The 72,089-nt window shown below is 39.0% G+C and overlaps 1 protein-coding gene across 1 annotated transcript; it reads right to left on the minus strand.

The window, feature by feature from the left end:
- Positions 1-25,785: 25,785 nt before the first annotated feature.
- LOC147640438 (uncharacterized) lies at positions 25,786-30,498 on the minus strand. The gene is made up of 3 exons (XM_086780507.1): positions 28,849-30,498; positions 27,324-27,607; positions 25,786-27,022 (listed from the first exon to the last, which is right to left on the minus strand). The coding sequence occupies exons 1-3, from the start codon at positions 30,029-30,031 to the stop codon at positions 26,348-26,350; spliced, it is 2,142 nt and encodes a 713-aa protein (XP_086636633.1). The 5' UTR covers positions 30,032-30,498; the 3' UTR covers positions 25,786-26,347.
- Between the last annotated feature and the right edge of the window lie 41,591 nt (positions 30,499-72,089).

The raw sequence follows: 72,089 nt of genomic DNA on the forward strand, positions 1-72,089 counted from the left end.
GCCAAAAGGGTGACCCTAAAGCCTGTTGACATGGCACTTGCACTACGTTTACGTCAGGATAAAGCGCTCCATAAGGAAGGATTTAAAGGATAGGATTAAGCTTTTTGGCGGCGGCCTTTGTGCCTTTTGTAATCTCCAACATTGTAATACATTTTTTTGAATCTATAAGATGTTATCAATGACTTGTAAACCAACGTATTCATTTGTTTCAACTGTGTTATAAAAGCAGATATTTGGGTAAAACTTTTGATCATGTATTAAGAGCTTTAGTCAAACAGGAACAAAATTTTTATTATGGATAAGGTGATTGTGAAAACCAATATGAAATTTGAATATTATCTTGTTATACGTGGTATTGTTGTTGGCATTGAACAAAGGATCCTTACATAGTGCAGAAACAAAATTAAATTGAATTTATTTTAGGTCCAAAAAAAAGACTCAAAGCTCAATAAGGCCTTAGAAAAGCTCAGGGACAAAAAAAAAGTCATTTGGGGCTCAAAATCACCTGGTGAAGTCTAGCAGTAGATAGAACATTTTTAAAAAAAGCAAAAGTTTTTTTTAATGTTTTTAGGCAGAGTTATCATCAAAGAAAGTGTACATTATGCATTAAAGTGTACAAAAATGAACAAATGATGCCTGTGCGCTACGACGCGAATTTAAGCCTGTCCTCAACTTTGAAAAGCATAAATTTGTGTCGTAGCGCACAGGCTTGTTTTTTTCATTTAAACTGATTCAAGATCCGTTCACCATCAGCCCGATTCAGATTCAATCGACAGCTGGTTCTACATTATGAGTCAATTAATTCTGGTGTGAAGACTTTGTCTTCAATGACTATGCCATCAGCTTCCAACCTGCTGACTTGCTAATTCCACGCCAGCTTCTCACACTTGCTTGACCTGCTGATGCCATGTCAGCTTTCAACCTGCTTACCTGCAAACTGCCACGTCAGCTTCTTATCTGCTGCTGATGCCACTTCAGCTTTTGATTCTCTGACATGCTAACTCTACATCAGTAAATTTTGACCTATAGATTTTGCTTTCACCAATTATGCTTGAAGCTTCCTCCTTGTAGATTGCTGATTTGGTAAGTCTGCACATGCATTGAGCATACATTTGAGGTAATTTGAGTCGCTTGAAGCTATTTCTTGTGTCAGATATACATCATCTTGGCCATTCCTTTGCTATCTAAAATGTCTGAAAACAACTATGAATTGTTTGGCGATACTGAGGTATCAAATTTCGCTCATGATCACTATGCCTTAATAGTCATATACAATGATTTATCTGCTTCTTGTTTGTCATTTGTTGAATGTTGATTGGTTATTTGATTTGGGTGCTACAAAGCACATTGCTTCCTATAAGAAGTTATTTTCCACCTTGAGATCTGATATGTCATGTGGTATAGTTTTATGTGCATACTTGGCATTCGCAAAAGAAACTAATTTATGTCTCAGCACTTGTAAAATTTGGCCTCAAAATCTAGTTTTCTTATCACTACTGCTCCATTTATGACAGAACTAATTCAGATGCGCTTCTACTTTCTGGTACATTACGCAATGGGCTTTACAAGATTAACATGTATGGCAAGAGTAGTGATTCTCATGCTGATATGCTATGACTACTTCCAGATTCGAGGTTATACATGAAACTTAGCTCATGCATGCTTGTTTTGGTCACCTTAACTTCCCTTCTCTTTTGCGATTACAACGTCAGTCTATGGTTAAGGAATTACCACCTATGTAGCTCCCACACAAGCATGTATGCAGTTGGGAAAGATGCATTGTCAGTCCTTTTCAAAAGATGGCACAATGCAAGCTACTCGACCATAGCAGCTTGTATATAGTGATATTTGTGGCCCTATGAGGAATTATCTTTTGCAGGACATCTATACTTTATAACTTTCATTGATGACTACACTCATTTTTGTTGACTACACTCATTTTTGTTGACTACACTCGTTTTTGTTGACTACACTCATTTTGTTGACTACACTCGTTTTTGTTGACTACACTCATTTTTGTTGACTACACTCGTTTTTGTTTATAGTGATATTTGTGGCCCTATGAGGGAATTATCTTTTGCAGGACATCTATACTTTATAACTTTCATTGATGACTACACTCGTTTTTGTTGACTACACTCGTTTTTGTTGACTACACTCATTTTTGTTGACTACACTCGTTTTTGTTGACTACACTCGTTTTTGTTTATAGTGATATTTGTGGCCCTATGAGGGAATTATCTTTTGCAGGACATCTATACTTTATAACTTTCATTGATGACTACACTCCTTTTTGTTGGGTGTATGGTCTAAAAGTCAAATCAGATTCTTTTTCTACTTTCTGCCAATTTCTCCCTATGGCTGAAAATGCTTGCAACCATAAGCTCCTGACATTGCATTCCAAAGAGAGCCCATTGAAAAATGGGCCTTTGGAATGTACATTGCACACAAATGTGGTTCATGGGGATACATGCTGTATGTTTCGTCCACTCGAAAGCTTATTGTATCCAGAGATGTAATCTTTGATGAATCTACATCTCAACCTATGCTTTCATGTCAGCTACAACCATAAATTGATGTCTCACACATTTTTGATACATTTCATTCCTTATTTGGTACATGTATTAAATCAATTAAGCCTACTCTTTAGCTCGGTATTAGCCTTCTTCTATTGCAATTATGACATTCAGCACACTCAGCACTCTGACATTCCCCATATTTCTCCAGATCCGCTTGCTCTAGATGCCTTAGGTGATGCATTAGTTGAAGAGGATGCAGCGAACCATGACTCACAAAGAGTTCCCCCACTAGCTCCATGCCACCTTACATGATAGCAAGCTAACTCCACTTATGCCAAGTTGGGACATGAGCCGCCTCTCGACATGCATCTTATTTTCTTGACACAGCCCTTGTTGTTGCTATATCGCATATGTAATGAGGAACCTCTTTCTCATTTTGATGCATTGGAAGATGATAATCGGGTTTCAACTATGCATTCAAAGTTGGACTCCATTGAACAAAATGCTACATGGCTATTTTGTAACTTATGCCGGGCAAGCATGCTATCGGCACAAAGTGGGTGTATAAATTTACACAGAAGCCTCATGGCTCCATTAATGATTATAAATCTCTTTTAGTCACCAAAGAGTAGCCTAGAGAGAAGGCATTGACTATGATGAGACTTTTGTGCCTACTTCACGTATGATGACTATCTGCACTCTTGTTGCATTAGCTGCACATAAAGGTTGGAATGTACATTAGTTGGATGTCAAAACTGCTTTTTGGAATAGTGATTTCCAAGAAGAATTTTATGTATCTCAGCCTCCTAGCTTTGTTCAAAAACATGTAGAGCATAATGTATGCAGATTGTGAAAGCACTCTATGACCTGAAAGAGGCTCCATGTGCTTGGTATAAAAAACTTCATGTATACTTGCTCTCTTTCTTGTTTCACAATAGTCCGACTAAGATTACCCTATATGCTTGCAAACAAGGGGATAATTTCATAATCTTAAACCTTTATGTGGATGAAATACACATGATGGGCCCTGATGTGAGGGGTAAAGCTGACGTACAGCATGCATTTGATGTTTCCAACATGGGGCTTCTGCATTAGTATTTGGGTATCCAATTTATACAAGTTGAGGGGGGAATCATGTTATCTCAGAGAAGATACATTCACCAGCTCCTAGAACGGTTCTAAATGATAAATTGCAAACTTGTTTCTACTCCTGTGGAACCAGGCCTACGCCTGTCTCTTGAGGACTCTTCCAAGCCTTTTGGTGTTGCCACTTATCAACAAGCTGTAGGATGCCTTATATATCTATGCATTGCCGTATGGATGTTCAATATGCAGATTCATGCATTACCCCAATACTAGCAGTCAAACATGTCTTCCACTACCTTCAAGGCACTCAAGACTCATTGTTTTACAACAATGCATCTTCTTTATGCTTGTCCACCTACACTGACAGATTGGCCAGGATGTTATGACACTAGGGTGTCCACCAGTGGTACTTGTTTCCTTCTTAGTAGTAGTTCATGTTTTTCATGGCTCAATAAGAAACAACCAACAGTGGCCTCTTCCAATTGTGAGCCTAAATACAGGGTAGCATTCACAACTATTGTTGCAGAGTGTGTATGGCTCCACCATCTATTAGAATATCTTAGTGTTAGAAAGCCATCTTCTACCACCATTTTCATTGACAATAAGAGTGCATTAGTAGTCATGAGGAATCTAGTATTTCATGCATGGACAAAGAACATTGAGGTGCATTATCATTATGTCAGGGAAAGGCTCCATGTAGGAGAGATTGCCTTGGCTTATGTGCCTACATAGGCCAATGTGGCAGATGGATTTACCAAGTCCCTTTCTATGGAACAAATTGAAGTTTTTTTACAAATCCTTGAATATATTGCCTCTACAAAGGTAGTTTGCTACACTTTGTGCATGTTCACACCATTCACTTCAGGGGGTTTGTTAGCCTGAAAGTCCCTATTGTCAACAACCCTAAACACAAGCACTTTTTACCTTGTGGTGGCAAGGATTTTTTCCCTATGTGAATATACTCTTGTGTGTTAGCCACATCAACTATTTGTAATCTTGTACTCCACTCATTTCATATCATTATCATCGAGTACTATCTAGCTTTTCTTCTGGTCTCTCTCTCATTCTTCAAGCTAGATTTGACTGTGTGTGCATGTGTGTCTATGTGAGGGTGCACAGCATCTTCTCCCTCATCCAACAACCTAGTGTATGGACACACCGAAAAAAGACCGAACACCAAAGGTGAACCTATGCACTTGGATGATCCATCCAATGAGTGGGGGACCCTTGGTGGAAGATTAAGTGACTACTACTAGGTCCACAACAATACACTTGTGCCAAACATGCCACAAAATGTTGGAAGAAGAAAGGGATATCATGAGTTTGCACCTCTCCCAAAGTCGAAAGACTCTGAGAACTAGATGCACATCCTTGCTACCATGGATATACTTCCAAAATTAATAGGTACAAGATTTGCCATGGGTGATGGTGGGCAGGAAATTACATCTCTCTATATGTTGAGCACCGTGTTCATGCCCAAAGCTATGAGCCAAGAACCTGTAAGCATCAAAGAAGTAAAGCCGTTATGGGGAAAGCAAATCTTTGTGAACATGACTCAAGTAGTTCACCTAGAAGAGGAGGATTAGAAGTCAAACCTGCCTGTTTATGGTTAGGAATGGCCACACTAACAAGTTTTACTCAAAAGCTAGCACTAGTACTAATCATAACTTAATGTCCTATGACACATGAAACTCTCTTGGTCAACCAACTTTCCTCCACACCTGGGCCACTATCACAACCATTGCTTTAAATTGTGTTAAGTGTCTAGGTGTTATTACAATTCTATCACATTGGGAATAACCCCTTGGAAGGAAAGTTCTATGTCATGCATGTAGGGTCAATGCAACAAGAAATCCTCCTTGGAGATTTATTTTTCTTTCAAAAGTGTTATTCTCATTAAAATTGATTTTCTGCATAGAAAGATGCATAAAGGATTTATTTTTCTTTCAAAAGTGTTATTCTCATTAAAATTGATTTTATGCATAGAAAAATGCATAAAGCATTTATTTTTATTTCAAAAGTGTTATTCTCATTAAAATTGATTTTATGCATAGAAAGATACATAACGGAATTATTTTTCTTTCAAAAGTGTTATTCTTATTAAAATTGATTTTATGCATAGAAAGATGCATAAAGGATTTATTTTTATTTTAAAAGTGTGATTCTCATTAAAATTGATTTTTATGCATAAATAAACGCATAAAAGGATTTTTATAAAAGTGTTATTCCCACGGAAGTTGATTTTTATGCATAAATAGATGCGTAAAGAATCTTTATATCAAAATTAGAATTCTCTTAAATTCTATGTGTAAATTCTATCAGATACGTGTGAATGAATGGATGGATGGATGTGATGTGAATAGAGATAATGAGATGTGAGGTGAATAGATATAATGAGATGTGATGTGAATCAGATGGATGTGAGTGAATGGATGGATGGATGTGAATAGAGATGATGAGATGTGAGGTGAATGGATGGATGAATGTGATGTGAATAGAGATGATGAGATGTGAGGTGAATAGATGTAATGAGATGTGATGTGAATTAGATGGATGTGTATGCATAGATGGATGGATGTGATGTGAATGGAGATGATGAGATGTGAGGTGAATAGATGTAATGAGATGTGATGTGAATTAGATGGATGTGAATGAATGGATGGATGGATGTGATGTGAATAGAGGTGATGAGATGTGAGGTAAATAGATGTAATGAGATGTGATGAGAATGAGATAGGTGTGAATAAATGGATGGATGGATGTGATGTGATTAGAGATGATGAGATGTGAGGTGAATAGATGTAATGAGATGTGATGTGAATCAAAAGGATGTGAATGAATGGATGGATGGATGGATGTGAATAGAGGTGATGACATGTGAGGTAAATAGATGTAATGAGATATGATGAGAATCAGATAGGTGTGAATGAATGGATGGGTGGATGTGATGTGAATAGAGATGATGAGATGTGAGGTGAATAGATGTAATGAGATGTGATGTGAATTAGATAGATGTGAATGAATGGATAGATGGATGTGATGTGAATAGAGGTGATGAGATGTGAGGTAAATAGATGTAATGAGATGTGATGAGAATCAGATAGGTGTGAATGAATGGATGGGTGAATGTGATGTGACTAGAGGTGATGAGATGTGAGGTGAATAGATGTGATGAGAATCAGATAGGTGTGAATGAATGGATGGGTGGATGTGATGTGAATAGAGGTGAATAGATGTGATGTGATAGATGTGAATGAATGGATGAGATGTGATGTCATGTGAAGGCTGTAAATGAATGATATGGGATATGAGTGGATGATATGTGATGAAAATGGATGTGAATGTATACGTGAAAGAATGGATATGGATATGTATGTGAAAGATTGGATGTGGATGTGTATGTGAAAGAATGTGATGTGAATGTGTATGTGAAGAATGGATGTGAATGAGTATGTGAAGAATGGATGTGAATGAGTATGTGAAAGAATGGATGTGGATGTATGTGAAAGAATGGATATAGATGTGTATGTGAAAGAATGTGATGTGTTGTAAAGAGATGTGATGTGTCATGAATATATGTGGATGTGAAGTGATAGATATGAATGTATATATATATGTGAGAAGTCGTACCTGTGAACGATTAGATGATGTGGATGAATGAGATGAGATGTGTATGAATGAGATATAATGTGGATAGAATGTATGTGATGGGATGGTTATGAGAATGTATGTGGTGGATATGAACGAATGAATGTGATGGATATGAATGAATGTGATGTGATGTGTGATGTGAACGAATATGATGTGATGAGATGTTATGAATGTGATGGATATGAATGAATGTGATGTGATGTGTGATGTGAACGAATATGATGTAATGAGATGTGGATATGGGTAGATGCGAGTGGATGAGATCTAATACGGATAAATGAGAAAAGATGTAATGAAATGGAAAATAATGTGATGAGAATGGGAATACATATGAAATAAATGAGAATTGATGTGGAACAATGTGGAAAGACGAGAGTTCGTTATAGAAACTGTATGTATGACCTGTTTTTAAATAACTGTTTTATGTCAAGAATGCTGGGGAAGCATTTTGACCATCTTGTGAATGAGATCGTGGAGACCTAACTGTTAAAGTTGCAACAGCTGATGGAGATTCAAGGACGTCTCGCGTAGCAAGGTCGGCCAAGGTCTTGACCAGCCTCAGTTTGATTAAAATGGTGAGCTTTCGTCGGTACGGTGGATGAGGGACCAAGGAAGCGGCCTATGAGTGAAGCGCTAGGTCACCTACGAAGGATCCTTGAGGGTGCTGACCATATGATGCTCGGGAACTGCGTCGCCGATGATACCCATGCGTGCGTCGAGGAAGATATTGGAACAAGGAGTAAGAGTTGTTTTCTGAATTCGGGCATGGATCTGGTTGATTGACCTTGCTGGTCCTCAACGGATGAGTCCATGGCTCTTTTGTATGGATCCGTTGGTTGATCTTGCATATCTTCAACAGAGATTCCATTTTGATATGTGAATATATTGTCGAGTACTATGAGCTTGAAACCATCGAAAAGGCACCTGAGTGGACAGGTGGTGAGCGTTCTGGTTGCCAATGATGCCATAGGTACACCGATTAAGGAATGATTGAAAATTAGGATTCAACCAGAGATTTGGAGGACTATGATCAGTGACACTATGGTTTCATTAAATGATTGTTTTAAAGACAGTTGAATATGTGAAAAATGCAATTTCATATTAGGTGTGTAAGTGCTGTGACTAGTTTTAAGTTTTGCATGAATATACGGCTAGGGGACATGGAAACTCTTTTCCCTAGTATGGGAGAAAAAACCTAACCAAATTCCTAATTGGATCCCATCACTACATTGGTTGGGAGGTTAGCTAACCCACGTGACTAGATGGGGTTAGACTGGACTGATGGATCCCTAAAATGAGACTTAATTCTGTTATGGTACGATAGATGAAGTAAATTTCGGATAAAAATTGTTCTATGGAAAAGAATCAACGGCTGTGCCTCTCAATGAGGAGAAAAGCGTTGGTCTCTATGATCCAAGTGCAAGTCTTTTCCTTGATCTGACTATGATACTTACGGGTTCGGTCAGATCAGTTCAATTAGTTAAGGCTTTTGACTACGTTAGAGTAAAATTATCCTGGAGGAATTGCCCGTGCTTTCTGGGCGAGGGAAGTTTTTTCGGGTTCAGTTTTGGAAGAACCGAGGGATTAGTCTCTCGTCCGGATATCCATGGGAGAGGCCCTGAGTGAGGGACCCTGCCCCGCGCAAGAAGTGCTACTTCCGCTGCTAGCACCCCTTGAATTCATTGCGCAGTGGGGACATGGATCTTTCATTTATATCATGCAGTAGGTTGGGAAGAGCTCCCTAAGCTCGTCAATTTTACAGGGAGACACCATATCCCTCACCCCATCCTAGAGCACCAGTCTTCCCTCACCACTCCCCCATCAAATCGCCAACACTTCAACACTTAGGAGGAAGAGGCATGCCACAAAGCTGCTAAAGAGGAGGAGCTTTGCAAGACCTCCAAGTTCTTGGAGGATACCATACTCCACTCCACTCCTAGAACCCCAAGTGCCCAACCCCTCCCCTCACCCTCACCAGCTTGCCTCGATGAAGGCCCCTTTGACTCACCCTCTACATCTCAATGCCATACCATGGATACATTCCATTGGATGCAGGTTGGATACTTTCGATCCCAATAGGCCTTTTTCGAGGGTATCCACTCCTCCTAGTGAACTCTCCCAAACTTTATGGTAGGCTTCTCCAACCTAGCCAGGGATCTTCTTACTTCCATGTCGGAGAATATGTGGCGACAACACAAGCAGGTCACCGCCTCGCAGTGATTCATGCTCGTTGGTCAGGGTTGATCTTATCCAAAGCTAGTAGGACCTTTAGGTCACCCTACATGCTAATGCCCAAATGAAAGCCTGGCTTGTGGACCAGGAGGTGAAGCCTCACCAAAGCCCTACATGTTGTTAACCATCTACAAGCACAGCTCCACATAGCCCATGAAGAAGCCAAGATAGCCCACGAAGACTGATCCCTCCACCAACGAGAAGCACAAGAAATGCGCTACATTTTGAAATCGACAAAATCATCACAGATAAGACCATGGCATAAAAGGATGCGCAAGTGTGGACTACCAAGGAATGCGCTAGTCAATCGTAGCCAGTAGTTATAGATCAAGCATCCATTGAAACAGAGCGCAAGTTTGACACCTTGATGGATGTTGCCACTGAGTTCCCTAGCCTCTCCTATCCACCCCAAATCCCCGCCCACATCTTCGAACTCAACTTATGGGACCTCCAACTCAATCTCCTCTAGAATAATATCTTTCTAGATGATCCCATCACCACATCCACCCTCTCCTACATCATCACAAAAATACCTCCCCCTTCCATTGTCACTCTCTTCCTCCAGAGCTAAATCTCTTTTTACAACCACACAATCCTCTTCACCCTCCCCATCCATCCTCTCACAACCAACCTTTCCAATCGGGCTCATCTCTTCGAGTATGGACAAGCCGCCATTGTGCCAATGCATCCATCAAGCTCATCATATCCCCTAGCCTCTGTCTATACCCATATGCTTCTTCCAAATCCATTATTATCCTCGCCTACTTTGAATGACAAGGATGGAAAAATTTTTACATGGCCTACAAATCCCTTCTTCACCATGCCATCAAACCATACTCCCCCCATAGCCTCCTTGTACTATACAGCATGATCTACCATCCAATTAGAAATCATAGCCGCCAGTGTGCCAGAATCCAAATTGATGACTCACATGTGGCTTTCCTCGAAGATTTGTCCCTCGAAGAGGTTCAACATGCCAAAGCCTTCTTCTTCTCCAAAATACCTGCTGCTGCAACCCTTGTGGGAGATGATGAAGATGACAGTGATTGAGGATGATGATAATGATGCCAATGATCCTCCCACATGTGACTGGACACCTACACCACAACATATTCCCTATCACCCTCCTCAAGCCCCCAACTAGTGACCAGGAACATCCCCTTGAGCTCCCCCACCCTCCATGCCAATCTCCTCTCCAGCATCAATTTCCCCCCTCAAACCTCCTGCGTGACCACCCTTCCCCTATTTCCCTCATCACATACCACCCCACATTATGTACCCTCACCACCCCCTTCATCAACACCCTTATATTTCCCTCACCAACCCCTTCACCAACACCACCCTCACCACCTTGCTCCCTTCACCAACACCACCCTCACCACCTTGCTCCCTCTATCTTAGATTTGGGTTGCTGCTGCTCCCCTTGATTAACCTTTGTCGTTGCATGCCCACCCATCCTCCTTTATTGCTACCTCCCTTTGCACACCACACCCTCTACATCAAAAACCCCTCCCAAATAGGAACCCCAAGCCTCTTCCCTCCTTACCCCCATTCTCTTAGAAGGAGGAGAAATTCCTCCCCAGCCCCCACAGAAGACGATGAGGTGCATCCTCCACTTAATCCCTTCAACTGGCGACCCTCTAGATTGCATGGAATTTGAATAGGCTATCTAGATCTTACTTGGCCCCGCAAACACCAACAAGCATCGTTGACAAAGGTCACTTACCGAATGGAAATTCATGTCCTTCGCCTTTACATCGACACCTAGTAGGGTGCTTGGAAAAGATAGCACCTACACCAACACAGAGGCTACATGCATCCTAATCCAGATGCCTTCCCCATCATGTTTTATCTCATGGGCCACCAGCGTGTCTGGAGGCACCCTTCCTCTTCAAGCCTCACATCTAGGTAGAATATTGTAAGGCCCCACACCACCTCCGTGTATCAACCCATCATGTCTCCCCATCTGACATGCTGGGCATGGGACCTATTGCATAATGAATAGCAATAGAATTCAAAACTTCACTTTAACTTTCCTTGGTTCAGCCCACCCACTTCCAATAGTCCATACATAGAAGAACGCATGATTTTTCGAACAACCACATTCAATGCCAAGTATGAGTAGGTGCTTGACCCCACCACCATTGGCTTCCCCTTCTTCCACCTGATCATCAACCTATTGGTATAATTCACTACTTGGCATCACTATGATGAAGAAGCTCAGGGCCTCGCCTTTGACATCAACACTTTGACATCAACAAAGGCCCCAAACTCAAGCAACTATTTGGCTACTACGAGCGCATATTTTGGATGCCTTGGTGCCTCTAGACCTTTGAAGACAAGATAGAGATAGCCTTCTGGATAGGCTATAAATATTTCCATTGTTCCCCTCAATACCCAAAATTGGATATGATTTTATCTGCACCTACTCCCTCTACTACTACCTCCACTAAGCTTTCTTGCCAGTCTGAGGATGGCCCTGAATTAGGGAGGGGGGTATGATAACCACAATAGCTAACATTAATTTAAGTGTGGTTACATTTCATGTAATTTATTTTTATGCAAAATCGCACTAAGCACTTCATGTTAAAAGATATGGGATGACCGAGCTTACGACACGTGTAATGCCAGCTATGAGCAACAAAGCCTAGGTATGCATAGAGCTAGATAACTAGTTTTGGGCCCCCAATTGTCAATGGGTGGTCGACCATTGTAAAAAGAGAGCTCATGTATATACGTGACTTATGAAATATGAAAAGGATATACAATCCCATTATCACAATTGAGCCTTCTTCTTCTTCTCTCTTGCTCTCTTGTGGCTATGGTGGTACAAGCTTGTGTGTTGATGCATGCTTGCTTAATTGTGGGTGTGTGCTTGTAGGTGATGCTTCCTTCTTCCCCTCTTCTTCTTATTATTTGTCTCCCTCTGTCTCTCTCCCTCTTGCACACATAAAGGTATTGAGATAGAAGTTGAGCTTTCATAGCTCCTTCTCTCATTCCTCCCTATCTAGCTCAAGGAAAACACCACTTGGGTGACACGAGTGGTGATGGAGTGAGCCCCTAGCGAGGAGTTAATCGTGTTAGGGTCGGCTAAGTGCATGTTCCCAAACCAAACCTTGCATATTCTCTTTTCTCTTATCTTCTTCCTCTTGCACCATGCAAGGAGAATGCTCATTTAGCTAAACACAAACAAAGGATTTTATTGGTACTTTCAGCTTGTCCATTTGCTTGTGGATAATAAGGTGATGATTTCCTATGGATTACCATGAGTTCATCCACCAATAGGAAGGTCACTACCTCATTCAAGAAATGTGTGTCTCTACCATTCACAATGTCTAAGAGAGGGCCAAATCGTGTGATAACATTTTCATACAAAAACTTAGCAGTAGATCTTACATTGTTGCCTTAGCTTCATCCCCATTTGGTGTAGTAGAGCAAGTGGCTACAATGATGTAGCAATCTTGTGTGGTGTAGCAAGCCATTGAGCTTATGGGCCCTATAAAATCAATGCCCCATTTCGCAAAAAGTTTTAAGAACATAATATAGGTTAGGGCCATGCGGTCCTTGTCTTGAGTCACCAAAAATCTTTGACACACAACATCACACCTCTTGACAAACTCAACTCTGCTCTGTGTCATTGAAAAGGGTAGGCCACCACATCCCAGCTTGCAAAATCTTGCATGATGTGATTTCCATAGCAAAGTGGCCTCCACAATTTCTTACATGGGCTTCTTCTAGAATCTTGATGTAATGATCTTCATGAATGCATAACCTCAAAATGACATCCTTGCCTCACCAATACAAGTTGTTAGCTATATAAGTGTGTATGGAGATGTTGTTTTTATTGACAGAGTGTGTATCCTCAATAGGATCTTTTGTCATAGGGTGGTGACTTCAATTTTTTAGATTGACCCCTTCATGATGACCTCTTTTTTATATAGATAGATATGGTTAATTCCCCAGTCAGACCATTCTAAGTTTTCTCATAAACAGCCTTCCCAATATCACATCATACATCCATGATAGCAAACATGTGATCAAGGTTAGTCCATAGAGCTGAACTTGCAAGGTAAGTCCATAGAGCTGAACTTGTTGATCCTAACCATACCCATGAGCATGGTGAGATTTTCATCAGCCAACTTAACCTTTAGGATAATGGAAGCCAAACTTGGTGACCCTCCATTTGTCCCATTGTTTTATGTGGCTATGCTGACACCTTCTCCCCCATATAGGATTACTATACTAATGTTTCACTTTTTAGTTTTAACGGCAAGGTGGAACTCCCCTCACCTTCAAAGTACTTGCCAAACTTGTTGTGATAGGTACATCTTGAAAGGTTGTACTAGGATTTTCACTCATCAGTACACTCCTCGCCTTCAAAGTACTTGCCAAACTTGTTAACAACAAGTACATCTTTAAAAGTTTACTAGGATTTTCATCATCATTATGCGCCTCGTCTTCAAAGTCTTGCCAAAATTGTTGACAGGTACATCTTTAAAAGTTATACTGGGATTTTCATCATCAGTACACTCCTCCTCGTACTGTGTGTCTAACATGTCTATGGGGTTTTGGTCAAATTTTGAATCCATACACTCTCTTACATCTCGTCACTATCAAAGACCTAGGTCTCTTGATAGGAACTCACCCACAATGTGAGTTTTATTCGAGTAGACCGTTTACCACGCTCATTCCTATCATATCTTTTTGTCTTTTTGCTCAGCCAAAGATAATTCTCTCATTGAAGTTATTGCTCCTTCCAAATCCAAATAAGAGGGGAGAGCCTTCAAGGAGTTTTGTTTGGATTCACTCAATCACCTAGATGGTGGAGAAGCATAGGTTTTGGCTTGCTCCTCAAGGTAGTCATTCAAATGATATTCCTTTGAATTTGTGGTTCATTGATCTTCTCCTACATTAGGTTCTTCCTTTGTTGTCTCGGCACAAAAAATTGCATTGATCCCAACATCATTGGACTTGGTCACAAATTTTTCCTTTTTAAAGAAAACCTTTGGAGGAGGAGACAACACACTTCTTTCCTTGGATTCTTCAGTTATACGGTCAAGGGGGCATGAATTTACAGGGGGAATCGACCCTTGGGGTCCTTCTAATTGGAGTTGTGTCTCGTTCACCAAGGCCTATGATTACACTACCCTCCTTCTTTACTCTAACCATCTATCTTGTTGACGACATTGATTTCTTACCATGTCTCCTTTCTCTTTCTATCCCTTGGTTCTTTTTGAAGATGTGTGTGAAACCTTATCACATTCTTTGTCCTTAGAGTCCTATACTCTCTTGATCGAGCAGCCTGTGCTCGAGTGAGGACCATTGCATTGGCGATCTCACCAAAGAGCTTTTCTCTCTACATGCACTCAACATGTTCAATTGAGTGGTGGGTCCGTGATCACTTCCTACTAGGGAGGCTTGTTAGGGAAATTTTGAATGAGGTGAGTTATGCCACAACTTAGACACACCATCATGACACCGTTGAGATGCTTGTAGAAGCTTTTGCCGAGACTTGAAAGGGGAACTCCCTTTTGAGGTTTGTGCCCCCATGAGTATAGCAAGCTAAAGGTTTGCCAAGGGTCATAGAATTCATCTCTTGTACCTTATAGGTCATTAGTTTCCCGTGACCATAGGTGCCAAAGGTTAACGACTTGTAAATAGGAGCTAAGTTATTGTCTCAGGAATCCTTACAAACTCAACATCCGATTAACATTGGGTAGGAGTGGTATCAATGTATTCCTCGTATGGGGTATAGTTTTGGCATATAATGTTAAGAATTTGAGATTGTACTAAGCCTAGTGCTAATCACATATTAACCATATGCTTAAGGAGGCTCATAGTAATCAAGAAACTCCATAATGATAATTGCACACTAATGAGAGGGAGACAAGTTAGGCACACTCAACACCTTGTATTTGCAAAATGTCATAAACTATACAATGAAAGGCTTCTAATATAGATAGCCTCTAGCCCAATCTTCTTTACACATCATCATTCCATGTGGTAATTCCTTTTCCACATTCTTTTACGCGGCTCTCACTATTCACAATAGCTCATGTGGCATTCTTATCTCCACAACTCTCAAGATAATAGTATGCATCTCTAAGGTGTGTTCACACACTCAATCAGATAACTCAAGCTTTAGTTTACATTGTGCATTCGACATTCCTCTTCAATGTAAAATGAGGTGTGTGAACTAACCATCTCTCCAACCAATTCGTCCAAATCAGCTCTTAACCTCAATAATTTGGCATTGACAATCTCAACACTCCCCCTCAATATAAATTAGTGTTCACCAAGTATGTGTGTGTAGCTAACCTAGACACATCAAGTCCAACACTCCCCCTCTTAGTGTTCAACAAGTGTGTATGTGTGTGTGTGTGGGGCCAACCTAGACACATCAAGTCCATTTTGAGCACCATTTCACTTGGGTGTGGAGCCACCCAAGTTCTTTTTGGACACCCATACACCCGGGAGAAGGAACCAACCGACAATGTGTATCACCCATACGGGCACAACTCAATGCACACCACATTACAAATATTTTGAGCTCTTGAGGATTGGCTTACGGACCTTCATAAATTGGGTGAGAGTACATATCCATTTTAAGGCTCTTCGTGGCCTGGGCAGGGCACCCTTACTATGATACACTAGCGCCTCAACTTGGGCACACATAACGCATGGAAATCTCAAGAATTCTATGCAATGACATGGTGGGGACCATAAAATATAGGCTCTACATGGCTCATCCAATCCAAAAGCACTTTTTTCATATCTAATCAAGAAATCGATCTCCATATGTGAACAAGAGCTTGTTAAAGTATATTTATATTGCCCTTATCAAAAACTTCAAATCTTAAGGCTAGGTTGTTTAAAAAAATAATTGAACACATTATTTTCTGCTTGTTGATAGCTGCCACACGATCCTGCTCGTGGAAGCTATCGTCCGTAGATGCTGCTATGCTTCTCACCCATTGATCTCGCCATAGGAAGATCTCCACCTAGCAAGAAACAATACCAATTAGGTTTTTGACTGTCATCTTGCTACTAGCTTGGGACCCGCCTTTGTTGTATGTTGTCCTCTCCATGATACTCTATGCTGTAACCAAGATCTTTCTCTAGAGCTTTCATGGAAACTCTAATTGTAGCCTTGCTATGTTGACTATGTCCTCAAGGCCATAGCTGTGCTCTCTTCTCTAGTAGTTCTGTGTTTGTCATGTCTAGCCTACTAGGTCTTAACGTTGCACGTACCATAACTAGTTCTCTGCTGTAAATAAGCTTTTCTTGCTTTTAGCTTATAGTTCTGGTCTTCACATGGACGCTTAGTTCTAGTCACTCCACAAGGCTGCTCCTTGTGGCTCCTATGGTATCTAGCTCTACCGGCCTCCTCTTACACTCTATTGTTCTTGCTTTACCTTTTTTTTGGATTGCCTTCGTAAGCACCTTTCTTGTCTAATAGTGCTTGCAACTTTGCTACTATCGGTTGGTTCTCTTTGCAACCGTACTTGAGCGTGTTGCCAAATCTTCATTTGCCTCCCCTGGACACCCTCAATATGAAGCCATTCACCATTATCATGACTGAAGCCATTCACCATTATCATGACTTAAGTCTTCCTTTTCTTGGCACTTTGCCAAGCTCTACATCAAAAAAACTTCTCTTCTAACATGAACTTGGCAGTGTTGGCTCTTTGACGGATCTACACCGAAGTTGTCTTTATTACCTTGACATAGACTTTGTCGAGGATTCCATGACGACCATCAACATGGCCATTTAGCTCTTCATAAGCTCCATTTTCATGGTACTTTTGTGCATGCTATTAAGGGCGCTTTTGTAAGGTTTCTCTCAAGAAATCTAGCTGCCATATATTAGATGGAAGTTGGTAAGACTTCCATCCAAAATTGCTCACCTTCAACAAGCAAATCCACAAATGTATTCTCTTCTTGATGTGCACACATAGGCTCCAAATTGAGCCCAGAAACATGCTTTCTTGTAGCCAAGCAACTATGCACCTTAACATGCTTCTTTGCCAAATTAATGCAAAGATCCATGGGGTCTACAAATCTCATTCTCATAGAAACCCTTTGTACATTGAGCACCATCTATGCTCAAATCTAATTTCATGAGGTGAAATCCATAACCAACCATCCTTCTCTTGAGGCAAAAAACTTTTTGGCAGCTCCTTTGTTGTTGATGTAGTCTCTGTAGTCTTCATAATGCTAAAATTTGCACTCCTTGACCTTGACATGAACAACTTCAAGTGACCTCTAATCTTTAAATGAACCATAAAAAAGAGCTTTGTCTCACACAAATTTCTCTCCCTAAGATCTTGAGTGTGTCATAATATTTTTCTATACACGTACCATAACATAAATCAACATTCTAAAATAAACACACATGAGGGTAGCAGGGTGAAGACTTATGGTGTATTACCATAAATCCCATTAACATGTGCTCAATGAACTCATTGAAAAAATGGGAGCCCTTATCACTGACCAGCTTTAGGGGACACCCAAATCTTAATATGATGTGCTATTGTGTGAGGGTCTGCTTTTTCGTGTAGCTTTTGCCTTTGCCCATTTCGTGGAATAATATGTACGTATCAAGCTTGTGTTTGTCGCACAACTAGGCTTGTGAGTCCAACAAATTCTATTCCCCAATTTTTAAAGGTTTGTTGCATAATGATTGGAACCAATATGAGCCATAATCTTACCAACCATGCCAGTGGCATAAGTGTGGAAGCTATCACCGAGGCGGGTCATCAATGTTGTATGTAGCACTACTTGAGCTCGATATCTCAACACTCCCCCTCAAGCTCAACTCCACACACTGCACTCCAAGTAAGCTTCTAAACCTGTGGAGCTTCTCTGTGCCTAATGCCTTCATGAAGATGTTAGTCATCTGATCCTCTATGCTGACATATACCATATCTATAGCATCTGCTAGAACTTTCTCCCTCACAAAAGTAATAGTGCACCTCAATGTGATTTGTTCTATCATGGTATACTAGGTTATTGGCCAACTATATGCTACTCATGTTGTCACAATAATGACACGAATATCACGAAGTAGCTTCTCAAACCAAGCTACCTTACAAGTTGCCATAGAAGTATGTACTCAACCTCTGTACTCTCGACAAGGTAACTGTTGGGTTGGCTACTTCTTACTACCCCAACTCAACAACACTCCCAAATGAGAACATAAAACCACTAGTAGATGTCGTGACTGCAACACTACCAACCAAATCAATACCCATGCAGTTGTATCTCTATACTAGCCTCATAGAAAAGTCCATAATCAATTGTGAACTTTATGTACCCAAGAATCCATATGGATATATCCAAGTGTGGCTTCCTAGGTTCCTACATAAATCGACTCACAAGCCCAACAACATAGCGCAAGTCTGGCCTAGTAATGGTCATGTAGATCAAGCTACCCACTAGGTGCATGTACGTAGTGGGGTCCTCCAAAAGCTCACCTATATATGTGGAAAGCTTTGTGTTTTGATCCAATGGCAATGAAATAAGCTTACAGTCTGTTATACCATACTTGGACAACATGTCCAAGCCATACTGCCTCTGCAATAATAGAATTCCATGAGTGATCTCACCACCTCTATGCCTAAGAAATATCGCAGCGCTCACCCAAATCCTTCATCTCAAACTTCTACTTCAAAAGTCTCCTGACATCATGTATGCGAGCACCACTATCATGAGTGATAATCAAGTCATCCACATAGATGACTATTAGCATGATCCCTCTATCTATATTTTTTTACATAAAGTGAAAAATCTACATTGGATATTTGAAATCCAATGATAAGAAGATACTCCTTGATCTTGTTTGACCGTGCTTTGGGTGCCTTCTTCAAGCCATACAAGGCTTTGTGTAACCTGCACACATAATCTAGGTGTGCATCACTCTCATAACCTGGTGGGTGCATCATGTATACTTCCTCTTGAAAATTACCATGCAAGAAGGCATTATTTACATCCATCTGATGTAAAGACCAACCCTTTGCTGTAGCCATAGTAATGACATCTCTCACGATTGCCATTCTTGCAATCGAGCTAAATCTCCTCATAGTCACTGCCATAAGTATGCGCATAGCCCTTGGCCAAGCTTGCCTTATACCTGCTCACTGAACCATCAGTGTTATGCTTGAATTTATACACCCACTTACATCTTTTCCTTAGGCAAAGGCACTAACTCCCATGTTGCATTTGGATCCAATGCTACCATCTCCTCATTTATGGCATCTTCCCATTTCTTATTTCCATGTGCCTGCTTAAAACAAGTGGGCTCCAACTCCTGTATTGTTTTAACCATGTAAGCATAATGATGGACTATATATCCATTATATCTTAACATGTCAAAGGGTACCTAAACCTTGTAAACATGTGTACTCTTGGATCACTGCTAGGAGTCTTCAAAATAGCCCAAGTTCTCCTTACACTAGGAGTAACCGCGTACAAAATGCCAAGCTCCTCATCAAAGGTCTCATCATCCACATATGAGTGACCTGTTGACACATCAGGCAAAAAAGGTTGATCTACCTTTTCCTTCCCTTTGTGTGATACATGTGTACCTACATCTATCCTCAACGTACCTGACCATGGACTAACATTGGATCCATTGCTAGTGAACTCTCCAAGTCCACTAAGCACCTGGGATTGCTGCTTTACATGTGGTGCAGCATCATCATTTCTTATATCTTCATATTTTGTTGCCTTCACTGCTAGTGCATATCAGCTACTCATCTCGTCAAAGATAGCATCTCTGCTTACACGCATCTCACGAGTGGTAGGGTTAAAACATCTATAACCTTTCTGCTCCATAGGATATCTAATAAAGATGTATTTCTCTACCTTTGGATCTAACTTTTTTCTTACTTCATCAAGAACATGCACATATGCAATACACCCAAACACTTTCAATTGAGACACATCCAATCTTATGCTTGTAAACTTTTATTCATGAGTTATACCATGAACAACTGTAGTGGGTGTCCTATTTATAATGTACATAGCAGTGTTGCTACTATTTCTGCCCGCCCAAAATATATTTTCATCCATCAAGACATGTGCCACTTCTACAATGTGCCTATTTTTTCTTTCTGCAACACCATTCTATTGTGGAGTGTACCTGCATGTAAACTGTCTCTTGATTCCCTACTTTCTTAGGAAATCGCTAAACTCATTGGAGAAATATTCTCCTCCACCATGATCTCAGGCATTTTATTTTCATGTCTTTTTACTGTGGTACGTAGTACTTTGTACTAAGAGTTTGCAGCCAAATTCACGTTTTGAGCGCATTTCGATCTCTACAATCAAGGTATTTTTGACAGTTTTAGGAAATTCTTGTGGTCAAAATCTAGCTATTGCAGTACAACAGTGCATTTTGCGATTGCAAATTATACTTGCACATGTATTGTTGATCTTGGGTGTATGTACATGTATTGTTGATCTTGGGTGTATGTACATGTACTCTGGTCAGATCTAGTGACATACAAGTTGTACTAAAGTATCGCTTGTAGTAGTGACAAAAGATATTGTTGTGTTACACGTTGCATATAAAAATTATCTGTTTGTAGTTGCTGATTATTGCATGAAAAAATGTCTAATGGACTCAATAAGATTGTCAGTGAGAAGCTGGACAAGAACAACTTCCATGCTTGGAAGTCTAGAATGACCAATTTCCTAATGAGTAAAGGATTTTGGGACAATGTCAAAGAAGACAATGAGGAGCCTCCAGAGTTGTCTTAAGAGAATGCCACTCCAACAACAGATATAAAAGCATTCAAGGATTGAAATCCAGGTGCAAGAAAATTCATGTATTCGCTTTCGATCAATGTCACAAACACAATGATAGGACACATATAGGATACCAACACTCTAGCATTTGCATGGTAAAACCTAGTGTGCAGATGTTTCAAACCAATACAAAGGCAAGGAAACTGCAGCTAAAACAATAGCTACATATTGTGAAAAAGAAAAGCATGTCTATCAATGAGTATGCTTTAAAGATAAAGGAAATTATTGAATCCCTTGGCTCTATCAATATATCAGGGAAATATGATGATTTGGTGAGTGTCTGTTTGAATGGGCTTGGCAAAGAGTACAAGCCATTCAAGGCCTCCATTTCAGTCACAGAGAATATTCCCAACTTTTGGGACTTGGTGTCTATGCTAGATCATAGAAGAAAAATCTCTAAGTGAGGACTCTTCTTCACAAAGCAAGAACACATCAGAACATGCCTTCTACTCTAATTTAAGTAGAGGCAGAGGTTGTGGTCAAGGCCAAGGTGATGGCCAACAAGGAAACCAGAATTGTTGACAACAACAGTCCAATGATTCGCAGAAGTAGCAACAATCATACACACGGGTGGAAGAGGCCAGCCTAGAGGCAGGGGGAGCCAAAGAGGCTGAGGTGGTTTGTAAAAAAATTAGAGTGCAAATAGTAGAGAGTGCCATTATTGTGGCAAACCAGGGCACATGGCAAAGGATTGCTATAAAAAGTAGAATGACATTAAAAGTGGAAAGTTGCAGAGCAAGGCAACTATGCATCATCTAGTAAATAGAGTGGTGATGACAAAAGTGAGCACCTATTTGTGATGTATCACATGCTTAGCTCCACACAACAGGAGATGTGTCAGGATCTCAAGATATATGGCATGTGGATTCTGGTGCCTCTAACCACATGACCAGTCACATGATGAGTGGTTTAGAGACATCCAAAAATGAAAAAACTAGGTTATGTAGAAATGGGTGATGATACTATGCATCCCATTGTGCATGTTGGTAAAGTGCCATTGTCTATGAAGGGGATGGAAAAATGAAGTACTTGTTGGCAGATGTACTTCATGTTCCAAATATTATAAAGAATCTGGTTTTTGTTGGACAGATGGTTGAGCAGGGTCTGCAAGTGAGGTTTAATCCTCAAGGATATTTTGTGGAAGACTTCAAAAATCTGTGTCGCTTGGTTGCAAAGGGTAACAGAAATGGCAAGATGTTACTTTGGATGTGAACATGCCTGAGGTAAAGGCAGCCATGTTTGCGTATGGAATAGGTGTCATCACAGATATTGACATATGGTACAAGCGCATTGGTCATATGGTACAAGCGCATTGGTCATGTGAATATACAACAAGACTGAAGTCTATATAGGCCCAAAATATTGTTGTAGGTTTGACAAAGTTTAATGTTGATGGTATGCATAAAGTATGTGAAGCATGCCAGCATGGTAAGCAGGCCAAACATGCATTCCCACATGAAAAGCATGTCAATGCAAGTGCATTAGATGTTATACATTCAGATGTATGGGGATCGGCCAAGACTGCAACAATTGCAGGTTGCAGGTATTATGTTACATTCATTAATGACCACACTAGAAAAGTGTGGGTTTACTTCATGAAGGAGAAAAGTGAGTTGTTAGCTCACTTTTAGAGATTTAAAGCCTTGGCTGAGAGTCACTTCCAAGCTTCGAAGATAGCTCCTCAATCAGAGATGTGTTTCTCCCAGAGCTATCGAGAGGGTGTTGTACCTAAACAAAAAGGAAAAGAGATCATGATGCTCTTACCCGTCACACCGCTTCCTTCCTTGCTTGTTCTTGCCTCTTACTTGCCTCCTTAGCTCTCACACAATCCAGAGCTCTGATAACATAAAGAGAATTCGGGGGAGAGGGAGAGCTTGAGTTCCTTGCAAGTAAACACACACACACACACACACACACACACAAAAGAGTGCAAGACACAAGAGAGAGATGGATGGCTGAATTTTCTTCTATCTTCTTCTCTTCTCTACAACCATACAACTAAAAGATAAGAGTACATACATAAAGGGAAAGTACTCTCCTACAATAACATATAATGGTAGATACATAGTGTGAATCCGACTATATGAGTTGGTGCTATAACTATGCCATAACTCTAGTACTCCAAAGTGACTGTCATACATCCTGTCATCCACTGGCGGGCGGTGGCATAAGTGCGAAAGATATCACCCAGGCGGGTCATCAATGTCTGTCGTAACACTGGTTGAGCTCGATATCTCAATATCCAAGGCTCAAAAATGTAAACTAATAGTAGCTATAGTAAATTACTTATCTATTAAGTACTTAAACCTTGATTACTAACTTTCAAATAGTATAAAATTCATTGTTTATTTTACTTACTCCTCTTTTTAAGAGAAAATCCATAAAATTAACTAATATAATAGTAAAATTAAAGTTTGTGAAATGAAAAAGTATGCCAAAATAAAGAAGCACTAATTAAAAGAATAACTATTAAAATAAACCAACATGTTGAAAAAAAGAATGCTACAATATAATTGTATAAATTTCTTTAACTAAATAATGTCATTAACCATTATGTTAGTTCTCATCTTCTAAAAGGAAAATTATGATGAACGTTTGTTGTCAGGTGCATTGGGAACGAACTTATCCAAACCACTCAATAAAAAAATAGCAGTTTAGTTTAAGAAGTGTTACTTTACAAGAATTGTGGAAAACAAACAAACACACTTGATATTGAAAAGGTTTTATAGTAGGCCACAAAAAAAGAAAGAACCATCATAACATAAAGCACATCTACAGTAGACCTTAGAGAATAATAAAACTGTATAACACAAAATTACAAGAATTGGGGGTATAAAAAGGACCTTATGGTGGAGTCTTGTTTTATGCCATGGGCAACTACTTTGATACCACACACTTTAAGAATTGAAGCAGGGCTGCATTGGCTCGTCTCCAGCTTAAAGATGGAGCATCAAAGATTTGGTGGAAGGACCCATAATCTAATAATGGAGAACCACATTAGACTTGGGTAGACATGAAGCTCCACCTCCATGAAAGATATTATCCTCTGCACTATGCAAGATCTGGTGGAAGGACCATAAAAAACCTTGGGAAGACATGAAGCTCCATCTCCATTAGAGATATTATCCTTTGGGTTTTGCTAAGGAGATTCAGACAAATAAAATTTTAGAGATAGCTCAACAAGAGTGATTCATCGATTATTAGTAGGCCTTTGTAAACTTTAAGAAGTATGCTCCGCCAATGGATAAAAAACATTCATGAACCAACTTGTTCGTAAGTTAGATAAATCGACCCCTTGATAAGTTGTGTTGAAGAATACAAAGCATACTTCGATATAGGAGACCATGACAATGACCAAAGACTTTTAAGAATCTTTAGGAATAAAGCCTCCAATATAAGTGTCGATTTTGACAAGAGTCAGTAATAGCGTCATTATAATCGTGGTGGGTATATTCATATTTCATCAGTGTATTCATATTTTGACATTTGTACTGAGATAGTTATTCTGATCAGTATATTGATGTATCTTTTGACTCTCCCGATGCCTATATCGACGGTTCCATACCGATGCTTTTATCGATGATGGGGGAGGATAGAGGCAAAAAAAATCGTAAGTCTAAGACATTGGTAAGGGTGTTAGTATGGGGTTATTCCTTTGTAGTGCCTTGGAGTACAACCATAAGGAGGCTACCACTATACCAACTTACGAAGGATAACTTTCATAATAGAGTTTAGATAGTATTTAAACTTATTTAAATACTATCCAATGAATGTAAAATGCTTTAATTGTGGTGAATGGGGCCATTATAGTACATACTATAATGGGGCCATTACACTACATATTGTGACAAACCTCACCACATGGGAGTAGACATTACAATACATATTTTGACATCTGTACTGAGACCGTTATTCTGATCAATATACTGATGTATCTTTCGACTCTCCTGATGCCTATACCGACGGTCCCGTATACCGATGCTTTTATCGATGATGGGGGAGGATAAAGGCAAAAACAAATCGTAAGTCTAAGATATTGGTAAGGGTGTTAGTATGGGGTTATTCCCTTATAGTGCCTTGGAGTACAACCATAAGGAGGTTACCACTATACCAACTTTCGAAGGATAACTTTTATAACAGAGTTTAGATAGTATTTAAACTTATTTAGGCTAGGATTAAAAATCATATCCTTACGCAAAATAAACATGAATAATTTTGGTGTCCTCAAGTGTGCATAGTTGGTATTTTCCAACCCTTTCAATGAGAAGGAAAATTTGAATACTTTGGGAGAAATGTTTTATTTTCTCTCATACTTCTATAGTAGTAGAGTAGGAATTTAGCTTATCATACAAAACAAAAGTTGATAATTGATGAGTCGTATGTGAAAAACTTGCAAGCTATGCACTACCTATTGAATACTAAGCATCTTTTTAATTCCCAAAACCTGCACAATTCCAAGAATTTCAATTATAATTTAGCTTAGAGATTTACAAAATAAAATAAATTCAAAATGCAAGCGCAGTTCTAGACATGCACATGCACCACTATTTACATATCATTTACATTGTGATTCAACAAAGTGTTGCCTATCTTGAAGTTGAGTCATAAAAAGGAACTCCGAGCAAAGTAGTGCAAGATGTCAACATATAAAGAATGAATGCTTGATGACATAAATAGTAAAGAAGATTGTTTTTTTTTTTGGGGGGGGGGGGGGGGTGGGGGGGGTGAGCATAATGAATAATGATAAAAGGAGGGGCAGCGTGGGAGTTTCTTTCGAACAAAAAAAAAAAAGAGAGGGGAAAGTGAATCGAGGGCGTAGGCTAAGCCTCTTCTTCTCTCTCCCCCACCTCTCTCTGTCTCTCTAAGCCTGAGCAAAAGCCAAGGAGAGAGGAAAATAGGCTAAGCACCCGCCCTCTCTTTCTATCTCTAAGCAAAAGGTCAGGAAAGAGAGACCTCTCTGTCTCTCTCTGTGTGTGTGTGGGGGGGGGGGGGGGGGGGAGGGGGGAATGTGAGAGAAGGGGGGCTCTCTCTTTGATGCATGAGTAGATTCATGAGCTTGGGCGGTTTAAAATGTGCTGCAAGAATTGGTTCCCAGTGTCCGATGGGCCAGCAGGCAAGCACCCATCGGAAGCAGCAGGCTGGGGCAATATGGGCTCAGCAGTTTGCAACAACGTTGTCTCTAGCAGCTCCATCGTGGATCGGTTGGCGATCCCTCTATCCCTTGCTTTCTGGAGCTCCTCCTCTTGAATCTCCTTCATCTTCATGCTCACATTTTGGTAGCGTTTGCCCTCAAAACCATAGGCCTGCAAAAACACAGTTGTCCCTTGGAAACCCGGCAAAGCGGCCACTCCCATGATGGACGACCTCATGGCTGCCCTGTAGCCGCTATACAAACTCATCTCTTTGCTGTCAATCCCGGCATTCATGATCTTTTTGCACGCATGGCAGCCCACCACCTCATCCTTCACCACATAAGCGGCCGGTTCTATGAAGAGAGCCCCCACCCCCATCACTAGCACATCTAGCCTGGGCACCAACTCCGCCCACTTTGTGTCTAGCTTGTCAAGGCGTAGCTTCTTGTAGCTTCCTTGTTGGTCAGCTGCCGTCTCCTGTTGAACCAAGTAAGGTGACCACACCATTGATAGAGTGAAATTTGATGCGCTAAAGTGCCAAGACATTGATTGGTTGGTTTTGTCGTCGTATATAAGCTTGGGTCTCTCCCCCTGCACACAACTTTGTGTCACTTCATTAGAAAGTAACCCAAAAGAATAAGTACCAATGCAGCTATTAAAAGACCTGGTGGATTCTAATCACACTATCCCCTAGCCCAAACGTAGATGATACTTGGCCTCATAGAATGTAATATGGCCATGAACTTTTGATACAATCATGACTTTAGCTACCACTTGTTAGCTAATATTCGTGCAATGAAGCTTCAATAATGGCAAAATCAAACCTTTTCATTGTCCTTTAGTATGATATAGTCGTTGGAATAATCAATCCATAGAGAAAACAATAGCTTACTTGAGCCAAAAGGCAAAGTAGTGATTGCATTTGGGCCTTGGCTTGGTTGTCTCCTACAAAAGCAAGTGATTTCTTGTGCATCAGCTTGAGGAAGTCCTTGGCTCGAAAGCGTTGTAGTTCACACCCATTAGGCTTCCATCTCCACCCATGCATAGCTTCGTTATTCTTGTCGATCGACTTGCAATTTTGTTGGTCATGGGATATCCAAGGGCAAGTTACATTTGTGTAGAGAGGGCCCTTGGTATCACGAATCCACTTGCCCTCGGATAATTTGCATTTTAATGCTGTTGCAACATTAAAAAAAACCAATTGTATAAGCATACATTACTTGTTCCATGAACATTAAGCTGCACACAATTCTATAAGCATATAGATGACTACTTGTAACATTTAAAAAAACAATTATGTTAAGCATATAAATTACTTGTTGTTAAGAAAAAACAATTAGATTAAGCATATAGATTACTTGTTGTAACATTAGAAAAAACAATTAGATTAAGCATATAGATTACTTGTTGTAACATTAGAAAAAACAATTAGATTAAGCATATAGATTGCTTGTTGTAACATTAGAAAAAACAATTGTATATTAAGCATAGATTAGTTGTTCCATGAACATTAAGCTCCACACAATACACCATTTTTTTTTCCTTTTTCCTTTTTGGAAGGGAAGGGGGGAGGGTGGTTTGGTTTTGTGTGTTCATTCACACGTTTACTTTTTTTCTTGCTAGAAAAGGTTGTGTGTGGAAAGGCCTTTTATGTCATTTATCCTTGGACATAACTTTTCTCTACAAATGTTGAGAGGGTGTCACTAAACCAGAGTGCACAAAATGGCTTTTATAAACAAGTTTAGTCACATGGTTATTTTCTGGTTAGTGAGAAGGTGGATTATTCCATCTGCTCACAACCAACCCCCTTGGTGTAGCTCACTACTGGCATCAAACCCAGCCCCCATAGTGGGACCCACCCGTGTTGTACCACACATGATTAGTTTCTAATGTCCTTGAGGGTGTGACACACTTAGCTTGCAAGGATGTATTATTGTACTATCCATAAGAAATGCCAAATAGCCTGACCCTATTTTATTTAAACATATACTTATATTAATAAAATTGCGAGACTCTCAGCGCTTAAAAGTGACTGCGTGCATTATATACATATAATTATTGTGTTTAAAAAAGGCGGATTTTGCCAGACAGCCTGTAACGAGGAACAACTTTTCCAATACATTAAGGTAGTGGGCACTGGGAACTATTATCTACAAGATTTTCGGCAATATATAAATAATGTATGGAGGACCAAACATTTTATACAAATAAAAATCTACAAGTTCAAACTACAGCTATGCTGTACATTAAAGCTTGCTATTACTTTGTGAATTTACTTCTCGTGTAGATTGAATTGTTGAAAATCAGTTCGACAATCAACTAAATCTTTACGATAAAAACAAAGAAAAAAATGATTTCTTCGCCCTAGATCATTGAATTGTATCATCCTGATTAATATGCGCAGGAATTGTGCAAACCTGGTGCTTTTTTTCTGATGTTGAATGGCGCTGCTTTGCTGATCACTCGTGATTGCAAGGCCAAGTCGCCCAAATCATCTTCATCCTGTTGTTGGGGGGAGCTGCTTTTTCTTGCGTTTTTGTGTGTAGCAGTAGATCTAGAATTATCCGGACTCCATTTGGGATCTTCATCGGAATCGAATGATAATTCAGGAAGCTCCATGCCATCAATATCATCGCTGGGCTGCCTCTTTCTCAGCTTGTTCTGCGATCCTTTCAGGTCGACGAGCTTCGATTCATCTTCATGTGTTTCCACAAATAGCAGCTCTGCTGCATCCGGATCTCCTGAGCTGATTGAGCTCCGATCTCCGTCTCTAGAGTTGATTTCTTCTCCTAAATCATCCATGTGTTTCTGTTTCTTTGAGCTTGGCCTCCGATCTGCTGCTGCACCTCCCTTTCCAGAAGAAGAAAACCCTTCATCCAGATCAGCTTCACTAGATTCCATCACACCGATTGCTTCATTCGATTGCTTTGACCTTCTAGTTGGGTTCTCAGCTGCCTTCTGTTTTCGACCTAAAGAGGAAAGGTTTCCATCTCCATCCTCGATTACTGTTGGCTTGCGGGATTGCGTTGAGCGGATGGAAGTCTCATTTGCAACTTTCTTTCCAACAGAGGAAATATGTTCATGAATTTCTCTGTCTGCTGCAACTTTCTTGAGTGTTTCCTTTTTAGGATGTGGGCTGCTCTCTTTCTTTCGACCAGAATACGCACTGGGTTGGCCTATTTGCTGATCTAATTCTTGCTCAACTAATCGATTTGTGTGTGCATGATCGTGTCTGATCTGTTGCTTATCTTTAATTATTGCCTTGCGATTAGCCAACCCGATATTGATCGATCTGCTTGATTTAATGCTGTCTTCATTAATTTGCGTGTGGCCAAAGAGAGGATCCTTCTCGGAATTGGGCTTCTCTGTGCGTCCATGGTCTGATCTGGGCTTTGAATCTGAGATTTGCAGCTGGCTCACTACGATGTGCTTGTAAGAGGGCCTATAAAAAGAGCTCCCGGAAGGAAATAAACAGAACAAAAGCAGGAAAGGCACAACCACGGCCAAAGCCCAGATGCAGTATTTCTTCCTCTGAGCTGCAATTCGCGCATAGTACTGTCGCCCCACGCCACCCAGCAGAAGCTGCCGCTGCTGACCCATTTGTTTTTTCTTGTGTGGGTTTTCTCTCACTGTACAAGCTAGGCCTAAAAAACGTTGAAAATTGCCCACTAGGCTACTGAAATATTTCTCTAAACATTAGGGAACACTGGCAAGCAAAAGCCCATGCCATCTTAATCACAACCCTCTCCAATTAAAGACAAGGTAATCCTTCATCAATGCCCTCGAATCTGTTGATCAATGGTTAAAATACAGAAGGTATATATGATGATATTATTGAGTTCTCGAAGGGTTAAACACAAGCTATGGTGAATAAAAACAGTGATTAAGGACATATGGCCGGAGCTGGGCAAGCAATTGACGAATGAATGATGCAAGCTGCTGTAGTGGGGGAGGAGATTTAAGGGAAAAACAGTATAGGTTTGATGATGAATTGGTTGCCTTCTTAGTTGTCATGAGGTGTCCGTTTTGTCGTCGATTCATTTTTGCTGTCGCGTGTTTGTTGGATTGTCACTCTTAGCTTCGTGGACAGCTAAACTCCCCCCGAACAAAAGGTGTTATGGAAATCCCCCCCCCCCCAAAAAAAAAAAAAAAAAAAAAAAAAGCATATTTCACACTTCACTCACGTTACAACACCACACTCACGATAGAAGCTGCGAGATCATGGGGGCAAGTCGCCCTCCAACTCACGTATCTTATTGTGTACACACACAAACTACGTTTTGGTCAAACTACGTTTTGGTCACGTCATTTGTGCCTTACATCTTTTGTCATCTCATTGATGATAACATGCACATAGTTTACACACAAACTAGGTTTTAGTCATGTCATTTGACTAGGTTTTAGTCATGTCATTTGCTCCTGTGCCTTACACATCGTTTAACATCTCACTGATGTTATTTATTTGTGCCTCACGCCCATTGCCATGATCTCAACTCTGTATAATACTGGGATGTACCTCCCGCATAAAGGTACAACTAGTATTGCACCTGCGCATTGCTGTGGCCGACCAAGGTTCCAGAGAAGAACTATTCCCTCTCTCTCTCTCTCTCTTTCATACACACACACACACACATGCACATGCACATGACCCTCTCCCTCTCCTATCATGTACACACACTATCAAATGTTGAAACTCTCTCTCACATGCACACACATATACACACCTGCTCTCTCTCTCTCTCTCTCTCTCTCTCTCACACACACACACACACACACACATGCACACACTCCCTCTCTCTTCTTACACTCTCCCACACATAGAAGCGCTCTCTCTCTCTCTCTCTCTCTCTCACACACACACACACACACAAACACACACACACACACACGTATGCACACATATACTCTCTCTCTCTCTCTCACACACACACACACACATACACGTATGTAAATATATAGTATATACAATATTATGTTTTAGATACATATACCTATACATAGACACATATACTTATACATATATACATGTATTTTAAAATATAAATACAAACATCAACATAATTTAATTAATTTTGATTAAATTTTAATGTGCGGAGATGGGTGATAAGCTGTGGTCACTTTTAAATATATAGATAGATATATCATACACACATGGAAACACACACATACATACACACACACACACACACACACACACACACACACAAACATATATATATATATATATATATATATATATATATATATATATATGTATGTATGTATATACATATACATACGTACATACATACATATGTATGTATGTATAAATGTAAATAAAAACACACACACATATACATATATGTTTTCTATTTAATTTATAATTCTGTTTATATTTTATTAAAAGCTACTTTTTATTCTCTCTCTCTCTCTCTAGGTTTGCCCCATCTCACTCTCTCTCAAGCACATTCTACACATAGATGCAAATGTACACACATGCGTGCATATACTCTCTCTCTCTTACTCTCTCACTCTCTCTCTCTTACACACACACACACACACACATGTACACACCGCACATACACTAATGCAAATACACACTCTCTCCTCCCACACAAACTATCTCCTACGTAGAAATTCTCTGCCTCTCTCTCTCTCTCTCTCTCTATCTCTCACACACACACACACACACACACACATGTACACACCACACATACACTAATGCAAACACACAATCTCTCCTCCCACACAAACTATCTCCTACATAGATATTCTCTTCCTCTCTCTCTCTCTCTCTCTCTCTCTCTCTCTCTCTCTCTCTCTCTCATGCACACACACTTCCTCTCTCTTCACGCACACTCTCTCACATAGAAACTCTCTCTCTCTCTCTCTCTCTCATGCACACACACTTCTTCTCTCTTCACGCACACTCTCTCACATAGAAACTCTCTCTCTCTCTCTCTCTCTCTCTCTCTCTCTCACACACACACACACACACACACACACACGCGCGCGCGCGCTTAAATAGATGTACACACATATATATAATTAATTAAATTTTAATGGTAGGGATGAGTGGTGAGGTGTGCTCACTCTCAAATAAATGCATCTTACATGTAATGTCTTTCTCTCTCTCTCTCTCTCTCTCTCTCTCTCTCACACACACACACACACATGCACATGCACACCCTCTTTCTCTCACATACACATGCACACACTCTCAAATGTCGAAACTCTCTCTCCCTCCCTCTCTCTCTCTCTCTCTCTCTTACACACACACACATGCGCGCGCACACACACACACACACATGTACACACATGCACATGTACTAATACAAACACACACTCTTTCCCCCCACACACTCTCACACATAGACTTCCATGTCTCTGTCTCTCTATGTCTCTCTCTCTCTCTCTCTCTCTCCCCCCTCCACTCACTCACTCACACACACACACACACACACACTATCTCTCCCCTCTCACTACTCTCTCTCCTCTTCACGCACGGCTATGCTCCCCTTCTTTTTTTGTGCAAGTTTCTCAAGTTAACTAAAGCTAAGGGAGCTTGACACAACCAAACCACTAGCTAAACTTAAAACCGTCAACTTTTTCCACTTTCCACAAATCCGGCGTTGTGGCAAAACCATGGGTATCCAAACTACTTTTCACTCTCCCACCTTGTTTTAATTTAAACCACTGTTTTTACCTAGCCTTAGAACCTTAGACCATTTAATTTATTTTTTTTCCAAGGAATACATACACTTAGGCGAAGACTATTTAATTTATTTTCATCACAAGATGAGCACTACCAACCCTTTTGCCCAAGATCTTGGTCAAAGACCAAACTCCATATTTCAGATTTAATTATGGGTTCATATTTTTCAAATTCATATGGGATCTAAGTGCTTCAGGAATACACATGCATGTGTACACATCTCCACAATTTCACGTTTATAATTTTTTGAGCATAGGAACTTTAGAATATTTCAAGGTTGTTTTCAAAAAATTACTTTTCAAAGGCTTTTTCTTATTTTTGAAGAATTTCCTATGTGCGTATTTATTTCTCAAGAATTTACAATTTTTGAGTTATTTTTTTTAAAAACATTTTCTTTGGACATGGGTAGGAGGGATCTTATAGGTAAAGTATGGTTGACTAAATAAACTTTGTCGTTCCTTATGGGGAGAATTTGCATTTCCATGGCATTCACATATATGAAGATATAAAAAACTTTAGCTTCATAATTTGTAATATATCTATACAAGATAAAGCAAGAGTGCCTACCCCTTTATGTGGAGAAAGGAGAGGGAGAATTTTTGAAAAGGAGAAAGGAGAAGAGAAGACAAGTGTTTGGGGGTTTCTTTCCCACACCCCTAGATGCATTGGGGCTCATAATTAGTTGTCACCATCAAACCATTTACTCATTGAATGAGTTTCTTATATATATATATATATATATATATATTATGTGCATGTGTAAGAGAGAGAATATACATACACACACATGTATATATATTATGTATGTATGTGTATTTATAGGTATGTAAGCATGTATATATAATTAGATTTCTATGTATGTCAACACACACACACATGTATGTTCACACACACACACACACACACACACACACACACACACAAGCACATGATACATGCACTCACGCATACAAACACACATACACACACTCGCACGCATGGAAACACATGCAACACATAGAGATATGCACACTTGCACACATACTCAAGCTTGCACATACACACATGTGTATACATGCACACAGCACATAAATACACTCACATACACAAGTACATGTGCACACACATGGGAATGCACACACTCACACACACATATGCACTTGCACATGCACACACATAGATGTACACATGAGTATATTCACATGCTCACACACACGTACATGCAGACACTCGCTATAGATACACATAAATAAAAACATACACACCATGTACGCACACACAACAAATACACACTAACACATACACACAATCAAGACACTTGCATGATGCATGCATGCGTGAAGACATTACACAATCACATATATGTGTGTATGTGCACACACAATCACACACATATGTATGCAAAAGAGAAGACAAAAGACATTGTATATAAGATACACTTATTTAAGAGTGAACACACCTCATCATGCATCCCCACGTTTTAAATTTAATATTAATTAAAAATATATGTGTATATGTGTTTATTTATTTTATAAATGCACATGTATACATAGGTATACGTCTCTAAATATAATAAAACATAATATTATAGATAATATATATTTACATGTGGGTGAGAGAGAGAGAGAGAGTGTGTGTGTGTGTGTGTGCACGTGTGCATGAGAAAGAAGTGTGTTGTGTGTGTGCATGAATGTATGTAAGAGAGAGAGAGAGAGAGAGAGAGAGAGAGAGAGAGATAGTTTCTATATGTGGGAGAGTGTGTGAGACTTGACGTAGCTATGCAGGGTGTGCAGTTCTCGTGTGCAGCTATACACATGACTATAGCCGCACGAGGCTATACATGTGGCTATATATAGCCGCACGAGGCTATACACATGGCTGTATAGCCACCTGCATTGCCACATACTATGAAAAAAAATCAGAATTCCAGAGAGCATTCTAAAGAGCTCACAATATCCCCTTGAGAGCCAAGGATTAGTCTTTTTTGTAATACAATATCACAAAAAAAGCACAAATGTAATATAATCAAATATGGACTTAATTAAGTGTAGCAAATTGAGAAATTGATTAATGTATTAGGGTGAGCTTTGCTCAATACCAGCCACATCTTCCATTAAATTTATATATAATATTCAATTGCTTCCTCATCATCTTGGATAGGGACCTCATTATCTTGGATAGGGACACCTTTATCTTGATTAGTAATTGGTGGTATCTTGCATTCTTCACCCTCCGCATGTTCATTTTCTAGTACTACTTCATCCATGAGCTCTTCAGCATATTCCTATCTTGAAAAATACTCTTTAAATGAGGAGCAACTTTTATGGCATACCACCATTTCTTATCATTTATATCCGTGTGAAACACAACCTTGTAAGAAGAAACCCATGGAGTGTAAATAAAACATGCATAAGGTGATATAGTAAAAGCTTCTGGTTAGAATTTACTTGTTCACTGAAGGGTGAGGTAGCACAAATGTGTCTCTCTATTTGCCAAAATTTTATGGAGTTGATTTTGTTATAAATCCATTTGGATGCCTTTTCACGGTTGCTTGAATGCCTCCACGCACGACATCCTTGAACTCCTTCACATCAAATATAAAAATTTGGAATGTCCTCAATCCAACCTTTAGGATGTTTTGATTCATGCCACAATAATCAAGCATTGCTCCACTCTGCTGCTCAAAGTTTGCCAACCCCACAATCTTAAGTATTTCTCTTTGTGTCTATGCATTGAGTGCAAAAAATGCCTTCCTTCGGACCACATGGCATTATATACCTCATTGATATTATTAATTTGTGCCTTGCTCCCATTGCCATGATCTTAATTCTGTATAATACTGGGATATACCTCTCGCATAAAAGTATAACATATTACAAATTATGAACCTGAAGTTTTTTATATCTTCATACATGTGAATTCCATGGAAATGCAAATTCTCCCCATAAGGAACGACAAAGTTTATTTAGTCAACCATACTTTACCAATAAGATTCGTCCTACCCATGCCTGAAGAAAATGTTTTTTTTAATAAAAATCTCAAAAACTGTAAATTCTTGAGAAAGAAATATGCACATAGAAAATTCTTTAAAAATAATAAAAAGTCTTTGAAATGTAAATTTTTGAAAATAACCTTGAAATATTCTAAAGTTCCTATGCTCAAAAAATCATAAACATGAAATTGTGGAGATGTGCACACATGCATGTGTATCCCTGAAGCACTTTCCCATATGAATTTGAAAAATATGCACCCACAATTAAATCCAAAATGTGGAGTTTAGTCTTCAACCAAGAGCTTGGGCAAAAGGGTTGGTAGCATCTTGAGAAAAATAAATTAAATAGGTATAGCCTAAGTGTATGCATTCCTTGGAATTTTTTAAATTAAATGGTCTAAGGTTCTAAGGCTAGGTAAAAAACCATGGTTTAAATTAAAACAAGGTGGGAGAGTGAAAACTAGTTTGGATACCCATGGTTTTGCCAAGGTGATCTGTGGAAAGTGAAAAAAGTTGATGGTTTTAAGTTTAGCTAGTGGTTTGGTTATGTCAAGCTCCCTTAGCTTTAGTTAACTTGAGAAACTTGCACAACAAAAGAAGGGGAGCATGGCCGCGCATGACGAGGAGAGAAAGTAATGGGAGGGGACCTGGCATAGCTATGCAGGGTGTGCAGTTCCAGTGTGCAACAATACACATGGCTATAGCCGCACGAGGCCATACACCTGGCTATATAGCCCTATGTATAGCCACATACTGTGAAAAAAAATTCAGAATTCCGGAGAGCATTCTAAAGAGCTCACAATATCCCCTTGAGAGCTAAGCATTAGTCTTTTTTGTAATACAATATCACAGAATGTAATATAATCAAATATAGACTTAATTCAAACTAGAAAATTGAGAAATTGATTAATGTATTAGGGTGAGCTTGGCTCAATATCGGCTGCATATTCCATCAAATTTATATATGCTAATTGGTCTATCTCAATATCCATATGTCCCATTGCAAGACTAACAAAAAGATAGACTTAACATCATCATCATCATCATCGGATTCAATTGCTTCCTCATCATCTTGGATAGGGACACCTTTATTTCGATTAGTAATTAGTGGTATCTCGCATTCTTCATCTTGTACTTGACCCTCCTCATGTTCATTTTCTACTACTACTTCGTCTATGATCTCTTCAACACATTCCTATCTTAAAAAATACAGTTTGAAAATAAGGAGCGACTTGTATGACATACCACCATTTCTTGTCATTTATATCCGTGTGAAACACAACCTTGTAAGAAGAAACACATAGAGTGTAAATAAAACATGCATAAGGATGATATAGTAGAAGCTTGCGGTTAGAATTCACTTGTTCACAATGGTGAGGTATCACAAATGTGTCTCTCTCTATTTGTCAAAATTGTGTGAAATTGATTGTTTTATAAATCCATTTGGATGCCTTTTTACGGTGAACGCCTCCACACACCACATCCTTGAACTACTGAAGTCACATCCAATATAAAAAATTTAAATGTCCTCAATCCAACCTTTAGGATGTTTTTATTCATGCCACAATAATCAAGAATTGCTCCACTCTCTTGCTCAAAGTTTGCCATAACCTCGCAATCTTAAGTATTTCTCTTTGTATCTATACATTAAGTGCAACAAATGCCTTCCTTCAGACCACATGGCATTATATACCTTATATTACTACCAAAACCAAACGGAATATATTTACGATAATGAATAACCATATTATAAGATTCTACTTGGATTAAAAAAAGAGAAATTAGAGACACATTTACATGAGGCTCTCATCCTCTTATGTACTCCCATTCTTCTTTTATCACTACCTGTCCATCTTTTTTTCCCCTTTTCTATTTCTTCGTAATGCCAATCAATGGTACAATCTTTCAGAAGTGATGCAAGCTCCAGAGGAAATGGCAAGTGTCTTGATACATGAATGCGTCATAAATGCTCTTCTCTCCTCATTTCCATTAAACCCACCTCTTTATAACTTCATTATTGAGAATACAAAATCTATTCACCTCTTGAATATTGATGTGTCCATTATCCTTGCTCTTCCTTTGACTTGTGGTACATGGAAGATCATGTGCTCATCATCCTCATTACTCCATAATCATGGCATTGTAGGATCCACGCGCGAGAGAGAGATAATCTACAATGTAGCCACATGATTCTTGCACTAACTAGCCCTCTGCCATGCTTTGTTCTGGCCTAGCTCTTTACCTAACAAAATCCTTCAAGGTTTTCAGGAAACGCTCAAGGAAGAACATCCATCAAGCATGCACAACACCACACATCGAGACTTCATCTATCAAGTGTACCACAAGATGTAATTGAGTGAGGATAGTTCTTGGATGTTTTCCTCAATCATGCACATTGCCTCCATTGCCAGTACTTGGACTACATCAATAGTGGATGGATAGATTTCCTTGGAGCTTATATACTTAAGATGGAGTTGAATTCATTTAATTAGCACAACTAATATTATAAATTAGCATAATAAAATAAAGTCAAGTTGGAAGTTTACTTTTTCATACGTCACCAATGCTCCCATTCTATATAGGCCTCATGTTCTTTCTTGAGGGGTTCACCTAAAAATATTTAAGTGTAGCATGTGAGTTCATCAGGAGCGGTATATTAATTAAAAAATGTTATTGAATTAGATTTACAGAAGGGGTTTTTTAAACCAATTTTGAAAAAAAAATAGTAAGTTTATGAAGAAAAAGGGGTCATTTTATTCATAAAAGTATGTAAGTCTAAGGGGTTTTGTAATAAATACCCCTTGAATGCATGTGATGCATAAAATTTCTCAAAGAGGCAGAACCCCTCGAGCGTGCTTTTTTGATCTCCACCTGCTAATGCATATGGGAAGAATGAACTAGAGTAGCACAAAATATTACAATCAATATTATGTAATTACAATGTAACCAATGTTATGTAATTATAATACAAGACCATCATGAAGCTTATGCAAGTAAATTGGACATGCCTGTAACATCTTATGCCAATCATGTGTTTTTATCCATACAATTAAGTTACTCATTTCTTATACAATTTACTTATGTGAGTAAATTGGACATACCTGTAACATCTTGTGCCAATCATGTGTTTGTAGACCATACAATTGATTTACTCATTTCTTCTTTAATTTTGTGAATGCCCCCTTTAAAGAACATATGACACCCTTAGGTGTACTAAAGGAGGCAATTTGATCCCTTCACTCTCTTCTCCTCCTTCTTTGTCAAGATCCAAGGTGATTTAGGTAAAATTACCTTCCCATTCTCTTGAACTATTGGCCAAGTCCATTAGGGAGGTGTTTAATCAATCTCAAGTCCTCTTGAGCCGCTAAAGAATGTCTCTTGCCAATTGTGTGGTCCCAAATATTCGATGCTATATTATTAGTGATGTGCATCGAGTTTAGAAGGTTTGTCCATTATGGAAGGTGAAAGAAGATTGAGTACCTCATCATTCTCAATAGTGGCATATGGAATGATTCTCTCCACAATACTTCCCAATGACCTACTCTTAGAGAATATGGGGGGGATTCCTTTTGTAGATGGAACAACTTTCTCATGATCAAATGGAAATAATCAGTGATGGTCTTCATACATGGACTTTTTGAGATACTTCGGCCAGTGATAGTCCACAAGTTGGACAAACATTGTGACCAGATGTTGTGAATCCTAATTATGCATAATGCATAAATAATTTATATTTAGAGATAACTAATTGTGACCAGATGTTGTGAATCCTAATTATGCATAAATAATTTATATTTAGAGATAACTTATCTATTTTGATAATTCAAATCATATGAAGGTGATTGATCATAGAAAACATACCAGAGCACTCTCCATATCCCAGAAAGTCATGCATTGTCTACATTAAAAGATCATTGTCTACATAGTCTCTAAAGCCTCTACATGCTTTATGTATGCATGTATGCATAAAAGATCATGCATAGATCTTGTGCATTATGCTTATGCATAATCCTATGCATAAGCTTAATGCATAGGCTTGTGCATAAGCTCTACGTATGCCATATGAATAAATCTTATGCATAGTTCTTGTGCATTATTATTCTTATGCATAAGCTTAATGCATAGAGCTTATTTATGAGATTAATGCATAAGCCTATGCATAAGCTTATGCATGAGCTTAATGCATGTGTATGCATAGAGCTTAATACATGAGCTCTATGCATAGAGCTTAACGCATAAGCTCTGTGCATGAGATTATGTATAGGACAGCCTATGCATAAGCTTATACATGAGCTTAATGCATGTGTATGCATAGAGCTTAATACATGAGCTCTATGCATAGAGCTTAACGCATAAGCTCTGTGCATGAGATTATGTATAGGACTTATACATGAGCTTATGTGTAAGCTCAATGTATAATGCTATGCATAAGCTTATGAATGAGCTTAATGTATAATGCTATGCATAAGATTATGCATGAGCTTAATGCATAAGCTTATAAATATAGTTTCAAATCAAGGATAAAGACTTCATGTATGTGGTGCAATGCATGCATGAGCAGTTCTCGAATCCAACACACGTGGCAAGATATCTCTCATGTACTCCTAGAACTTTGAGGTTCTTAACATTGCATCTACATTAGTCTTGGTGTAAGTTTTCTCCGAATCTCCTTGTGACAGTTCCTCATTTCCTACGAGAGTTGCTACAAGAGCAGTTGGGTCACCTTGAGGCTCCTTTGGAATAGGCTATATAGAGTTAGCATGCCGCCCTCCTCCATTCCCACTTTGACCTCTCTAGCTTTGCCTTGTGCAACCAAGTTATCTTCATACATCAGCCCCCTAATACTGAAAGATTCCTCTCCACGTATTGTTGTATCGAAAGCACGTCTCTGAGCCAACTCTCTATGGAGATCTAAGCTAGTCTTCTCTTATTACAACCTTCTAATTTAGGCTTATGCTTCTCTCATTATTTCCTTAATCTCCAATTCTCTAGAAGTGAGGAAGTATATTGTTCCCGTTATTTGGACACTTATAGGATCCCTTCATATTCTTGGAGTATACTATACGGTGAGTTGAGGGTTGCTCATTCTTGGCGATGGTTCCTCCCTTAGTTTTTGTTTTATTCTTCCAAGTCTTTTAGTGTGCTCACTTCTCAATTTGATCTTGATGTCCCTGGCAACCTATAGAGCTTCCCTTTTAGGCTCATGTGTTCTGCCAGGAATTTTCTACAAGAGGTGTGTGGTTCTAACGAAGAGGGATGGAAGGATTTGGTCAAAGCCATTCTGAATACCAAGGATATTCTCTCAATTATTACTAACCCTCATCGTCTTAAAATACGCCAAGCTGTTGTCAGCAATGTGGTAAGCAAGATTACCACCTCTATCGATTCTTCATCAATTCAACATGCTTGTGACGCGGCTGGAATCAGCATGAAAGGGTACCAAGCAATCTGTCAAGTTGTAAAAGAAGCATTTCTAAGACAAGGGATCACTGGCACTTTATTTCCTACACTCAAGGTGATTCACAATGTCAAGCGTATCAATAATGATGATGTGCAGCGAGCTATAGGACAGATTTATCACGTTGAAGGCACACTAACATTAGACACAAGGTCAAGCAGAAAGAAAAGCAAGACAACAAGTATAGAATTTCACTATGATGTTTACAATAACATCTTTGTTCATATTGAGAGACTACAACAAGCTATGGTGAAGTTCTATGGTCTTTCACCCAGAAGGTGAGAACTTGCAATTGCTACTATTCATGTTTTTCAGTATAAAATGAAGACGATTATTTTATTTTGAATATTGTAAATTATCGTTTATTTGCAGTTTTGGGGAGCACACTTTCATTTGTGCTCAAGCTAGATGAGTACCAAATTGTGAAAGGTCAGAAGCTGGAATGTATGAGCATTATGCTCATGAATGAGGCCATGATATGTGCATGGGAAAAGACTACAAAATCAAGTTTTAGTGTGCAATCTGAGAAAGAGGTCTGGTGTGGCTTGGTGCATTCGAGGTACCGAAGGAGGAGACACATGAGGTATTGACATGGATGTTTGAAAGGAATCCCTGGATAACAGATGTAATCAAAAAGCAAATTGATGGTCAACTTTTAGATGTAGAAAACATAGAAAAGTTCAAGGTGGATTGGCATCTTGAGAGAGATTTGAAGACAATTAAATGCATGATGGGTTGTGCTCAAGGCGCGACATCAAGATGGCATTGTCCATACTGCAATGCTCAGATTGATATTCCTAGGCAGAAAAAGACAAATGGAAAAGGTATGCAGAAGGTTGATTCTGTTGGGAAGGATGCCTCGAAAGGTCCCAAGAAAGGGAAGAAGCAACAGGAAGATGCAGTAGATCCAACCGAGTCAACTGATGATGAAGATGAGGAGCAACCAAATGCAAGTGGAAGGTGTCATGTCTCCTAATATGCTAGGAGAACCAAATAGGAATTCAAATTGGAGCCCCATCATTAATTTTCCACTAAAGAATATTCACTTTTGCCTCACTTTTGCACACTTCATGCATTCATGAGAATCTTCAATCGATTGCTTAAGTGCCATATCGATTATGCATTCACAATGCCTACACAAGAGAGGAAAGTTGCAACCCTTGGTAAATTAGAGCATCTTTTGAATTCTCTGGGCTACCATGGCAGAAACATGAAAATTGAAGTAAATAGGCAGGCCTCTGGTATGTCATACGAGGTTGCTCAAAAGGTCTCTATGACTGGAGTAAAGGCAAGGAGATTTTTCGAGAAGCCAGCAAACATAGAGAATTTAAAGAAGACTTGGAAACTCTTGAGAGACCTGTGTGCAATCATTACAAATGTAGATTGTCCAATGCCAGCTCTTGTAAATATGCGCAAACAGCTTTGGATAAATTTCAATAACATGGTTCGCATTATGAATCAAAGTAGCACAACTGCCTAAGAATGAGCATCATTCTAACAACATATCGTAGAATTCACCAAAAGTATGCTAGGTGCTTGGGGAGAGAGTAAAGTAACACACTATATAGTAAGTTGTACAATAAAAAAATAAACTAGTGTTTTAACCTGGACTTTTTCTAATTAAATTCTATTATCATGTGTACAGCACATAGTTTATGCGCATGGTGCATATTTCATGAACACGTATGGATCACTGGACATGTGGAGTACCCGAGGGATGGAGAAATCACATTATAAAGCAAGAGGGGTTTATTTCAAAAATACAAGACATGGAGGTGGAGCTTCTGCAGGAGGAACACGTACAAACTATCTACAAGAGATGTTCAATTGGTTTTATCACACAACCTTTGTAAGGGTATTGGTTAGGGATCGGGCCCAACAATCAAAGCTTGCGCAAGAGGTAGCAAGGCTGCAAAAAGTCATGCTTGGCTTGAATGGTTGCAAACCAATGCTTCCCATAGGCATGGTGCTTAGCGTGCATGAATGAGGAGACAAGGGAGGCATTGGGTTGTGCATGCACCAGCACAAATCTAGATGTAATAAGGCTAAGAAAATAAGTTTAGTTAGGTTTTCTTTTGCCCTTAAAAAAAAACTATTAATAGTTCCTTCTCTCACTTCATTTTCATTTCACTTTTTTAGAGAGCTTGAGCTCAAGATCTACGTAGGCACCCACATAAGGACACCAGCACATCACCACGTTAGCACAATATGCAGTCGTACATGGATATGGCACACACCAAGAACACCACACGTGTTACCATGCCTTCACAACACAGTGCAAGGCACCCAACGACCACATAGTGGCAACACCATGGAAGAGAGTGACCCCTTGGATTCTAGGACACGCCCAATGGGATCACCAGAGTCCAACCCTCCTCCCACAACAACACCAACACACACACATGCAGGCCCTTCTAGTGGGAGCAAGCGCATGAAGAAGATCCCAGAATGCAGCCACCCAAGAGATTAAGACAGAGAGGCCGATAATGAGCAGTTCGACTGGGTTGGTGAAAACATTCCTACATTGCGCAGCACCACAGGTGGCAAGACCCTACTACCAGGATAGGGTCCCCTACCTACCCAAGAGGAACTTGATACACAAGTACCACAATAGCAGAGGAGGATTCAGACTATGAGAGAGAACAAGGGGAGGCTCCTGCAAGTATGCGCAAGCATAGAAAGGTCAAGCTCTTCAAGCCAAGGAGGTCCCAACCTCCCCAACACACCAACACAACAGAAAGAGCTCCAAGAGGAGAAGGATGCACCAAGGGCATAGGGCTCTACAAGAAATCAAGTTTTATTAGAGGAACACAGAGTTACTGATAAAGAAGAGCCCCTTTTGCTTGCACAGTGAAGGAGATTCTCCAATGATATAGAACAGAGTTCCGTGTTGCGCAGGGGATTGCCCTTGAAGCATTACAAGAACCTTGTTGGGCTTTTTGAAGACACCAACCTCCTTGCAATACATACAAAGAGGATTACCATTTTTGCCAAGGACATGCAACTAGCTCGGCATATTCTCGAGGCGAGCGAGACACAATCTAGAAATCTTAGATGTTAACCTGCTTTTTGAAGAAACTCTTTTGTTTCAAACCCCCCTTTGTAACAAGCCTATCTGGCTTTCATTTGTAACCTTTTGATAATTTAAATTTTAAGTTTTGCTTACAATGTCTCGGTGTCATTAGGTTTGTTTAACATGGAGTGTCTATCATGTTCCAATTTGTCACCCAAGGTATCAGAAATGCTCCTGGAGGACTGAAGAAGTCATGCCAGAATAGTGCAAATTTGGCCTCTGCAAGGCGATGTAGGCTAAAAATTCTCACTGTTCTAGCACTTCTCCCCTAGACACTCAAGATCATTTCTGATACATTTATAATGAAGTTGAGTACATTGATGCATTTATGATGAAGTTGAGTACACTAATACCAGCAATCGGTAGGTCAGTTGGTTAAAGTGGATGGCTTGAAACCCAAGGTCATGGGTTCGATCCACGGCTGCCTACATTGCATGGTGTTACCTTGTACCTCCTAAACCCATAGGTGTGTGTGTGTTTGTAAAAAGGGTGTGCAGGACCCTCATGTAATTAAAATCGTCCAACTTTATTATTAAAAAAAAGAAAGAAGTTGAGTACACTAATTGTGAGAAACAATAGTTTACAAGATAAAAACACCTTTAATCATGTGTAAAAATACATTGTTTGTTATCCAATGCATCAAAATTGCTCCTGAAGGACTGAGGAAGCTGTGCCAGAACAGTGCGAATTTGGGCTACAGCAGCGGTGTAGGCTCAAAATTTACACTGTTCTGGCACTGCTCCCCTAGGCCCCCACGGTCATTTTTGATGCATTTACAAAAAAAGTGATGGTACAAACTAGAAAAAACAATAATATACTTGATGAAAATAAGTTTGCAAAAATTGTATTGTATTCATAATAAGAAGTGATGCATCATGTTTACAAAAGCTTTCTTACAATATTGAGCTTCCTTCTCTTGTTATTGGTGGGCAGAGTAGTGTGCTCAAGGAGTGATTGGGTTATTTCTTAAGGATCCTCTATGCCTATGCTTTTGGCTATACCTATACGAGCAAGAAGCTTACCCCTAAATCCAAAACCAAAAACATCGAAGGCAAGGGGTTTTTTAATAAGATCTATACATTTGGTGCTCTGCGCTATAGAGTCTACAGAGCACCTTAGAGAGGGCTTTCAAAACGAAGAGAGTGAAGGCAGATTGAGGGGTATAGTCCCTGTGGATAATGGTGATGCCATCCACAGGATGCCGACCAAGATAGTGCGCCAATGCAACATCGTGTCCATGGACCTTGGCCTGGTCTTTGCTGTATCGCCTCTCCTAGCAAATGCGTCAATTTCAACCACCCTGTGCAATAAAAGGAAAAGTCAAAATATTTTCCTATACATAATTACAAATGTTTCTAAGTTGTAAAAAGTCAATTATTACCTCTTGCTCAATGTCTTCTTTTGCCAAAGTGCTGGTGGAGGCGGAGAGGTCAATCGAGGACTTAGCCTCATCCTTTTTAGGTGCTTTGGTCTCCTCCGTCACTCCAACAATAGGGGTATCCTTTTCAGCCTCTAGCTTGTCTTGTAAGGTTGTGAATTCCTCCTCTGGAACTAGGGCTTGCTCTGCGGTCTCAACCACAGTTTCCTTGCCCAAAGCAACTGTCTCTGCAATAGATTCTCCAAGAGGTAATATGACACTATCTAGGTGAGGACCGAGGTTGGACATATCAAGGTCCACCTCACATCGCTTGCATATAATGCCCAAGCATTCATCCATTCTCAAGCCAGCTGCCTTTTCAAGGTCATGAAGAAATAAGTATTCTTCACCTTCCACCACAATGGTGCTCAAGAGATTGATCTCAAGCTCTGGCAGCACCTTGCTCTCCTTATGTGGGGAAGATGGCCCCGCATCTTCCTACAGGCGGGTTGTTCAGATGCAGATTGTGCAGCCTCTGGAAAGTTCTCTGCAAGCTGCCCTTCCACACGAGCACTCGTACCTAGTGCCTTCACTTCCTTGTCATCCCTCAAATACCCTGCCAACTGCAATGTAGGCATCTCTACCTCCTCCTCATCCGAATCATCATCGCTGATGAGGAACGCAAGTGGCAAGCCACGAGAGGAACCTAGTTCCTAAATTGCCCTTCCCCAACCTCTTCACCTCCTCCTTACTGAAGGTATAGTAAGCTCCTGTTGTGGGGATGCAGATGTCGATGAAGTATTCAAGGCGATGGATGTAGGGGCGGACATATTGTTGAATGTACTTAAGCATCTCAACAGGCACCCATCGATCATTGGGGAAATGGGGAAAGAAGATGGAGTGGGGATCCAAGTATTGCTCCATGTATGCAATCCATGTATGCAATCTACATCTCCTCATAATGTTGGGACGATGCAAGAGCGAGCGACTTTTCAAAGTCGACTTCACGAGCAAACATGGCAAAGAGCTCGCGCTCTTGCCCGTCCCACGGGGTGGTGGAGAGGAACTCACAGAAGTCATCAAAGTGGGTAGCCATGTGTGAATACAAAGAGATAGTGTGAGCTTGTACTTGGTTTCTATCGTGTGAAAATGAGAAAGAAGGCACATTTGGCCTATTTATGGTTAAAATTTAAAGTTTGGCCTTTTCACACTAGACCGCTAAACAAAAAAATCATAGTTTGTAAAAATATTAAGATTTCAATTAAATAAAGATTGGTTAAAAAAGAGCCTACTACAAAATTACAAGCATGTCATCTAATCTAAAATTGTTATAATGTCTTCATTTTTTGCCTCTTGTGACATTTACTTCATGTTGATCTCCATCTCCTTGTTGACTTGAAAGCTCGTCATTGCCTTCACCTCGATCCTGAAACTCTTGCCCCTCACGTGCATTAGAATAGAGGCTATTTTCCCATATACCCAGTTCATCTTTAAGCTCTTCCACATGCCTACTATGTGTTGGTAGGGCTATGCACCTTGCTACTAAAAATTCAAGGTCCCCCATTTGCCATGATTCTAAGACCATGGTTGTCCCCTCCTTATGCTTCCCAATCTGTAAAAATATAGAAAGTGGCACAATAGCCAGAAAGTGTAAGGGCTAATTCTAAACATGTAGTGGAATCAAATATACCTTTCTTCTCATCAACTTGAAACTTGACTCTTCCACATTGTCAAAACCCATGATGCTAAAGTGTTGACGCAGGTCTTCTAGGCTCCAATGCTTGCTTGCTGCCACTCGCTCAATCCATCCATTTTGCATCATCACAGCTACCTCAATAGGCATAATTTCTTCTTCTGAGGCTTGAAGTGGGATCCATGTCCTGTGCTTTTGCATCCATCTTGTTTTGGTAGTGCAGACACATGTACAAAATAGAGCATGCCTTCAAGAACCTAAAAGACACTGTAGAATCTACTACATTGCACTTGTACACATCACCTTGATGTCACCCCTCATTAACCTCCCAACCCTCTCATAGTAATCCTTGAATGAGGTCAAACCATACCTCCTTACAAATATACATTGTTTTTGTTTGGTGCTTTGGCATGGAATTGAACATGTGCACAAAAACATGTAAAGGACAAAACCAATTTAGCTCTACTAACCTAGATGTCTTTGAAAACTTGAGTGATGTCTTGATATCACTTACCATCTTAAACTTTAAGCTTAAGATGGTCCAAGCATCAGGTTTGGGCCATTCCGGATTGTTAAGAGGGGGGTTGGGGATCTCTTCGAGCTTGCCAAATAAACCTGTTTTTTTATCTACAAAATATGAGTGAGAAAAGAAAAAGATATTGTTCTATACAACCTCACTTGGGCTTTGAGATACAAACATTGCCTCTCCAATGGATGCATGCATAGCATAGAAAACTCCAGTGAGGCTTTGGAGTGGTTATTCCTCAACATAATTAGAGGGGAAAATATCTGCAGATAGAGACATAAGAAAATGGATAATCATATAAAAATTTGAAACAAAAAATCCAATATTAGCATGTTGTTAAAGCTGTGTTTATATTACACTAACAATTTGAAGGAAACCTTGGTCGTTGGCCTTGAATGTAAAGGTCTCCAAGGGTATACACATGTAGCACTCCAAGGGTATACACATGTTGCACTATGGCAACCAGTCCTTCCTTCTTAGTATGCTTGAAGCCTTGTAGCTGCCTCTTCTAATGATGTAGCATATTCCCTAGTTGATGCACTCCATTTTGTCCCTTAGAGCTTGGCTGCACATAGACCCAAGCCCCAACCGTGAATCTTGTTAGACCCCAAACTCCATGCTTATCTCTTGTGTTATGCAGCACAAGCTCTTCCACCTTCTCCCTAGGTCTTCTCACATTATTGGGGAAGAGGCCATGGTGGTAATAAGAAAAGAGAAGAAGGGAAAAGAAAAGCTTGTTACAACAGAGGAGTGGAGAGGAGAGAAAGTTCAGGGTTTTCAATGCAACAATGGAAAGCTTAAAAGAGGGTTAGAGTTTGAGAATAGGCTTCCTGAACCTAGAGTAGACTAAAGAGGGATAGAGTTTCTATATGCAAATGAAGAGGGAGGGAGCTTGAGAGAGATAGAGAGGGAGGGAGCTTTAGAAGGAGGGAGATCTTGAGAGGGATGGAGTTTCTGCAGTAATGGAGAGCTTAGAAAAGGAAGAAAGAGGGAGAGGGAGCTTGAGAGGGAGGGAGCTTGAGCAGGAGGGAGAGCTTGAGAGGTATGGAGTTTCTGTAGCAATGGAGAGCTTAGAAGAGGGGAGAAGTTTGAGAGGGAAAACACACTTTTGGGAAAAAATTAAAAATTTTCAATTTTTAGGGTTTTTAATCTGCATGATTCTAGGTGGGGGGACCTCTAAGTTCGGGCCCAGAAGGTAGGGGGACAAGAGTAGTAATTAGGCCCCATTAGAAAACCAAAGCCTAGGCCCCCTAGGGTCAAAGAAGTTAAAAATGTGCACCTAGCCCTCTTCCTATTGGTCCATTCCTAATCAAAAGTTAATCTAAGAGGCCCTCTTTGGGTCCGAAAAATTCCTAATGGATACACCATAGCTTATAGATGTACGAATCAATCTGTTATCCTATCATTGATTGTGTTCATCTTGTCCTTTTTCAGTACCCATGCTGCAGGCGATAAGTTGTCTTTCCTATTTTAGGGCTTACAATAGGCCATAAAAATGGTTTAGATTTTTTTCCTTTAAATCCACACCCTTGTTATAAGATTCCTCCTTCCAGCTTTCAAGGTGTGCAGGTGTAAGAACCTCCCCTTCTGATCTTATTATTATTCCCCTCTCTGAAATAAAACAAAGATCATGTTTTACCCTATTTTAGCCTGGAGAGAGAAAATTTCTAGAGGGAGGTAATTCAAAATTGAGATATTTTTGGATATAAAAATCCTCCTAGTGTCTAAAAGGATTTTCCCTAAAACAAAAATTCAAAAGAACTTTCCAATGTGAAATTGGAATTAATTAAAAATAGGTATAAAGGACCTTAGCCTAAGGGTTCAGATTTTCAAAAAATTTTGAATCATACTCCAGTTAAGGTTCTTATGGACCAATAAGATTAATCCAAATGTAGGGAAGAGAAAAATTAAAGAATAAAAGAAAAACCCCAAAAAATGAGTAAATGCTCACATAAGATGAAGAGTTGACTGAGTACAAGGTTTATTAGTTAAAAATCAAGAGATATTTGGAGGAAATGATGCATATTTGACACCTCAGTGTGGGGATCTCCCCTCATGAAGGAGGTGCCTATTTCACATGTGTGGAGGAGTTTTAAACTCGAAAATAATGAGATATTTTCATCTCTCTTGTTTCACAAGATCTAAAAAGTAAGCTAAACTGACCCAAAAATGGTCAAAAATTGACCAAACTGATCTGGAAAATTCTACAATCAGTTTGCTTGGTTAGAGGCTCACTTTTTCCTATAAATAGAAGCCTCTCCCTTTGTAAAAGCTTTACGGTGTTTATGCAGTGTTACTCTACACCTACCCAGAGCCATTTACATTGAATTTTCTTGATAATTCAATTGTTTTTTGCTTAATCCTCTCAAAAGTAATTGGTGGCCACTCTTGCTTCAAAACAAGAGTAGAACCCTCAATCCCTCAAGCCAAAGGAAAGCTTACAACTCCATGTAAGCTAAATTTTTCTTACTTTTTAATTTTAAATCTATGGTTTTCTTGATTTTCTTGTTTCATAGTTGATTGAAGTAAAATTATAATGCTATGCCTTGATGAAAAGGCCACCCCCTTCTCTTCTTTACAATTTAGCCCTTCTTTATCCTAGAATGATTAACAAAAAGATTAATTAAACTTTTCTTATTGTTTACTCTCTTGGAAATTGAAAATTGTGTAGATTAGAGTCCTCTACATCTAACTGGGGTTAATTTAAGTTGAAAATAGAATGATAAAAATGAGAAATGGTCAGCCATACAAAGGATGTTATGGCAAAATTTTCTAGAATTTTGTGAAAAAGAAAGTTTATTTTTATGTTATTCCAAAAGAGTAATTCCCACCCTTTGTGCATTCTAAAAGAAATATTCTAATTTACTCCATGTATATATTCACCTATGAATATGCATGGATATCACTGATATTAATTATTAAAATTAATTTCTATGCATAGTGTGAGATCCCTGTCCCTACCACGCAATGGATTCAGGATGCTAGCAGGCGGAAGTAGCACTTCTTACGCGGGGCAAGGTCCCACACTCGGGGCCTCGTCCACCAACACGGATATCCGGACAAGAGACTAATCCGTCGGTTTTTCCAAAACCGAACTCGGAAAAACTTCCTTTACCCGGAAAGCACGGGCGATTCCACCAGGATAACTTTTTACTCTAACGTAGTCAAGACCATTACTGATTAAGCTGATCCGACTACACCTATAAAGATACTTGGTCAGATCAAGGAAGAAACTTGCACTTGGATCATTGGGATCAACGCTTTTTTTCCCATCAAGAGGCACAGCCGCCGTTGATTCCTATCCATAAAACAATTACTATCCGAGATTTACTTCATCTATCGTAATAACAGAATTTGAGTCTCGATTTACGGATCCATCAGTCCAGCCTAACCCCATCTAGTCCCATGGGTTAGCTAACCACCCAACCACTGTAGTGATGGGATCCAATTAGGAATTTGGTTAGGTTTTGTCTCGGGTACCAAGGAAAAGAGTTCCCAAGCCCCCTAGCCGGAAGTTCATGCAAACATAAAACTAGTCACACCACTTACGCACCCTATATGAAATTGCCTTTTTCTCAGCATCAGCTAACTTTAAAACAATCCTTTAATGAAACCATTATGTCATTGATCACTATCCTCAAAATCTCTAGTTGAATCCATATTTCTAATCATTCATTCATCGGTGTACTTATGGCATCATTGGCAACCAGAATGCTCACCACCTGTTCACTCAGGGGCCTTTTCAATAGTTCCTAGCTCATAGTACCCGGTAATATTTTCACATATAAAAATCAAGATGGAATCCTTGTTGAAGATCAGCAATATCAATCAACAGATCCATATAAGAGAGCCATGGACTCATCCGTTGAGGACCAGCAAGGTCAATCAACCAGATCCATGCCCGATTTCAGAAAACAACTCTTACTCCTTATTCCAATATCTTCCACGACGCACGTGTGGGTATCTTTGGCAACCCAGAGCCCGAGCACCGTATGGTCAGCACCCTCTAGGATCCTTTGCAGGTGACCTAGCGCTTCACTCATAGGCCGCTTCATTGGTCCCTCATCCACTGTACCGGAAGCTCACCATTTAAATCGAACCGAGGCTGGTCAAGACCTCGGTCGACCTTGCTACGCGAGACGTCCTCCATTGACTCTCCATTAGCAGTTGCAACTTTATCAGTTAGGTCTCCATGACCTTAATCCACAAGACGGTCAAAATGCTTCCCCAACATTCTTGACATAAAACAGTCATTTACAAACAGGTCCCAAAATACAGTTTCTATATCGAACTCTCGTCTTTCCACATTATCCCTCCTCAGTCCACATTACTTATTCCACATTCCATTCATATGTGTACTCATTCTCATCCATTCACTCATATTGACGACACATTATTTCACATACACATTCACATTCATTATTCTACATACACATCCATGTTCGTACATCACATCATACATCCAATCCCATATCCGCATTCATACATACACATCCATATCCACATCCATACATCCACATCCACATCCACATCCACATTCACATCCATACATCCATATCTACATGCATACATCCATTTTTACATCCTCATTCATATATCCACATCCACATACATACATCTACATTCACATTCACATTCACATCCAGACATCCACATCTACATGCATACATCCAATTTCACATCCTCATTCATACATCCACATCCACATACATACATCCACATCCACATCCACATCCACATTCATACATCCACATTCACATTCACATCCAGACATCCATATCCACATTCCACATCCTTATTCACATTTACATGCATCCACATCCACATTCCATATCTACATCCATATCCACATTCACATTCACATACATCCACATCCACATTCACATTCTCATTCATACATCCATATCCACATTCACATTCACATTCTCATTCATACATCCATATCCACATTCCACATCTACATCATTTCTTTCACATACATATAACTACATCTATTCTTTCACATACATACATCTCCATCTATTCTTCGTTCATTCTCATCTAATTGATTCGTTTCACACCCTCATATCTATTTATAGAATACAAGAGAATTTTTATTTTCGATATAAGATTTCTTTACACAATTATTTATGCATAAATTCCATTTTAAGGAGACTAACACTTTCGAAATAAAAATCAATCTTTTATGCATCTTCCTATGCATAAATTCATTTTAAATTAGAATTACACTTTTGAATAGAAAATCAATTCTTTAATGCATCCTATGCATAAAATAAAAATTGATGAAAATAACTCTTTTGAACTAAAAATAGATTTCTTTATGCATCTTTCTATGCATAAATCCAATTTAGTAGGAATTACACTTTTAGAATAAAAGAATTTTTCTTACGCATCCTTTTTATGCATAAAATCATTTATGATGAAAATCACTCTTTTAATATAAAAAATATCTTTTATGCATCTAATTTATGCATAAAATTATTTAGGATGAAAATCACTCTTTTAATATAAAAGAATTTCTTTTATCCATCTAATTTATGCATAAAATCATTTATGATGAAAGTAACACTTTTATTAAAAAAATAATCTTTTATGCATACTTCTATGCATGAAAATCAAATATGATAAAAGTAACACTTTTATAATAAAATATTAATCTTTTATGCATACCTTTATGCATGAAAATCAAATATAATAAAAGTAACACTTTTGCAATAAAATAATAATCTTTTATACATACCTCTATACATGAAAATCAATATGATAAAAGTAACACTTTTTGGATTAAATTTAATTCTTTATGCATCTATCCATGCATAAATCCAATTTAGTAGGAATTACACTTTTAGAATAAAAGAATTTCTCTTATGCATCTTATTTATGTATAAAATCCATTTATGATGAAAATCATACTTTTAATATAAAAATTATATCCTTTATGCATATGTTTATGCATACAATTTATTTATGATGAAAATCATTCTTTTAATATAAAAGAATTTCTTTTATGCATCTAATTTATGCATAAAATTCTTTATGAGATAAAAATCTCACTTTTATATAATAAGTATTTCTAGTATACGTTTTTCTATGCCCCCTTTAAGAATACTCATACGATGGGGATTACTCTTTTTAACATAAATTTTAATTACTAGAAATCCTCTTTTTGTTAATTCATCAATTATGCATAACATAAAAATCAATGAGTATGACCATTCCTTGAGTGAGAGAGAGAAATTACATAAAAACCATTAGAATTAAGCATAAATAAAAATTTATGTAATTCTTTACTATCATTCATCAATTAACTTCAATAGCATTCATCAATTTATGTAATTCTTTACTACCATTCATCAATTAACTTCAATAGCATTCATCAATTTATGTAATTCTTTACTACCATTCCAATTAAGCTTCTCAAGCTTGATAGGGATTGAGAAGAGAGAAACATTGAGAAATTATAGAAAAGATCAAAATTCACCATTTACCTTACAAATTGCTTGATTCTTTGTTCACGGTAGAGGCTCCCAACCAATCAATTGGTTTAGTATGTTGATGGAGACACCAATGGGGATTGAAGAAAGAGGGAAGCTCCAATTTCTTCAATTTGGAGAGAATTTTAGAGAATAGTAAAAATTAGCATTATTTCAGCATAATTCTAGTATAGTAAAATTCTCCTATTTTTTTCAAAGGACTCATGTTCTATTTATAGGAGAGGGAGGCTCTAACCAAGACCAACTGATTTCTAGAATTTTCCAGATTTTAGCTTGGTTGAATTTAGACTAGATTTGGACCTAGTTTGGTTCCTTTTTTATTCGGTTTTGATTCGGTTGATCCAAGAGAGAGGAGAGATAAAAATATCTCAATTTTTGAAGATTTAAAACTCAATTGCACATGTGAAGTAGGCGCCTCATTCATGAGGGGAAAATCCCCATGCAGAGGTGTCAAAAATGCATCATTACTTCTAAATATCTTCCCTTTTTTAACTATTAGCCTTGTCCTTAGTCAACTCTTCATCTTATGTGAGTATTTACTCATTTTTGGGGGATTTTTCTTTTATTTCTTCATTTATCTCTTCCTTACATTTGGATTGATCTTATTGGTCCATAGGAACCTTAATTTGAAATTTTAAAAAAATCTTCACTCCTAGGATAATGCCTCTTGAACCGATTATACTTAATTTCTAATGCACCTTCTGAAAATCTTTTTGGATTTCTATTTCAAGGGAACTTATTTTAATAATATGAGAATTTTTTTTATCTAAAAATATTCAAAATCTGAATATTCTCTCTAGAATATTTTCTCTCTCTATGTCAAAACAGGCAGAGACAAGATCTTTTATATTTCTGAAGAGGGGATTGATTACAGGGAGAAGATGCTGGACATCTTTGAGAGGCTGGGGAGGAATCTTACACATAGAAAGATGCATAATGGAAATTTTTATTATAAAGGTGTTTTCATTGAATTTAATTTCTATGTGAAGAAAGATGCATAATGGAAATTTTTTTATTATAAAAGTGTTATTCTCATTAAAATTAATTTTATGCATAGAAAGATGCATAAAGGATTTATTTTTATTTCAAAAGTGTTATTCTCATTAAAATTGATTTTATGCATAAAAAGATGCATAAAGGATTTATTTTTATTTCAAAAGTGTTATTCTCATTAAAATTGATTTTATGCATAGATAGATGCATAAAGGATTTTTTTTAATTTCAAAAGTGTTATTCACATCAAAGTTGATTTTATGCATAGAAAGATGCATAAAGGATTTATTTTTATTTCAAAAGTGTTATTCTCATTAAAGTTGATTTTATGCATAGAAAGATGCATAAAGGATTTATTTTTATTTCAAAAGTGTTATGTTGATTTTATGCATAGAAAGATGCATAAAGGATTTTTTTTTATTTCAAAAGTGTTATTCTCATTAAAGTTGATTTTATGCATAGAAAGATGCATAAAGGATTTATTTTTATTTTAAAAGTGGTATTCTCATTAAAGTTGATTTTTATACATAAATAGATGCATAAAAGGATTTTTATAACAGTGTTATGCCCATTGAACTTGATTTTTATGCATAAATAGATGTGTAAAGAATCTTTATATCAAAATTAGAATTCTCTTAAATTCTATGTTTAAATTCTATGAATAGATGTAATGAGATGTGATGAGGATCAAATAGGTGTGAATGAATAGATGGATGGATGTGATGTGAATAGAGGTGATGAGATGTGAGGTGAAAGATGTAATGAGATGTGATGAGAATCAGATAGGTGTGAATGAATGGATGGATGGATGTGATGTGAATAGAGGTGATGAGATGTGAGGTGAATAGATATAATGAGATGTGATGAGAATCACATAGGTGTGAATGAATGGATGGATGGATGTGATGTGAATAGAGGTGATGAGATGTGAGGTGAATCAAATAGATGTGAATGAATGGATGAGATGTGATGTCATGTAAATCAGGATAATGTAAATGAATGATATGGGATATGAGTGGATAAAATGTGATGAAAATGGATGTGAATGTATAAGTGAAGAATGGATGTGGTTATGTATGTGAAGAATGGATGTAAATGTATATGGGATATGAGTGGATAAAATGTGATGAAAATGGATGTAAATGTATATGTGAAGAGTGGATGCGATGTGAAAGAATGGACGTGGTTATGTATGTGAAGAATGTATGTGGATGTATGTGAAAGAATGGATGTGGATATGTTTAGAATGGATGTGGATATATGTGAAAGAATGAATGTGGATATGTATGTGAAGAATGGATGTGGATGTATGTGAAAGAATGGATGTGGATGTATGTGAAAGAATGGATGTGAATGTGTATGTGAAAGAATGTGATGTGGATTTGTATGTGAAAGAATGTGATGTGATATAAAGAGATGTGACGTGACATGAATATATGTGGATGTGAAGTGATAGATATGAATGTATGAATAGATGTGGGTAATCGTTTATGTGAACGATTGGATGGATGTGGATGAATGAGATGAGATGTGTATAAATGAGATATGATGTGGATAGATGTGATGTGATGTTATGTATGTGATGGGATGGTGATGAGAATGAATGTAATGTGAATCGGGATGTGAATAAATGAGATGTGATGTCATGTGAATCGGGATAGATGTGAATGATTGAGACGTGAGGTAAAATGGATGTGATGTGATGTGACGTGGATCGAGGTAGTTATGAATGGATGAGATGTGAATGAATGTGATGTGATGAGATGTGGAGATGAGTAGATGCGAGTGGATGAGATCTGATGAGGATAAATGAGGAAAGATGTAATGAGATGAAAATGATGTGATTGGATGAGAATGGGAATACATGTGAAATGTATGTGATTTGAATCAGGTGGATTGATGTGGAACAATGTGGAATGACGAGAGTTCACTTTAGAAACTGTATTTATGACCTGTTTTTAAAATGACTGTTTTATGTCAAGAATGTTGGGGAAGCATTTTGTCCATCTTGTGAATGAGGTCGTGAAGACCTAATCTGCTAAAGTTGCAACAGCTGACGGAGAGTCAATGGAGGACATCTCGTGTAGTAGCAAGGTCAGCCGAGCTTCCAGTACGGTGGATGAGGGACCGAGGAAGCAGCCTATGTGAGTGAAGTGCTAGGTGACCTATGTGAAGGATCCTAGAGGGTACTGACCATATGGTGCTTGGACTCTAGGTCACCGAAGATACCCACACGTGCGTCATGGAAGATATTGAAACAAGGAGTAAGAGTTGTTTTCTAAATTCGGACATGGATCTGGTTGATTGACCTTGCTGGTCCTCAACAGATGAGTCCATGGCTCTTTTATATGGATTTGTTGGTTGATCTTACTGATCTTCAACGGAGATTCCATTTTGATTTTTATAAGTAAAAATATTGCCCGTTACTATGAGCTAGGAAAAGGCCCCTGAGTGGACACGTGGTGATCGTTCTGGTTGCCAATGATACCATAGGTACACCGATGAGAAGGGAAAATTGGAAATTAGGACTCAACCGGATATTTTGGAGGATTATGATCAGTGACACTATGGTTTCATTAAATGATTGTTTTAAAGACAGATGATTCTCTGAAAAAAAAGCAATTTCATATTGGGTGTGTAAGTGGTGTGACTAGTTTTAATTTTGCATGATGAATATCTGGCTAGGGGGCCTGGGAACTCTTTTCACTAGTACCCAGGACAAAACCTAACCAAATTGTTAAATGGATCCCATCACTACAGTGGTTGGCTTGGGTAGTTGGTTAACCCACGGGACTGGATGGGGTTAGGCTGGACTGATGGATCCCTAAAATGAGACTCAATTCTGTTATGGTACGATAGATGAAGTAAATCCCAGATAAAAAATTTGTTATATGGAAAAGAATCAACGGCTGTGCCTCTCAATGAGGAAAAAAGCGTTGGTCTCTATGATCCAAGTGCAATCTTTTCCTTGATCTGACTATGGGACTCACGGGTTCGCTTAGATCAATTCAGTTAGTTAAGGCTTTTGACTACGTTAGAGTAAAATTATACTGGAGGAATCACCCGTGCTTTTCGGGCAAGGGAAGTTTTTTCGGGTTCGGTTTTGGAAGAACCGATGGATTAGTTTCTTGTCCGGATATCCGTGGGCGAGGCCCCGAGTGAGGGACCCTGCCCTGCACAAGAAGTGCTACTTCCGCTGCTAGCACCCTTGAATTCGTTGCACAGGGGGGACGGGGATCTTTCAGCTGGCAAATTTGGCTAATGTGGATCAACCATGAAGCCAAAAATGTAAAAAATTTATGAAGTAGCAGTAATAAAAGATTGTAATTGTGTGATGAAATTCATACAAATTGATATTCAGACTAAAATTCATAAATTAGTAATTGGGTCTTCAGATAGAAGTACCGCAATTGCATAGAATCCCTGACTTGCTTGAGGCCTAGACATGATGGTATTTACCTTATAATTCCAAGGACCATGACTAACCGTATATACCGAGGGTATAACTGCAGCTCTTTACTGGCAGTATATACGAGTAAATCTAAGAACTGGAATGACGATAATGACTTCAGCAAATCACTATAAGATTAGTGGATTGTGTTGACAGATTGCTACTACTAACACTTGACCCAGTAGATCAAGTTAAGGAATGTCAAATAAAAAAATCTGTATAATTGAAAATTCCCATGGAGGACTGTTCAGATGGAAATTTTGGTCTAATGGATCATTATTGTGTTAAAGATATGATTGATTATGATCTGAAAGAATTGTTATCTAATGATGAGTTCTATATAAGGGATGTTTATCCCAGGATTCTGTTGGGTTCATCAAACTATAAGGAACCCCATAATTAGTTGGATCTTAAGGGAAAGAGTTGTCCCCTCTAGTTTGCGAGATGAGGACATCTCACGTTTTTTAAGTGGGGTAGGATGTAACATTCCTCCCTCCAGCTTTCAAGGTGTGCAAGTGTAAGAACCTCCCCTTCTGATCTTATAATTATTCCCCTCTCTGAAATAAAAGAAAGATCTTGTTTTATCCTATTTTTGCCTGGAGAGAGAAAATGTCTAGAGGGAGGTAATTCAAAATTGAGATAATTTTGGATATAAAAATCCTCCTAGTGTCTAAAATGGCTTCCTCTAAAATAGAAATTCAAAAAGAACTTTCCAATGTGCAATTGGAATTAATTAAAAATAGGTATAAAGGACCTTGCCTAAGGGTCCAGATTTTCAAAAATTTTTGAATTATGCTCCAATTAAGGTTCCTATGGACCAATAAGATTAATCCAAATGTAGGGAGTAGATAAATTGAAGAATAAAAGGAAAACCCCCAAAAATGAGTAAATTCTCAAATAAGATGAAGAGTTGATCGAGTACAAGGTTTATTAGTTAAAAATTAAGAGATATTTAGAGGAAATGATGCATTTTTTAAACCTCAGTGTGGGGATCTCCCCTCATGAAGGAGGTGCCTATTTCACATGTGTGGAGGAGTTTTAAACTAAAAAATAATGAGATATTTTCATCTCTCTTGTTTCAACTAGATCCAAAAAGTAAGCTAAACTGACCCAAAAATGGTCAAAAATTGACTAAACTAATCTGAAAAATTCTAGAATCAATTTATTTGGTTAGAGGCTTGATTTTTCCTATAAATAGAAGCCTCCCCCTTTGTAAAAGCTTTATGTTGTTTATGCATTGTTACTCTACTCCTACTTAGAGCCATTTACATTGAATTTTCTTGATAATTCAATTGTTTTTGGCTTAATCCTCTCCAAAGTAATTGGTGGCCACTCTTGCTTCAAACAAGAATATAAGCCTCAATCCCTCAAGCCAAAGGAAAGCTTACAACTCCATGTAAGCTAATTTTTTCTTACTTTTTAATTTTAAAGCTATGGTTTTCTTGATTTTCTTGTTTCATAGTTGATTCTAATGCTATGCCTTGAAGTAGATTCTAATGCTATGCCTTGACGAAAAGGCCACCCCCTTCTCTTCTTTACAATTTAGCCCGTCTTTATCCTAGAATGATAAATAAAAAGATTAATTAAACTTTTCTTATTGTTTACTCTCTTGGAAATTAAAAATTGTGTAGATTAGAGTCGTTTACATCTAATTGGGGTTAATTTAAGTTGAAAATAGAATAATAAAAATGAGAAATGGTCAGCCATACAAAGGAGGTTATGGCAAAATTTTCTAGAATTTTGTGGAAAAGAAAGTTTATTTTTATGTTATTCCAAAAGAGTAATTCCCACCGTTTGTGCATTCTAAAAGAAATATTCTAATTTACTCCATGTACATATTCACCTATGAATTTGCATGGATATCACTGATATTAATTATTAAAATTAATTTCTATGCATAGAAAGATGCATAATGAAAGTTTTTATTATAAAGGGGTTTTCATTGAATTTAATTTCTATGCGAAGAAAGATGCATAATGGAAATTTTTTTATTATAAAAGTGTTATTCTCATTAAAATTGATTTTATGCATAGAAAGATGCATAAAGGATTTATTTTTATTTCAAAAGTTTTATTCTCATTAAAGTTGATTTTATGCATAGAAAGATGCATAAAGGATTTATTTTTATTTCAAAAGTGTTATTCTCATTAAAGTTGATTTTATGCATAAATAGATGCATAAAGGATTTATTTTTATTTCAAAAGTGTTATTCTCATTAAAGTTGATTTTATGCATAGAAAGATGCATAAAGGATTTATTTCTATTTCAAAAGTGTTATTCTCATTAAAGTTGATTTTATGCATAGAAAGATGAATAAAGGATTTACTTTTATTTCAAAAGTGTTATTCTCATTAAAGTTGATTTTATGCATAGAAAGATGCATAAAGGATTTATTTTTATTTCAAAAGTATTATTCTCATTAAAGTTGACTTTATGCATAGAAAGATACATAAAGGATTTATTTTAAAAGTGTTATTCTCATTAAAGTTGATTTGTATGCATAAATAGATGCATAAAAGGATTTTTATAACAGTGTTATTCCCACTAAAGTTGATTTTTATGTATAAATAGATATGTAAAGAATCTTTATATCAAAATTAGAATTCTCTTAAATTCTATGTTTAAATTCTATGAATAGATGTAATGAGATGTGATGAGAATCAGATAGGTAAATGAATGGATGGATGGATGTGATGTGAATAGAGGTGATGAGATGTGAGGTGAATAGATGTAATGAGATGTGATGAGAATCAGATAGGTGTGAATGAATGGATGGATGGATGTGATGTGAATAGAGGTGATGAGATGTGAGGTTAATAGATGTTTCGAGATGTGATGTGAATCAGATAGATGTGAATGAATGGATGAGATGTGATGTCATGTAAATCAGGATGTAAATGAATGATATGGGATATGAGTGGATGAAATGTGATGAAAATGGATGTGAATGTATAAGTGAAGAATGGATGTGGTTATGTATGTGAAGAAAGGATGTGAATGTATATGTGAAGAATGGATGCAAATGTGTATGTGAAAGAATGGATGTGGTTATGTATGTGAAGAATGGATGTGGATGTATGTGAAAGAATGGATGTGGATATGTATGTGAAGAATGGATGTGGATGTATGTGAAAGAATGGATGTGGATGTGGATGTATGTGAAAGAATGGATGTGGATATGTATGTGAAGAATGGATGTGGATGTATGTGAAAGAATGTGATGTGGATGTGTATGTGAAAGAATGTGATGTGGATGTGTATGTGAAAGAATGTGATGTGGATGTGTATGTGTATGTGTATGTGAAAGAATGTGATGTGGATGTGTATGTGTATGTGTATGTGGAAGAATGTGATGTGATGTAAAGAGATGTGATGTGACATGAATATATGTGGATGTGAAGTGATAGATATGAATGTATGAATAGATGTGGGTAATCGTTCATGTGAACGATTGGATGGATGTGGATGAATGAGATGAGATGTGTATGAATTTTAAATGAGGTGGATTGATGTGGAACAATGTGGAAAGATGTGGAAAGATGAGAGTTCGCTATAGAAACTATATTTATGACCTGTTTTTAAAATGACTGTTTTATGTCAAGAATCCTGGGGAAGCATTTTGACCGTCTTGTGTATGAGGTCGTGAAGACCTAATCTGATAAAGTTGCAACAGTTGACGGAGAGTCAATGGAGGACATCTCGCGTAGTAGCAAGGTCGAGCCCCGGTTCCATTTAAATGGTGAGCTTCCGGTACGATGGATGAGGGACCAAGGAAACGGCCTATGAGTGAAGTGCTAGGTGACCTGTGACAGTTGATTCTCTGAAAAAGAAGCAATTTCATATTGGGTGTGTGGTGTGACTAGTTTTAAGTTTGCATGAATATCCAGCTAGGGGGCCTGGGAATGCTTTTTGCTGGTACCCAGGACAAAACCTAACCAAATTGTTAAATGGATCCCATCACTACAGTGGTTGGGCGGTTGGCTAACCCATAGGACTAGGCTGGATTGATGGATCCCTAAAATGAGACTCAATTCTGTTATGGTACGATAGATTAAGTAAATCCCAGAAAAAAAATTGTTCTATGGAAAAGAATCAACGGCTGTGCCTCTCAATAAGGAAAAAAGTGTTGGTCTCTATGATCCAAGTGCAATCTTTTCCTTGATCTGACTATGGGACTTATGGGTTCGGTCAGATCAGTTCAGTTAGTTAAGGCTTTTGACTACGTTAGAGTAAAATTATCTTGGAGGAATCGTCCGTGCTTTCCGGGCAAGGGAAGTTTTTCCAGGTTCGGTTTTTGAAGAACTGATAGATTAGTTTCTTGTTCGGATATCCATGGGCGAGGCCCCGAGTGAGGGACCCTGCCCTACGCAAGAAGTGCTACTTCCACTGCTCCACAAGATGTTTCCAAAGGGAGTGTCCAACATTTTTGAAAATATGCATGGGGTCAAGAAGATGTGTGATTTTCAATTCTTTCCAAGGGATAGTAACAATTACCATAAAGTTGTTACATAGGGGTTTATAAAAGGAGACTTGAACACAAGCGATATAGACATCTTACACTAAGTGATCCCCCTGAGGAATGAATCAATGTAAAATTCTTAGAAAAGTGAAACATCACTTACCACCATAGGTTGATTTTTGTCTCTGTGGTACTGGTGCATCATAACATCTTCCAAACTCTAGCACGTGGGTATGGCATTGGGATTGGCCTAGTGGCAATTGTCCAAATCTATCTAGAGTTCATAGCTCACTCCTAATTGGGATTGGCCTAATGCTAACCCTAATCATGGACATGACTAATACTCCTCTTACTAGATTTAGCCAACCGCTCAATGTAGATTTTGACAATCGCCCAAATCTATATTTAATTCATAGTTCACTCCTATTAGAGACTTTTCTACCTAATTCTCCTCTCACCACATTTGGCTAACCATTAAATGTAGATTTGGCCAACCATTAAATATAGATTTGGCCAACCATTAAATATAGATTTTGATAATTGTCTTAATCTACCTATAATCCATACCTCAACCCTATTGGGGACTTGCCTATTGCTCCTATTACTAAATTTGGTCAACCATTCAATATAGATTTGGACAATCCAAATCTATCTATAATTTATAGCTCACTCAAATTGGGGACTGAACTTATGCTTATCTCACTAGATTTGGCCAACCATTTAATACAAATTTGGACAATTTATCTATAGTTCATAGTTCACTCCTATTGGGGACTTGCCTAATGCTCCTCTGATGACTACACTCTTATGCTAACCATTACCATGGACTTGCCTAATGCTCCTCTCACTATATTTCACCAACAACTCAATATATAGATTTGGACAATTGTCTAAATCTAAATGCAATTCATAGCTCACTCCTATTAGGGACTTGCTTAATGCTCTTCTCAATACTTTTGGCCAACTATTAAATGTAGATTTGGACAATTATCCAAATCCGTCTCACCCTTATTGGAGACTTTCCTAATTCTATTTAGCCGACCATTCAATACAAATTTGGATCCAAATCTATCTATAATTCATAGCTCACTTCTATCATTCAATACAAATTTGGATCCAAATCTATCTATAATTCATAGCTCACTTCTATTGGGGACTTTCCTAATGCTCCTATCACTATACCTCAAGTCCCTATTGGGGGCTTGCCTAATACTAACCCTTATTGGGGATTTGCCTAAAGCTTCTCTCACTATTCATAATTTGCCCCAATTGGAAAAAAGAGGACTTCCTACCATATTCTAGGATTAATCATCCTAGATTAATTGAATGATTCTCATTATAATAATGGCCATTTATCGGTATCGAACTAGAAAAAGCTATTAAATGGGAATAGCATGTGAATGGATGTGATAAAATATGTATGGGATGTGATAGCATGTGAGTGGATGTGATAAGATGTGTATGGGATGTGATAGGATGTGAATGGATGTGATAAGGTGTGGATGGGATGCGATAGGATGTGAATGAATGTGATAAGATGAAAATAGGATGTGATAAGATGTGATGTAATGAAATGGATGTGGATGTGAATAATGAGATGAGAGGATATGTGAAAGGGTGAGATGGGAAGTACATGGATGTGTATGTGGAAGAATGGATGTGGATGTGCATGTGGAAGAATGGATGTGGATGTGTATGTGGAAGAATGGATGTGAATGTATGGATGTAGATGTGTATGTGGAAGTGGATGTGTATGTGGAAGAATGGATGTGCATGTGCATGTGGAAGAATGGATGTGGATGTATGGATGTGGATGTATATGTGGAAGAATGGATGTGAATGTATGGATGTGGATGTGTATGTGCATATATGGATGTGGATGTGGATGTATGGATGTGGATGTGTATGTGGAAGAATGAATGTGGATGTGCATGTGGAAGAATGGATGTGAATGTGTATGTGGATGTATGGATGTGGATGTGTATGTGGAAGAATGGATGTGGATGTGTATATGGAAGAATGAATGTGGATGTGTATGTGGAAGAATGGATGTGGATGTATGGATGTGGATGTGTATGTGAAAGAATGGATGTGGATGTGCATGTGAGAGAATGTGATGTCGATGTGACTAAATGGATGAGATGTAATGTGATGAGAATCGGGATGTAAATGGATGAGATGTGATGTCATGTGAATTGGGATGTGAATGAATGATATGTGATGTGAATGGATGAGATGTGATGTCATGTGAATCGGGATGAGAATGAATGAGATGCGATGTGAAATGGATGTGATGAGATGTGATTTAAATTGGGATAGATGTGAATGGATGATATGTAATGGAATGGATGTGATGTGATGGGATGTGAAATGGATGTGATTTAAATTGGGATAGATGTGAATGGATGATATGTAATGTGAATGAATGTGATGTGATGGGATGTGAATCGGGATAGATGCGTACGAATGGATAAGATGTGAATGAATGTGATGTGATGAGATGTGAATATGGATAGATGCGAGTGGATGAGATCTGATGAGGATAAATGAGGAAAGATGCGAGTGGATGAGATCTGATGAGGATAAATGAGGAAAGATGCGATGAGATGGAAAATGATGTGATTGGATGAGAATGGGAATACATATGAAATGGATATGGATTAAGTAATGTGGACGGATGTGGAACAATGTGAAAGATGAGAGTTCATTATAGGAACTGTATTTATGACCTGTTTTTAAATGACTGTTTTATGTCAAAAATATTGGGGAAGCATTTGGACCGTCTTGTGAATGAGGTCGTGGTGGAGACCTAGCTGATAAAGTTGCAACAACAGCTGACGGAGAGTCGAGGACGTCTCGCATAGCAAGGTCGGCCGAGGTCTTGACCACCAGCCTCGGTTTGACTCAAATGGTGAGCTTCCGGTACGGTGGATGAGGGACCAAGGAAGCGGCCTATGAGTGAAGCGCTAGGTGACCTATGAAGGATCCTAGAGGGTGCTGACCATACGGTGCTCGGGCTCTGGGTCGCCGAAGATACCCACACGTGCGTCGGGGAAGATATTGGAACAAGGAGTGAGAGTCGTTTTCTGAAACCGGGCATGGATCTGGTTGATTGACCTTGCTGGTCCTCAACGGATGAGTCCATGGCTCTTTTATATGGAACAAGGAGTAAGAGTTGTTTTCTGAAACTAGGCACACACTATAGAGAACCCGTGTATGTATTTGGTTGAGTACCTTTCATATTGTGTGTACTCTTATTCTTGTATATGGTGTGTTGAGTGTTGAGTAGAGAAGAAGAAGATTTTCAGCCTCTCACCTTGTGTGTTCTCTATTAGGGTTATGTAAGTGTGTGTGTGCTTGCAAGAGCTCAAGCTCTCTTCCCCCCTGCATCTTTTCATGGTATCAGAGCCTGGTTCGTGCTAAGGGCTGAGCTACAAGCAAGAGAACCACAGGAAGCGGTACGAGGGTAAGAGCTTCAACTACTCTTCCCTATTTGTGTTGGTGACTACACCCTTGTCGGGAGCTCTACGGGAGGCACCGGCAACGATCTCTGATTGAGGAGCTTTCTTCGCGGGAGTAAAGCTATAGGGCAGCTATACTGTCCGAAAACGCGATTCGGGCGCGTCTGGACCTCCGTTTTTCAGAAAGCAGGCGATTTCAAGCACTGCGAGTAAGTCATCGATTCTCTGCAGAACTCTGTTTTAAAAACTGCAGGAAGACAGATTGACTGTGCAGACACTGTGGATGCTGCAAAGAGGTCTATAGTTGCCATTGGGTGATACGTATGCACATTGAAGTCACTGGTTGTGACATTTGAGAGTACTACAGTACCGCTGCAGAAAATACAGCAGTTGTGCAGGAAAAACCAGAGTGTAGTTTCTGGTAAAATTGTGTGTTTGGCAAGATGTCTAATGATGGCATAACACAGATTGTGGCTGAGAAACTGGATAAGAATAACTTCCATGCTTGGAGGTTCAGGTTGACGAATTTCCTGATGGGAAAAGGCTATTGGGACTACATAAAAGGTGAGCATGAAGAGGCACTGGAGATACCGGATATAAATCCGACTGCTGCAGATGTGAAAGAGTTTAAAGACTGGAACCAAGGAGCCATGAAGGTTATGTATTGGCTATCCATTAGTATACAGGACACCATGATTGGGCACATTCAAGATGCCAAGTCCCCCAAGGAGGCGTGGGACACCTTGGTAAAGCTCTATGAAACAAATACCAAGGCACGTAAGATATAGTTGAAGAATGAACTTCATACTGTGGATAAAAAGAGCATGTCTGTGAATGACTATGCGCTGAAGATAAAGGGTATTGTGGAATCCCTTGCATCTATTGGTGTGTCAGTAGTAGATGATGATGACAAGGTAGAAGTCTGTCTACGTGGTCTCGGGCCACAATACAAGGCATTCAAGACGTCCATTCAGACTCGGGAAAACATTCCCAACTTTATAGATTTGGTGTCTATGCTGATTATCAAAGAGAAGAGCTTGGGTGAAGACCAACAGTCTTCACAAAGCAAAAACAGTTCAGAGCAACAGGCCTTCTACACGAGTTCAGGAAGAGGACGCGGTCAAGGAGGTGGCCGAACAGGTAATCAGAATTATGGCCAGCAGCAACAGCAACAACAACAGTCCCAGAATCAACAACAACAACAACAACACACAGGTGGAAGAGGCAAATTCAGAGGCAGGGGGAGTCAAAGAGGCCGTGGAAATTGGCAAAGGCAGTATAATGATGCACATGAATGCTATTATTGTGGTAAGCTTGGACATGTGCAGGCAGAATGTTATAAGAAGCAGGCTGACATGCAAAATGGGAAAGTGCAGCAAAACAACTATGCATCCTCAAGCAGAAATAATGAGGATAATGAAAGGTTGTTTGTTATGCAGCATGTCGTGAATGCCATGTCTGAAAATGTTGATGCAGCACAAAAAGATAATGTATGGTATGTGGATTCAGGCGCTTCGAACCACATGACGAGTCATGGGGAGTGGTTGAAGGAGGTGAAAAACCTGGAAAGACCAGGTTTTGTGGAAACAGGGGATGACACTGCTCATCCAATTGCCCATGTTGGAGATGTGCCATTGTCTATGCAGGATGGCAAAGTGAAGTCCCTTGCAGATGTACTTCATGTACCGAACATAACAAAGAATCTGGTCTCAGTTGGCCAGATGATTGAGCAGGGTTTGCAGGTTCGGTTTAACCCTGATAGATGTTATGTTGAAGATTTTAAAGATAAGTGCAGATTGGTTGCAAAAGGCAACAGAGTGGGCAGAATGTTTACATTAAATGTAGACATGCCTGAAATGAGTGCTGTGATGTTTGCAAATGGTTCAGGAATTGTTGCAGACACAGACATTTGGCATAAAAGGATTGGACATGTAAATGTGCAGAGATTGAAGTCTATGTAGGCAAAAGGAATTGTGACAGGGCTGCCAAAATTTAAAGTGGAAGATATGCAGAAAATATGTGAAGCATGCCAATTTGGGAAGCAAACAAAGCATGTGTTTCCACGTAACAGATATGTGAGCAAAAATACACTAGATGTTGTGCATTCAGATGTATGGGGTCCTACGAAGACCATATCTATGGGAGGCTACAGGTATTATGTGACTTTCATTGATGACCACACAAGGAAAGTGTGGATATATTTCATGAGTAAGCAGGGATGTTTTCTTTGATGAGATGAGCAGCTGGTATGCTGCTGAAAAAGAAGCTGTTGGGGCTGATGTGAGTGGAAGTGTGGTTGCACAGAATGCAGGTCAGCAATCATAGTCTTTGAGTGGACCAGGAGAGTCCTCATCTAGTGGGTCTTATTGATAGACCATGGAATGGCAGGCTGCATCATAATACCAGTCCTGTAAATGTGATTAGTACATCACGTAAAGGAAAAGAGAAAGTGGTTGAGCCCCTTGGTATGCCTGACATTTCTGTAGGGCATTCTCATGTTGATGGAGAGTCTAGTGGCTCAGATATGAGCCTTGATGAGGAGCTTGGGATCCCAGCTATGAGAACACCTGGTGTAAAGAAGGCTATGGAAGCCATGAATGAAAAGCTGCGAAGATCAGGGAGAGTAAAGAACCCTGTGCAGAGATTTACATATGATGGTTATGTGGCACATCACTATGCATATATGGCAAAGGTTGTGCAGGTTGTAGAGCCCACATGCATTGATGAGGCTATTGGAAATGTGTGTTGGGAGAAAGCTATGGATGAGGAGATGGATGCACTATATGGAAATGAAACTTGGGATTTAGTGCAATTGTCTGAAGGCAAGAAAGCCATTGGATGCAAGTGGGTGTACAAAGTTAAACATAACAGTGATGGAAGCATAAACAGGTACAAGGCTAGATTGGTAGCCAAAGGATATGCATAGACATATGGCATTGATTATGAGGAAACTTTCAGCCCAGTTGCCAAGATGGCAACTGTGAGAGTTGTGATAGCAGTGGCTGCGTCAAAGCAATGGTCTTTACATCAGATGGATGTAAAGAATGCATTCTTGCATGGGGATTTGCAAGAAGAGGTGTATATGTTGCAGTCACCTGGTTATGAGGATGTGGGTCACCCCGAGCATGTTTGCAGGTTGAAGAAAGCCTTGTATGGCTTAAAGCAAGCACCAAGAGCATGGTCTGACAAGATTTCTGAATATCTTGTCACTATTGGCTTTCATGTAGCCAATGCAGATTTCTCGCTGTATGTGAGACATGGTGATAGAGGAGTTGTGCTTGTTGTCATCTATATAGATGACTTGATCATTACGGGGGACCATGATGCAGAGATCTTTGATGTAAAGATCTTGCTTAGACAAAAGTTCGAGATGAAGGATCTGGGAGAGCTCAGATATTTCTTGGGCATTGAGGTGATTAGGTCACCACATGGTATTGGATTACTACAGAGACAGTATGGCTTGGACATGTTGTCCAAGTATGGTATGACAGGTTGTAAGCCTATTTCTGTGCCATTGGATCATAATGGCAAGTTGAGTGTAGATTCAGGAGAGATCTTGGAGGATCCTACTATGTACAGGCGCATAGTAGGAAGTTTGATCTACATGACGATCACCAGACCAGATTTGAGCTATGCTGTTGGGTTGGTGAGTTAGTTTATGCAGGTTCCACGGAAACCGCATTTGGATGCAGTGAGACGCATACTGAGGTATGTGAAGTCTACTTTGCATTGTGGACTATTCTATGAGACTGGGACAGAGATATGTGTACATGGGTACACAGATGCTGATTGGGCTGGTAGTATCTCAGATAGAAGATCTACTAGTGGATTCATGTTTTCTTTGGGGAGTGCTGCTGTGACTTGGAGCAGCAAGAAGCAGCCTACGGTTGCTCTATCCAGTACAGAGGCCGAGTAGTACAGAGGAGCTGCTATGGCAGCATGTGAGGTAGCTTGGTTGAGAAAGCTACTTGCAGATTTGGGTCTATCAGTGGATAGACAAGTTGTCATTTTTTGTGACAACATTAGTAGTATACAGTTGGCCAGGAACCCAGTCTTTCATGCTCGTACGAAGCACATAGAGGTCCACTACCACTTCGTCTGAGAGAAGGTCTTGGCAGGAGATCTTGACCTTGTTTATGTCAGCACAGAGGATCAAGTAGCTGACATCTTCACCAAAGCATTGGGTACAGAGAAGCTTCGCAGATTCAGAGCTTCGCTTGGTATACATGAGATGGAGTTGAGCTCGAGGGGGAGTGTTGAGATATCGAGCTCGTCTAGTGAGGCGGTGGATACTGATGACCCGCCTGGGGGATAGGCCCCACACTTACACCACTGGCATGGTTGGTGAGATCTTGGGTGATATGCGGCCAGTGGGATGACAGGCTGTGTGACAGCCATTCTAGAGACTGGCATAGTTATAGCGCCAGCTCATTTAGTCGGGTTCACACTATAGAGAACCTGTGTATGTATTTGGTTGAGTACCTTTCATATTGTGTGTACTCTTATTCTTGTATATGGTGTGTTGAGTGTTGAGTAGAGAAGAAGATTATTTTCAGCCTCTCACCTTGTGTGTTCTCTATTAGGGTTATGTGAGTGTGTGTGTGCTTGCAAGAGCTCAAGCTCTCTTCCCCCCTGCATCTTTTCAGGCGAGGCCCCGAGTGAGGGACCCTGCGCTGCACAAGGAGTGCTACTTCCACTGCTAGCACCCCCGAATCCGTTGCGCGGAGGGGACAGGGATCTTTCAAAAAATAAGACTTACCTCTTCTAGCTGAATCCGTAGTATGAGTCACTCCGTGGCCTAAACCCTTGGTGGTTATTCGCGCTTCAGTAGACCTACAAAAAATTATTATAATAAATCAAAAAATTAGTTCATTTTAACATATTATGTAATAGGCCTTTTGCATATGGGTATTGCATAAGGCTTATGCAGTAGCCTTATACATAAGCCTATGCATAAACCTATTGCATAAGCCCTATTGCATAAACCTATTATTTCATAATCCTTATGCATAAGAGCTTATGCAATAG

This window comes from Cibotium barometz, chromosome 3 (assembly GCF_041138505.1).
Source record: "Cibotium barometz isolate CiBa-2024 chromosome 3, ASM4113850v1, whole genome shotgun sequence".
NCBI lineage: Eukaryota > Viridiplantae > Streptophyta > Polypodiopsida > Cyatheales > Cibotiaceae > Cibotium > Cibotium barometz.

Excerpts from the sequence above, each read along its gene's own strand:
- LOC147640438 (XM_086780507.1), bottom strand. The coding sequence starts at position 30,031 with ATGGGTCAGCAGCGGCAGCTTCTGCTGGGTGGCGTGGGGCGACAGTAC. Across the intron at positions 27,608-28,848 it reads CATCAGAAAAAAAGCACCAG|CATTAAAATGCAAATTATCC; the intron begins GTTTGCACAATT and ends ATGTTGCAACAG. Across the intron at positions 27,023-27,323 it reads TACTTTGCCTTTTGGCTCAA|GGGGAGAGACCCAAGCTTAT; the intron begins GTAAGCTATTGT and ends AGTTGTGTGCAG.